Raw genomic sequence first — 72,089 nt, 5'->3', positions numbered from 1 at the left:
GCAGTCAGTTTTAGGGGTTGGAGTGAGCTACTTGACTCCATTCTACCCCTCTCACCTACAGGTTGTACCTCTTTTGAAACTGTACAGCCTCAGATAGTTACATTCCCTCCTCACTAGTTGAACCAAACACACCTGGTACCAAGTCATGTATTGAACTCGCTCAGGCTGTTACAATACTGCATAGGAATGTTGAAGTAACATAAGGGCCAGCCTGCTGTTCAGCATCATGCAGTTATTCCTTTGCTACATATAGCTTCAATAAATCCTGGGCTTCCCTTCCAGTCCATCCCTTTGTATTTTGTTTAAGTTGTAAAAAGCCACAAGTTATAAAAGACTGAAATCAAAAACTGTCGCCAATGTGGGCACAGTTCTCCATGTTGAAATTTAGTTTTTGAAATGTGGAGTTATGCTGGATTCAATAATGACTACTACAGGGGGTGTAGAAGCTAAGCCAATGCTTTAAGCCACTGAGGCATTTCGACAGGAAACCTATTTGATACGCTTTTACCATACCATGACGGATGAATGAGAGTTGTTGTGGAGAAAAGGAGTCGATTCACGCGTCGGTCAGCCGTCCATTGGGGAGTTTATTGAACAAACCGTCACAGCAAATGTGCATACAGAATGTTCACAAAATGTCCGACGAGCTCATCTTGTGACACCCTTTTATACCGTTTTATCATAACAAGTGTACGTGGCCCTCTCTGGAGGCGCCTAGCTTTCGCAGTTTATCATAAACACACTCATTCTAACTATCAACAATATTCATATGAACCAGTCAACAAGGCACACGATGTAATTCTGACATGTCAAGAGAATGTCATGACATTATTCTCCCACATAGTCCCCCCTGAAATCACTTATCAGTGATTTAATAAAGAAATAATCTAAAATGAAAGAAAATCATCCCACATAGTTAATTAAGAATTAATTAACATAATCAACACTAAATTATCCTAATAATTCTACAATATCAATCAACGGGACCACTTTGAATAAATGAAAAGGAATATATATATATATATATATATATATATATACCCGAGTCACATTAAATGAATAAATAATTAAATGATTAAACGATTAAATTAAATTAAATTAAACGATATTGAATTCAACAACAATACAAATTTTAACATTGCCATCACACTTGTCCACTGTTCGCAGTGCATAGGAGCGAAAAACCCATCGGCTGCTACTTTCGTAACTCATGCTCTTATTTTGGGAAAACTCTCCTACGGCCCCACCCCACTTGGCGACCGACCACTTTACCAAAGGTCGTACTCCGAACAGTTGACTAACACAACTGGCAATGGACATATCAGTGATCAATTTTGATTGATAATACACATAGAATGAATGCATCACCTTCAAATCAATTAATCACAGTTTTGTACCAAGTACAATACATAAAATTATGGATTATCACACAACAAATAGTAATAAAATGCAATGTAATGCAGCTCTTCCAGTCCCGTCCCATCTCCCGTACTCTGGTGTCGTCTGCTTCTGGCCGAACATCCGTCCGGCTGGGTCTGGAACTGCTAAGCTAACTCTGGGAGGAGAGGTCACCAGTACGTCACTCCCAATCAAAGAGATCTTCAGCATCTCTTCTCCCTATCAGACTATACTTGGTTCCACCCTCGAGGAGAGAATCTTGTGAACCGTCCGTTGGTAACCTTCATTCGTTGATCAGCTCTCCCATGCGTTGGTCCTCAGACCTGGTCTCGCATGGTCATCTGCCTCCTGATTCCTTCCACTGTTCGTTTGAACATCACTTGCAGCAAACACCTTCTCAGAATGGGTATAATGCAACACACCAATAGGGAGACCATTATCACTATCAACAATATTGCTATTCCCGCTTTAACTGTCATCGCTCCCCCTTCTCCCAAAATCCCAAACAGACCAGTCCACCACCGTTCACCTCCACCAGCATTACCCTTCAGCTCCTCTTCCAGTTCTGTGAACTTCTTCACGGCCGTTGTAAACGTTCCATCAGCTGCAGTGTTCCCGGGTATAAATGTACAACATTTCCCCAACCATCTGGCAAACACCACTTTTCCCTTCGAATATCCATTCTAAAACTTGTCTGTTCTACCAAGCCATCATACTCGTCTCACGTAGTTGTTCTCCAAACCCTGCAAACCCTTCACTCGTGTAGTTAAGAATCCTCTGTTGGTTGTATTATATGTAATTAATCCACTCCCCATTTTGTTAATTGTGATCCACGGCAAAATAGACTCAAATCCAGCTGCAATCTCACTGCGTGCTTTGAACTCGAAAGGAACTCGGCTGACTTATTGCATCCAAGTAAATGTGCTTATCCATGATGTAGTCATCACTAGATCTTTTAACTCTCCCTTCTTCCACATCCAAACCTTGCATCCCGTTTACCTTGTCATACACTACCACAACTGATGACTTCCTCCTCACCAGTGCCCAAAGACCTATCCACCTGTTGGGTAACACATTTAACAAAACATCATCTCCACACATCCAGTAACTCTCAGCTACTGGGTGTGTCTGATCCCCAAAAAGATATAGTGTTAAAATGATCATTTCTATATTTTCACATTATTGATCCAAATAAATAAATCCTAATAAATATTGGTTTCATTTAACAGTAGTACTACTTACGTGAGTTCCAAAAGCATTCAAACTCACCATCGTAATCTACTCTATAATCAGTCGGAGGCCCATCCTGTGATGTATTATGATTAAATTCAACACAAGAAGACTCCAATTTGTGGCCCTTCCTTATTTTGAAAATAACTATGTAATTTATTTGGCCCAAACATCAATCTGCACTTAATACCACACATAGGAAACAATAACCATTTATCCTCTTCTGATGTGAACCTACCTTCTCTGCATTCCCGTTGCTAGACCACCGCACCGTCTCTGAAGGTGTGTGGCTCTGGAACAACAACAGGCAATGCTCCTGGAGCGTCTGCGCATTCGAGACACTCAGTCGCTGTCAGTTCTCTCGTAGTGTACCATGCCCATCTATACCACATATTCTGTGCTGCCTTAACCCATCTTCCACAGTTACACTGTTTTCCTGACTCTACCTGTGCATGTACACACCGTCTGTTCTTGGATTAACATGATTATTCTGTCCCGTAGTGCTAATGGTATCAAATCCCCCTAGACTTCCCCGAAAAATCTTTCTATTCTTACAACCATTGTGAACAACTTCTTCTGACCCGATCTGACATGATCTTACCAGATTGCCCCTTTGTCGTGGCGTCCGGAGGTGGTGATTTGGTCGTCTCCTCCTCCAGACCCATGATCCACACTTCCTCACACTTCCTCACACTTCCGCACACTTCCACCAACCTTTATCCCCACGTACTTAAATTCAAGCTTAACATCTGCCTTTTCACGACTAGCTCTAGTGTGTATTGCTGGCAAAGTTCTTGCGTGGCATGGTCTGAGTGGGTGTGTATTGTTGCATCATACTCATCCGACCCAGGCTGGCTACTTCCCTGCGGGGTGGCTCCATCACGGGACCCTTCCAGCCTCTCCTGTTTGCAGGATCCCATCCAACATCTCCAGGCTTCGTTCTCCTGAGCCCATGCTGTCGGCCAACACCCACACCTGGATGCTCATAAGTGTCAGAAATCTTAACCTCTTCCTTTTGTTAATCCTTTCCCTCGGACTCCACTCCGTCTGTGTCTTTAGTCCGAACCTTAGTGCAGTGATTCAAATGGTACCATGTGTTGCTACCTTCCATTTGAACTGCTGTTGACGTTGCTCGCACCATTGTGTACGGTCCTTTCCGTCTTGGCTCAAGCCACTTCCTTCGGAACACTCCGATGTGCCCCTGGTCGCCTGGCACCACTGGCCTCTCAACCAGCTGTACGAGACCTGAGTCTCTGGTCTCCTCCTGTAGATAGATTGTTCTGTGGATTGCAGTTAATTGCTTCATGTAAGCTGTCCACTCTCTTCGCAACTGCTCAAGTGGGGGCCCTTTAAAGGGACCTCTCAACTGAGGTGCCGGCATGGGTCGACCTGTTAGCATTTTATGTGGTGTTAGTGCGTGACTCTATGAGTCTGCATACGATAGCTCATTAGTGCAAGCGGCAAAGCATCTAGTTTAGTTGACGCACAGATTCAATTCAATTTCACTTTCCAGGTTCCATTGATCCTCTTACCCATCCCTTGACTCTGTGGATGATAAACGGCCCCACAGCACTGCTTGATTCGCAGCTGCTGCAGAATGCCTCTTGCACTTTTCTAAACAAACACTTAACCATTATTTGAGCTAATCTCTGATGGAATGACAAACAGATGAATCAATTCTCTTACCAAAAAAAAATTTTACGACTATTTACCCAATATGTATGACCAATATCCTTGTGGTGGCGTGACCTCTGGCTCCAGTGACACCATAGGTGCCAAAACAGCAAGCTGGCACTTTGATGCTTCTTTCGCTGCTTCCTCAGCCGCGTTATTACCTTTACTGACCATTTCGTTACCTTTACGATTATTTGACACTTTATCACTGCCAGCTTTGCGAGGAGCATCATGGCTGCAATCAGCTCCTCCAATTGGACCTCCTGTCGCACTGGACTTCCGTCTGACCTCCTGAACCCTCTCTGCTTCAAAGCTGCTTCAAACAAATAGCAAATATCATGAGCATATGCAGAATCTGTGTACACATTTGTAACCTTACCTTTCACCAGTCAACATGCTTCCGTTAATGCCTTCAGTTCAGCCAACTGTGCCGAACATGGCTGTTCACACTTCTCAGCTTTCACCGTCACAAAGTTTTCCACCTTCCTGTTTCACAACTGCAAAACCTCATGATTACCCAAATGATCTCAAACATGATCCATACACAACATAAGTGACGTCAGCCTGCACAAGTGTAGTTGCTTCTAAGTCAGGTCTCAGTTTAATGTATCTCACAGCTCTGCCACACGCTCCTGTGGTTCTCCTTCAAACTCACGTGGAATGACATCCGCAGGTCCCGATGTAGTACACTTCTGTATTCTCACATCCGGACGTGTCAAAAGATGCACAACCTGCAAACATCCTGCCTGAGTCACAACATACCTGCTCTGATTTATTAGTTCTGAAATCTTATGGTTTTTATTGGAGACATATAAGAAAAATGGCTTCTCATAGTTTAGTGTTGCCGGTTTTGGATGACTTTTGCTAATTTTGTTTCAAACTTTCAAAGGCTACCTTAGCCTCGTTTGTCCTCTCCAGTTGTACTTTCAACCTTTGACCTGTGGATTTTTCATGTTCCTTCCAGAGGAAGCACATTTTATTGCAAACTCTTCCCAAGAAAAAATCATACTTGTTTTATTTTAATTTTATTCATTAATACATTTATTCATTTATTTGTTTCGGACATGGCGCTTTACTTACTCCCTCCAAGTGGGATAAATAGATACTCTAACTTAGGCTAACAATGCTAAAATTTAAATTCGAAACTTTGTTTTGTTTAAATTTTAGAAATATTGTAATAGTGGCACATTTAAATTTTAAATTTAGAAACTTTGTTTTGTTTTGTAATAATGACACACCTGAGGGTGGTTTTTAAACCCTTGAGTACGTCTGATGTAAGTATACTTCTTACCTCTATATGTCAATGTAAACAAATACTGGGATTCCTCTGCCAGAGGAACGCCATGGACCTGCCGGGTCACTTGCTCCGCCCCACAGGGACTGGCCACGGTTCTGCTGAACATTCGGGTTTCTCTGTGCTCTCGGACAGCTGTAAACAAAGTGTCCCCTCTCGCCACAGGCCCAACATGCTCCCGAGGACCTTCGTCGTCCAGGTGCACCTCTTCTTGACCTTTGACAGGGTCGACGATGGACTTGCCCCTGTGATGGCTGTTCAGCGGCCCCCGCTGTCATGGCCTCATTTTGTACTTCTTGCTTCGCTTGCAGGTCTTCTAACTGCAATCATGCAAGTTCCCTTTGCATATCCTTCTCCTGCTCCTTCCGTTTCAGTTCTTTTCTGTATTTGTTTACTGCATGCACCACGTGGTCTCGGAATTGTCCATGTGACATTGAATTCAACCCCACCACATCCTCCAGCCTCCCCTGAGCTGGGGCAGGCAGAGCCTCTTTGATGGAAACTCTGAACAATGTCACCCAAGCTGGGCTCTTCTCGATTTCTCCCTCAGTCTCTTGTCTCCATTTCTTCAATTGTTGTGCAATGTACACAACTGGACTCTCCGTTTCTGACAGTGGCTCCCCCTTTAATGCTTCGAGGTCCACTCTTAAAGGAAACTCAGCTCGTAACGCTTTCCAGAGTGCAGCTCGATATGCATTAAAGTCAGTTCCATCAGCTCGGTGGCTTAACATCCAGTCATTCTCACTGTGTCTCAAAATGCCCTCCATGGCAGAAGTTCCAAAACACAGTGCCCACACTGCCTTAATGTGTCCCACAGACAACAGTTTATTCACAGTCTCTTGTTCAAACGCTCTTATCCATTTGCTTGCACCTGTGTGAATGTCCGGCAATCGAGCAACCAGCCCCGCTAGGTCGAGCGTCTGCCACGGCACATACTGTCCCTGCGTCATTTCTATCAAACTCGGTGCTGACGCTGTTGGACTCTTATGTTCTTCAGAAGGTGCCTTTTGAACTGGAGGTGCCAGTTCTGGTGATTTTTGATATTGTGGGAGCTGTCCCCTTGCCTGATCTGACTTACAGACGGCGTCTGGCTCAGGAGCTCCATGACTGCTTGATGTAGCTATTTGTGGTTCTGGACGTTCATGAGATATTTTGTGATCTTTTATTTCAGAATCTCCTTGTATGTTTACTGCTCCTGGCAGTGTTGGATATAGCTCTGCATTTTCAAAGAAATGTAAAACTTCTAATTCAAGCTCTCTTTTTTCCTGTCTCTTTTTGCTTTTGTCCTTTGGTTTGTAAGCTTTAATCCTTTGTTCCATAATCTTACAGGCAGCTCCATTGAAAGTGCCACCTTTTGGCCAGGGTGAGAAATTATTTTTTGTTCGTTTTTCCCATTTTTGAGATATCTTTCTAATATCTTTGGAATGTTCAGGATACTTGGCGCTGAAGGTTATTGTTGGTGTTACATCCATTGTTTCACCTATTTAGTTCCCTTCTTTTGACTTCCTATTTACTTATTTATTTTTCCCTGATGTTATTTTATTCTTATTATTATTATCCCCCTTTTTTTTTTTTTTTTTTGAAAGTCAATTTAAATTAAACTAACTCTAATCAATGCTAATTTAATGCTCGGCTAAATTTAGCTTAGATGCTGCTACTTATTGGATTGGATATTGTCAATGCTAATGTTAAGGTTAGCCTATGTTAGCTTTGAAAGCTTATGCTCTAGGTTGTTTTTTTTTGTTGTTTTTTTTTTAAACCAATGTTAATTCAATGTTAGGCTAATTTAGCTTTTTGACTTCTAGTTTGGAGTTAGGTTACTATTATTGCTAATGTTAATGTTTGCTAACCAATGCCAATTGATGTTAGCTTCCTAGCTGTTGCTAATAAATGCTAACCTATTGCTAATTAAGATTTAAACCAATATTTGCCTTATTGCTATTGCTAATCAATGCTAATTGTATTTCTGATCAATGCTAATTATGGCTAACGAAATGCTAACAAATGCTAACCAATGCTAACTATTGCTAATCAATGCTACTTATTGCTAATCAATACTAGCTTCCTTGTTGACCAATGCTAATTATGCTATTCAATGCGAATTATCGCTAATCAATGCTAGTGATTGCTAACCAATGCTAATCAATGCTAGTTATTGCTAATCAATACTAACTTTCTTGTTAACCAATGCTAATCACTGCTAAACAATGCTAGTTATTGCTAATCAATACTAATTATTGCTAATCAATACTAGCTGTATTACTAATGCTACCCAATGTTAATTTATTGCTAATCGAAAGCTCAGTTAATGCTTACTCTATTTGAAGTGACTCAGGCTAAAGGCGTTGCCCCCCCTTTTGCTCACATTCGGATGCTTCCGTTCAAACCCATACACAATGGCCCTCATTTATCAAGCCGTCGTAGAAAGCATCGTTGATATGAGCGGAGAACTCGTCGTACGCAGAGGCTCAAGTGAGATTTACAGAACATGCGTACCACACCAATCCCATCGTAAGACCGAGCGGCTGTTGATAAATCTGGCGGCTGAAATCCATCGTAATGATCCTAACCACGCCTTCTACAAAAGGCTGCACCTCTAGAATTTGCGACATGGAAAGACGAAAGGCGGCAAAGAAACGCTGTCAACGATGTAAATCGCAGACCGGACGAGTTATGTATTTTCCCCTACTGTGATGGTCAATAAAATGTGATAAACTCCAGATTAAATTAAATCTAAAATTGAACGATGTTTTACTTTTTCTCCAATAAGATCAGGAAGAAGTGGTCCGATATGAAATTTGCAGCTCTCCGACGCAGCATGTCACAAACAGGGGGGGGGGGGGTCGGAGAGAGCTCCGATCCAGGTTTGGATTTGAGTGCCTTGGAGGAGAGGATCGGAGCTACGTCTTTGCGTATGCGCAGTGTTAAAGCGCCTCTCCTGTACGGCTCATAAGCCACTCTTCATTTTCCCGAAAGAAATCCTGGCGGTCCCGGAACACTCTCTCGCGCCTGATGCGCGCGTTCAGGTCCTCTAACAAAGCCAGATCTGCCATCGTTTCGCCATTACCGCGCCGCTAGAATCACCTCTTAAATAGGCGGTTGAATAATGAGCCATCACTCTTCCAATTACGGAGTTGTACTTGTTTAATTTTTTTATTTATTTAATTTGCGTTTATGTTTATATTTATGTTGAAGTCAAATAAAACATGGGCCTTCTTTGAGTGATAAGTCTGTAATTTTAACCTAGGGATTTGTTGCAACTCATGAGGCACGCACTAGTGACGGTGCTGTTTATGTATGCTATTGCAGTCACCGCAAGTCAAAATGGAAAAGTGCGTACACTGCTTCAGACCTGTCGTGGCGATTTCATCTTTCCTGCGCTCACGATGGATTTGATAAATGCCAACCTTTGCGCAGAAAAGAACGTACACACGACCTACGAATGTTTTTCGTCTTACGCAAGTTTGATAAATGAGGGCCAATGTCTCTCCACCAATCCAGATGATACAATGCACGTCACAGCTACGTCAATTCTGACCAATGACAATGAAAATTCAATGAAAATATTTTTCTTTTGACCAATGAAATCTGAACACACCTCTTAATCTACCTCCAATGAAACACGTCTGAGACAAGTAACTTCTAACCAATAAAATATGAACACACCTCTAAGCCCGCCTCCAATGAACCACGTGAATTCTAACCAATCAAATATGAACACACCACTAAGCCCGCTTCCCAGGCTGTTATTAACTCCTCCCAAACATAACAATTGAACCACACCCCAACTCAAAATGGCGTTTGTCACACTTTTGTAACAAGTTAAGAAAGAGGAAGAAATACAATCTGTCCAGCCGTGGACAGGGAGAAATACAAACCAAACAATACAGAAATAACAATTGCACTATTCTTCACCTCAAAATGGCGTTTGTTAAGAAAGAGAAAGAAATACAATTTAACACGCTGTGGACAGGGAGAAGTACGGACCAAAAGATACAGAAACAATGCATAAGCGAAAACTCTCTTTATCAGGAATGTCAACAATCGCCTGAATAAATCGACGAACAAATGCCTTAAGAGACAGAACCTCTCCTCTAAGATTTGCGAAACCTCATTCACTCGACTGATAGCAACTCCGCAATTAGCACACTACCTAACGAAAACTAATAATTATTACAGTTCAACCATAAAGTGCCCTGGAAGACACAAGGAAAGAGAATGTGATCACACACGAACATTTGCAGCAGTAGAAAGAAAAAGCCAAGGACAAGCAGCGCGCCTCCACACAAGCAGCGTGAACGCGCAGCACCTCGCTCTCCCCCTGAAACCCAAACACCTTCACTAGCCTGTTGAAAATAGAACTTTAGAAACTTACCACAAATCACAGCCGTATTCAATAATAATAAGATGCACTCAACCACAATACACAATATTAAAGAAATCAGCACACAGCGTTTTAAAAATCACAGCTCATCACTGTAACAACACCTTATTTCAACAAACTATCAATGCGGCAACTATAACAATGAAGCAAATTATAACCATGAAGCAAATCTGAGTGTCTCTGCACTCACTTAATTTTCTATTTAGCCTAAGATTATAAGTAAGACGTTGTGTTAACACTATGTGTTAACTCAAAATGACTAAAATACTCAAAAGTCAAGGGATGAGATGAGTTGGAACCTTGAACTATCACACAAAATAAATTTTTTCTTTTCTTCTTTTTTTTAGATTCACATAAAACAGCAGGATTTCACACACATTGACAGACAAAGAAAGACCGGTCACACACACTCCAAGTCAGTCGGTCAGAGTTTTGTGTCAGTCACCGTTCAAATCTTCACAGTTTTAAATTATCAATTTCTTTCATTTAGACTTTTAATTTTTCAGGAGATGTTGGTGTTGGCAATATATGAAATACAAAATGTGTTTTCTCCACAAGCCTTGTGATATGGTCTCTGACCAAAGCAACAGATGCTGACATGTACTTTATCTGTGACCTCTTATCATAATCTCCTGTGGCCAATTCATGAACGAATTTGAATTTTCTTCTAAAAAAATGTCTTCATACTGAGGTCTCGGATAACTCCAAAGAGTTCTAAGCAGATATAAAATGATATAAACATATATATTTAAAATGTGCCCGTATAAAACTGGAATTGACTTTTTCGGAGTTTTCTTGAAATGCCTTTTGATTCCACCTTCAAACTTGTATGTTCGCAAGTCAATCAATTACCAGCATTCGTCTACTCCTTGACTAATGAAAATAATTTTCACATATATTAATGACTAATGTAAGCCGTAGTCCCACGGTAGCCCGAACCCCCAATGCATTAAAGGTCGTCCGTTGGCTCTATGACATCACTATGAACGGGTGATTTCCACCCTGCCCGCTCTAAAAGCGTATCCACTATTCCAGTTTAAACTCATTGATTTATTTCCTGCCCGAGCATTAGCGACTAGCCTTCTTTAATCACCACAAAAAATACAACAACACAAGCCAGACCAGCTGCTCACAGCTGTCTGCTTTACCAAACACGTCTCACACCAGCTGCTGTTTACCCAATTTTTATCTTAATTCAAACTGGCTCCTCTTGGCCCAAGATTTCCAAACAATTTCAACAGCCCCCCTGCGCAGAGGAAAGCAATGAAATGCTTACCGAAGAAGAATCCGTCCTTGTGTTCTCTTGTGTTCTTTTGATTTGGGGAAGCCGGAAGAAGCCTGTCAGCTGTGCTCCACCAACAGAAATCCGCTGCGTGATGGCAGGAAAAAGATCCTACCGGCCGGATTTTACAGCTGATGTCGGCTGTCGGGGCACAGAGAACACGCTCCGCCGGAATCCAGATGCAAAATCTCACGAATTCGGGGTCACCATTATGTTGTGGAGAAAAGGAGTCGAGTCACGCGTCGGTCAGCCGTCCATTGGGGAGTTTATTGAACAAACCGTCACAGCAAATGTGCATACAGAATGTTCACAAAATGTCCGACGAGCTCGTCTTGTGACACCCTTTTATACCGTTTTATCATAACAAGTGTACGTGGCCCTCTCTGGAGGCGTCTAGCTTTCGCAGTTTATCATAAACAAGCTCATTCTAACTATCAACAATATTCATATGAACCAGTCAACAAGGCACACGATGTAATTCTGACATGTCAAGAGAATGTCATGACATTATTCTCCCACAGAGTCCAGTTATGTTTCAGTTAAGATGCAAACAAGTCCATTTATTTTGCATCTCATGCCTTAAATCACAAAAATGCATCCGCACCGAGCATAAGGTGATGCTGTACAGGGGTCAAAAACTGTTTTGCTATTCCGGTTGGAAACACCTGACGAGCCCCCAAAGATTCATAATATATAGGCTGACCCGCCAATCACAATCCAACCATGACACACAACAATTAACATAAATCTGCTCTTACAGGGGGAAACAGCAATAAGAAGTCAGATGTCCAAGGGAAAATAAATCATTAATACTGGTAGAGCATAATTAACTCATTTATTTCCTAAGTTAACCATTTACCTGCTGATGAGAATTTACTTGTTGAGGTTAGGTGAAGATAATAGGTGGAGATGAAGCTGAGGAGCTGGATAATTCTACTCTGAGCTTAGTCTGTCACACAATAGAACCAGGACCGGAAACAATGAGATTTTTTTAGTTGCTCTAATGTTTTTTTTGATAACATAACCTCTTTAAAGGAGACATATTTTACCTCTTTAAACAAGTTCCAATTGGTCTATGGGCTATACAAAACATGTTCATGAAGTTCTTTGCACAAAATCACTCTCACATAAAGAGATTTCACCAGCTCTATTCTTGCCAGTTTCAGTCTCTCCCAAATTGAGCCGTTTAAAGGGCTCTGTCACTTTTATGCAAATAAGCTGTTGCTGGCCATGCCCCGTCCCGCTCATGAGAAGCCTCTGGCTCCGTGTACTGTTTACCCTTTTGTTTTGAGGGTCCAAACGTACATATATGTACTCAAGTGGTAAAAGGTACATATATGTACCTTTTTTGAGGGTCCAAAAGGTACATATATGTACTCAAGTGGTAAAAGGTACATATATGTACCTTTTTTTCTACATGCTGGGGTACAATAGATAGTCTGTGTTAGGCTACTTCTGTCTAAGGGTACAAAACTATACCTTCAGAGGGTACTGCCCCAGTGACAAGCCATCGTACCCCTAAAGGTACAATTCTGTACTTTATTTTCTGAGTGTATTTTTAAACTGTTTTTTTTTTAATTCTTAGATTGTTTTTAAAGTGTTTATAATTGTATAAACATTTTTATTGCTTTATTATGTCTTGCTACTGGATGCTTTAATTTCCTTCGGGATCAATAAAGTATCTATCTATCTATCTATCTATGAATTAAGGTTTCATTTGTTTTCAGTGCAGAGCTTCTGCAGTCTCCAGCCTGACTCACCTGTGGTGCGTTTCTGGAGACCCAGGTGTCCAGCAGCAGCTCCAGTCTCTGCCGGTGATATCTCCCGGTGGTTTTCACAGCCACCAGCATTCCGGCCACCAGCAGACAGGTGACCGCGGCGACAGCAGCGCGAGGTCCCGCTGAGCTGAAGGCGAGCTGAAGGTCCCCTGGCAGGCTTCCACATGTTCACTGCGTGGATGGGTTCACCACTTCGCTCATGGACAGAAAAGAAGTGTTTTCTCAACAGCGGGACCTCGCGCTGCTGTCGCCGCGGTCACCTGTCTGCTGGTGGCCGGGATGCTCGTGCTCACTGGCGGACACCAGAAGGAGCTGCCGGCTGCAGGGGGCACGGATGTTTTCTCAACTTATTTCAGGCGGCTGGCCCGGGAGAGGAGAGCGGTGAGCGGCCCGGCGCGGAGGAGCGCTCCCCCTCGACCGGTGGAGCAGCTCACACAGGCTGACCTGTTCGTGGCTGTGAAAACCACCGGGAGGTATCACCGGCAGAGACTGGAGCTGCTGCTGGACACCTGGGTCTCCAGAAACGCACCACAGGTGCAGCCAACAACACAACACTTCATGTGTGATTTTCCTTTCGTAGCCATGTATGCTCGATGCTCGATACAAGATGGCGGATCTTCAACTAATGTAGAGGGTGGGGAGTGGGTGGGGACTCGACAGGTATAATTCCCCTATTGTGACGTCACAATAAGGGAGCCATCCAAATGGCTCACAGCAGCATTTTTTTCTTGACACCAAAGTCTTTCTACTGACCTACAGAAAATGGATGGATGGGTTTTTTTCGCGCTTGGAGTGTTTAAAGGAACAGTAGAGACCCAAATATGAACACAAAGACCCGCAAAAAGTGAGTTTTGCAAAATATGTCCCCTTTAACTTGTTTGTTTATGTTTAAAAAATTTCATTTTTCTCTTCACTTACATAAAACAAATCTCAAGGCAGCTGGTGGGGCGGCAGATAGAGCGCAGTTCGACTTGTCTGTGTGCTGTCGAGCAGCAGAAGTAACTATGCATACATGCACATTATCTCTCATTTCACGTTGTGCAAAAAGTCAAATGGCTATAAGGCGGGTGCACATTAGAGGTCACATAAACAGCTCAGTTACCGTAGGTCAGACACTCAGCCATATGACAAACTCAGTCAGATAAACATAATTTTTGAAAATGGAAAGTCCGAGCCATATGCCACACTTTATAGGCTCTGTTTCGTAAATGTTGTCGTAAAGGATCAAAGCATTTACCATTGCACTCCCTTCCAGTGAAATTTCAGTGGTGCGCAACTCTCAGCTCAGCTAAGGGATTAGGCCAGCCTTGAATTTAAGTGTGTGTGTGTGTGTGTGTGTGTGTGTGTGTGTGTGGGGGGGGGGTTTAGCCTACAGGGGTGGCATATTTCTATTTATGGCATGAATTGCATCAACCGAAGCTTGGTGTCTTGCAGGCATTTTAAGAAAAAGAAATACTGCTGTACAATTATGCATCAGCACAAAATGAGCTCCACGCAGGTATTTTTCTTCATTTCATTTGTTCAGAATAATGCAGAACATAAAGAATCATATCAAAGAATATTGGTCATGTGCCAGTGTTTTTACATACTAAGCGTTTTTTCTTGTTAGGTTCCTCGTTCTATCTTTAACTCTGGGAGGCGCAAGATATTTATTTTTTTTCTTTTCCATGCAAATCCAGGCCAAAATCTTTATAATGAATTAAAACCATGCTGTGTTTCTGTCTTGACTGTCATCTTGTGTGAAAAGCAGGTGTCACTGAGCTCTATGGGACTCGGGGCCTGATGTCATATCCACCAATCACACCATGGCTTAGCACAGATTGACCAATTACACACCAGCTGTGCACACATGGACAAGGAGTGGGGGGTGGGTATCCCTGTGAAAAGGAAATGGAGACATCAGAATACAGCAGTTTTGACAGGAATGGCATTTAGCCCATTTTCTATTATTATTTCTATCTATTTCTATCTATTATTATTGTAAGAGTCGAAAATGTGTATCGAAGTGAAAAACTTGTGTTTGGTGTCACATCTTCCCAAAGGATTGTTGTTTTTTACTCCCCATTACAGTGGTGGGAAAAAAAAAAATCACAGCTCATATTAGTAATGGGAATATTAATGAGTAGCTGAATGAAAGCTGATCATGTGATGTTAATTTTTCATTTCCATCCATCCATTTTCTATACCGCTGAATCTGTCGGTTGGGTCGCGGGGGGGCTGGAGCCTATCCCAGCGGTCAATGGGCGAGAGGCAGGGTACACCCTGGACAGGCCGCCAATTTTTTATTTCATTATGTGCAAATTATCAGGGTGAGTGGAGAAGAGGAGAGGACCAAAATGCAGGCAAAGATAAAGCAGGAGGTTTTAGAAGTACTTAAGTTGATTTATTTAGAACTTTAACTAAAAGCCAAGAAGCAACACCATAAACCTAAACTGAAAAAACAAAAGAATAAGAAACAGCAAAACCTGACTGACTAAGAACGTGAACTAGAAAAGACCATAGGTAATAGGGGTGTAAGAAAATATCGATACACTTAAATATTGCGAAAATTTTTTTGACGATACCATATCCAACCATATTCAACGGCACTGTATCGATTTTTTTTATTAACAATTAACATGCAAATATTCACAGTGTTTGTTCATTTTCGTGTTGCAATTAAACCTCCGGCTGCTAGTTGGCAGCAGTCATTATGTCCTCCGTGCCAAAGGAACAATGAAATCCCGCGAGATCAGTTCTCACAAAAACATATAACAGTTCACCGGCGATGGCTGAGGACAAGAGGCTACAGCCAGCTCCAGCAGCTTTTAAAGCTGATGTTTGGGCATATTTTGGTTTCAAAACAAAGGAAGGCAGTTACGACTACGACAAGAGCCATGCGGTGTGCAAACTCTGCAACGTCAGAGTCAAGTACTCTGGCAATACTACAAATTTGCGAGCACATGTGGCGAGACATCATGACAATGTAGCATTACAGGCTAACATGAAACGAGTGGATTCTGTTCAACGAACTATTCAAGATGTTAACTTTTCGAAACTACCAGCGACCTCAACTCGCGCAACCAAGATAACACAGTCAGTACTGTCTTTTATATGTAAAGACATGCGCCCCCTGAGTGTTGTGGAGAATGAGGGATTCCGTAATATGATGACAACACTGGAGCCCCGTTACACCATCCCTTCCCGACAACACATCACGGACATCGCTCTCCCGAAGTTGTACAGAGAAGTCAAAGCGACGGTGCTGGACTCGCTCAGCTCAGCAGAGAGAGTCGCTTTGACATGCGACGCTTGGACTTTGAGGGCCACTGAATCGTATGTACAGCACATCACATAGATGACCAGTGGAACCTCAAGTCCCATGTACTGCAAACCCGAGCCATGAGTGACAGTCACACGGGGGAACACATAGCAGCGTTACTGAATGAGGCTGTGACTGAATGGGGGTTGGATGGAAAAAATCCCATTGTTGTTCCAGATAATGCATCGAATATGACTGTCGCAGCGAGACTCGCAAGCTTGACGCACATACAATGTTTTGCACACAGCCTCAATCTGGCATCACAGAGAGCACTTAAAATACAGTCAGTGGCGCAACTTCTTGGCAGGGTCAGAAGTGTAACAACCTTTTTTAGGCGCAGCACACTAGCCAATGAACAGTTAAAGCAAAAACAGCGCCTACTCCAGCTGCCAAGCACGATTCTTAGAACAGCAACCAGCCATCTGCGCAGCTCTGCTTTCAGCGAACGCCAGGAGGAGTGAAAAAGATATCTTCACATTAAGCGAGTCTGATATCACGTGTGCAGAAGAAGTGCTCAGGGCACTCGAGCCCATGAAGGATACCACCCTGGTCATGTCAGAGGACAGCATGCCAACACTGTCCCTCATCGCTGCTCTTCATGCCAAGCTTGTAATGGGTGCAGAAGAAAACCCTGATGACACACAGACTTTAAAGGACATCAAGGCTGCTATAGCACAAGATCTGGGAAAGAGATACAATGGGGCCTCATGCAAGAACCGTTCGTACGCACAGATTTGTTCTTAAATCGTCCGTACGAGTGATTTAAGAGAATTTTCGCTTTCACCAATCTTTTCGTATTTTACGTTTTCTTTCAGGTATGAACAGAATTTACGAGTGATCCAGACCTGTCGTAGGAGTTTAGTAAAATAGTCCGCTATTATTTCAATCAAGTTTGCTTGACTAAAGGATTGTATATTTAATTACTTTGAAGCAAACATATATAAATATATACATTATACCCCATAATGATGCTGACAATATTCTGTTCGACTTAAATTGTGCACTAATTGAAGGTTCATTTGAATCTGTATATAACAAGGTCAATGGGAAGTGTAGTTATGAGAGAGAAAAATACAAGCACAGCGATCCCGGTCGTTGCGCAAGCGGTGGTGTGAATATTATGCCGGTCGGACCATCAGTGCGGGACTAGTAGCGAACCGAAATTTAGGGCGGAAACGGGAAAATAAGCGTCCAACACAATAGTAATATGTGTGTCTAATGCCTTCGTCATTGGCACCCATAATCACAATGTCATGTTTTGCATGTTTTACTCGAGAAGAACATATTTCCATGTTAGTTTGAAACTGAACTGGGGTGCCAACTGTGGCTTCCTCTGTGAGGCAGGAACGATAATGATAAGGTCAAAACTTACATTTCATTCTCTGATAGATAATATAACATGGATGAACACACTGCTGTTGTAATGTCTATTTCCAGTTATTATACAGCACTGTACCAGCACATTACCAAGATAAATGTCTGGAGTAGATAAACACGTTTCATTAGTGTCATAATAGGAATCAACCACTGTTCATTCCCCTCTGATTTACAGCCCACACAGAGCAGAGGAAGAAATGACCTTGATCCTATTCTGTTCATGAATTTAAACCCAGAAGCTGGTATCCTCACTGACTGACAGAGCCAAGCAAAACAAATCCAACAGAACAAGGGAGCTAAGCAGTTGGAAGCTTAAAAATAATGAAGCTAGCTCAGCATATGTCTGTCATTCTGATTTCTTCTCTGAGCTCAAGCAGGAAAACCAAATTTGATGTTTATTCTTCTCCCAGGTATTGCTTGTACACTTTCTTCTTCCATATTTCCTCTCATAGCATTGTCTTGGGTCTATTTGATGCATATGCCACGTTTTTAAAAGTGCGTCATCTTTTCATAGAATTTAGAACATAGAATTTTTAATAGAATAATTTTTGCATCAGGAATTTTGATGAAAATGGACCCTTTAGGTTCAGAGCTATGTGAAGCCTCCTTTGGGCTGAAATGGATTACTTTTACATGGGTGTATCTCTTTCTTAAAGGTCCTATGGCATGAAATTTTCATGGGTTTTTTTTATGGTTGTTTAACATTAATATGAGTTCCTCTAGCCTGCCTGCGGTCCCCCAGTGGCTAAAAATGACGATAGACCAAAACCATGCACTGGAAATTATTCTCCGCCTTTGGAAATGTGACCATGCAGATGGCCTGATCGGGAAAGGCGTCATAAGAGACGTGGACGCCGCTTATGACGTGGAGGTTGTTTCCACCCAGAGCCCATATATGGCTATGCCAAAACTGCCCAGCTCTTTGGCCAGCTCATTGCGCTGTATGGATGTAAAAAAATCTGTTTAGAGCTCCTGCATCAGAACCTCTAAAGAGCCAGTGGACAGATTTAGTTTTTTCTGGGAAAGTGACAACAGAACCGAAGAGATTTGTGTGTACGCCAAACATTTCACCGACGAATGTTTCCAGAACTTGGGCCAATACCTAGCCCAATAAGGGAGAGCCCAGACACCCTGCGGAGGAATCTCATTTCGACCGCTTGTATTCGCGATCTCATTCTTTCGGTCACTACCCACAGCTTGTGACCATAGGTGAGGGTAGGAACATAGATTGACCGGTAAATCGAGAGCTTCGCCTTCTGGCTCAGCTCCTTTTTCACCACGACGGGCCGGTGCAGAGCCCGCATCACTGCAGACGCCGCACCGATCCGTCTGTCAATCTCCTGCTCCATTCGTCCCTCACTTGGGGAAGGATCTCATTCCCGAGAGTAAGTAATTTAACGCTCTATAATTGTGTTGCTTTCCTGTATGTACAGTATAGTTACATAGCTTGTTACCACAGGAAAGGGTTTGTATCGTTAGCAGCTAACGGTTAGCTATGCAGCTAATAGCATCTGCAAGCTCTTATCTCTGTCAATTGGGCTGTTGGAGGTGTTTGCATGCCCATGAGATGGTTAGCTCGCTCATTTTAGACCAAAACCCCCTATTTCAAGCTTCCTGAAGAACAATGAATCCGCAAATTCTGTGCATTTCATCAGGATAAATGGTTCCAGAGTCAAAACGGTCAGTCTGTCTGTGTCGTTAGCTCTGCAGCTAATAGCTCGGTCACTGTCGCTAATGTAACAGTAAATAGCATGAGGTATGCGTGTGGACACCTCCTTTACTGTAACGCGAGTGTTGTGTACTTATTTGTTGTTTTGATAGCCATCCTGCTGTTGGTGTTATGGGGCGCACGATATCTGTCTTTCCCCTGATTGAAATGACTCGCGCTACGTGCATCTTTGCAAACCAGAGCAATCAGATGAGAATGTCAAAATCCTCACTCCTGCTTTCACATTCACGCACGCACGCCTTTTTTGCTGTGTCTTGTGTAGCACTTGCTTGATGTTTGACTGTGTTAGGAGAGTTGTTCAGTAACTAGTTTGTCGTATTGTCAAAGTTAGCTCATATCAACAGGTTTCGCTAATTTTATGGCATAGGGCTGCCATGCCATCTACGTGCCATAGCGATTCACAAAACATTTGCGCAAGGTACCACGGGCGTAAGTAAGGCCACACCCCCACTAAACAGCTCATTCTGAGGATCCTAAGGAAAGCTCATTTTTGGGACTGGCTGTAATTCTGCACCAAAGCAGAATTTTGGGGAAAAAAACTCAGATACAGTATTAGGGGACCACTAAAGCCTATAAAATGATATAAAAGCCTCCATTTATTTTCATGCCATAGGACCTTTAAAACTTTGGCTGAAATAAATTTTATCATATGGAGGAAAGCCCTTCTGAAGCTGACAGTGATTAATTGTCTCTTAGAATTGTGGAGGATTACAGACTCTACTTTGACATGTTTCTCTGTGTTGCATAGAAATATTGTGTTAACTCTTGTTAAAAATACAAATTGCCGACTCGGTTCTTTGAGAAGTCAGTGACAGCACACAAGCCCTGCTATCAGAGAAAGCAGCAAGAAAACCAGACACATTTAACAGTGCTTAATATACCGCAATATCTCCCTCTATAGTTCAACATGTGTTTGGACGGAACGTGTCCCATCATGAGAAGGGAATGCTTAAAAATGCTAATAAATGAGGATGATTTCTTCCATTCCTTCCTTCCTTTTGTCAACAAGGTTTGTGGCGTGGATGTGAGGATGAAGGACCCAGATTTCCAAATGAAAACTGCACAAAAAGCGAGGCTGAGCTGGAATACAAAAACCTAAACTAACAAGGAACAAACAAAAACCTGACTATGGACAAACCTGCTACAGCATGAATGACTGTGACTAGACATTAATGACAGTGAGGCTCTAACAAAGAATATCGACAAACCTGGAGACTAAATACAGACGAGGGTGATCAGTAGGGGTGGGAATATTGGGGCACCTCACGATTCGATTACGATTCAGAGGCTACGATTCGATTATAAAACGATTATTGATGCATGTTTAATTGATGTATATTGATGCACTTCTTCCACATTTCTTTTTGTCTCACTGAATTCATCAATTGCAGTGCATTTGTAATAAGAAACAAAGAGTTGAATTCATTTCCATTATATTTTATTAACCTTTATGGAAATATCCAATGGAAATTCATGAACATTTGAACCTTAGTGTACAGCTCAAGGTGCTTTTTGCTGCTTTTAGTGTTGCAAATGTTAGTTACAAATAGAGGTGGGGGAAATTTCCGATTTTTAGAATAATCTAGATTCGGCCGTGGAAGAATCGAGAACGGATGACGTACCTCGGCTCCGTTGCTTCCATCATTCGCCGAAATCCCCAATTTTCTACAACCGAGTAAGGTTGCAAACCCATGGCTATGAATTCCGCGATGCCTTTCGTAATTCGCTTGGCCTTTTCCGATGTGGGTGGCTATGGAAGCAAATCGTAATCAAAATTCAAATTCAAATGCATTATTAGAAATGCTTTTTCATTTTAAGAATGTGGCTGCATTATTTGACTCATAAATATAATTACTAATCAAACATCCTATTTGCATTTCAATTTTCTTCTTCAAGACTGCTCATTCTTTCACTTAATTCAAATGAAAAGGACAAAGACATTTGAAATTTAATTTTCAAAATATGCCTCAGCAAATAGATACCAAAATTCAATTTGAAATGTAAAAGTTGAAAATTCAAATGCATTATCAGAAATGCTTTTGCATTTTAAGAATGTGGCTGCATTATTTGACTCATAAATAAAATTACTAATCAATCATCCTATTGCATTTCAATTTTCTTCTTCAAGACTGCACATTCTATGCCATAATCAAAAAGAAAACAAAGCGGACATTGCTTTTTCGTTTTAGTGGTCTGCATGCAAAATACTGCCCACAATTCGATAATGAAAAAGCAATCTGAGCGGCGCAGGAGAGTGACGTCACGCCTGCTGACCGTGCTACCCATCATGTAGGCTACGGTAGGGGGCGGTGTGCATATTTGCTGTACAGTTTAGCTGCCCAGGTGGAGTCAAACAATATATCCGATTCTGATGCCGGTGACCGGGTTGAACGGGTCACAGAGAGCTTGGCTGCATACTCTGCCGTCACAGATTCAGAGGTTAGTGCAGCAAGGGCTAGCGCGTCGCGGCTACGACCGGCCATGACTTTCTGGCCGCGGCCATCGCTGAGGGAGCAGCCATTAATGAGGCTGAGACAGACTTTGCGAACAGGAGTCGGGGGATTACCTTTCACAGGTAGGATTCAACATTATTATTGGTTGCATTTTGTCAATAGAATATTATTGTACTGTATTTGTGTCTGCCGGCGAAATCGTAGCCAGCAAACGTTAAACTAGGATATGTTTATAGCCGGTGTTATGCCGAGAAGTGCCCCCCCTGCTGGTCGTACTTTAAGGAGAGTCTGTGATGGAATGATATGATAAAACTACATCATAATTTGTTTACCTAATTGAATTAACGGATGCAAATCTCAATCAGTCCAAATTTGTATATAAAATTAAAATAACCAAATTTCATAGTTTCAGGTTCATTTTTATATCATTTCATCTGGGCTATAATGAGTTGAGATTGTTAATAGAAAATGTATCCAACCGTCTTTCGTGTTGACTACAAAAGTATTAGTCACGGCCCTTACTTTTGAATATATGTCCAATAACATAAAAATAGTTAGGAATAGGAATACTCTAAACTCTACAATTGTCAGATTATCATAATTGTACACGTATTATTAATTTACATGAAGAGATGTGAAAAAAGATCCACGAATGAAACACCATTGTCAGCTCAATATTATTTTTTTTGGATAAATGTAATAATCCACACCTGAAACGGTTTACGCGCGCTCCGTGAATGGGAGTGCACTTCTCGGCAGAACACCTCTGTTCACACGGCTATTAGGCCAACGGAAACTTCATAAATCATATATTCCATAACACAGGCTTAGATTACAACTAACACAAGAATGCTACTTTTGAAATAATGCAAATATTACTGTTATAACATTGACCATCAGACTTTACACAGGTTTATTAATGACGTTTATTATGCCTGTATTATTCACATGTAATTCTTTCATCCTAACAAAAGTATTTACCTCATGTCTCATACCCACCCCTCAGATTGTCCGACCGAGAGTTGGTGTTATTCCCTCCATCTTGGGCTTACAGGTTCACCTAATAAGAGTAGGTGTATCATCATAAGGCTATTAGCATTCATAAATTGAAATATTATCAATAACAGGGCGGGGTGAAATACTTATCCCTGTGTGTGTGTGTATTTTTATATATTTTAATATTATGCTTCTTCATTTTAGCCAGAAAAGGGCAGGACTACATGTTCTTCCAGAAAAGCTGAAGAGAGCCTGTCTGTGACCACTCAGGATGACAGCAAGGGCTCGCACATTTTCTGGTGGGGGACTCACACTAGGGCCAGAACACCAACTACAGGTACCGTACATTAACAGCAGAATGACAATGTGTGATAGACTGGTCAGTAGGCTATATTTATAAGACACCGATGCCTGTTGTCAGCTGCCGCTGTTTTGGCAGCTCGAGCCTTGTCGTAATTTTGTACTTTGGAACGGATGGAATGAGAATCCAGCTTTGTACATATGTATGTGTATATATATATTTCTAGTGTAAGGTAGAGGATGTTTGTTTTGTATGTGTATTTATTTGACGATTGCCTATGGTGCCCTACGAATGAATGAGTACGTATGTATACACACTGCTTGAAGATCATTCAAGCTGTTGACCTAACGAATTTTCCAATCACGTACTACAAGCTTTGTATCATTGAAGAGGAATAAAGACACTATACAGCTGTTATGATTTTTATGTAACATCTTTATCAAATCTGTAATAAAGTATTTCACAAGGCCAAAACAATGTAAGAAAGTATCTTTGATTTTTGCTTTTTTGGCTTCACAGCATAACTTTGTTATGACCATAGCATCAAGGTTCAAGGTACAATGTTTTTTAAATTGCCAATTGTGCATGAACCGCAGTCAAGACACATGCACTACTTGTTCAGGGATCTCTCTGAGTTAGTCTAGAAATATAGAAATACTATAATAAAATATAAAGAATATAAAAAACACTGTACAAGAAGGTAGTTGTATATACACAAGTTTAAATATTTTGAATGGTATCAACCTAAAGCAAAACAAAATGAGCTAAAAGCCCTTGTTATAAATAGGCTTTATTCTTAGACTTTATGTATTCATATTCTGTAGTTCTCTAGATAATCTATGTTCCTAGTTTGTACGTTACACTCTGCTCATACAACGCAAATGTATGTCCAACACTTTAAGATGACGTAGCGGGATAAAATAACTGGGTCAGATAAAGCGTCTCTTAGGACAGATAGGTCTGGTGCAGTAGATGCACGCCTGAAACAACACGCACACACACACATCGCTTATCACATCCAAAGAACATGATGAAGACGGTGGATGGCCTGCTCACAGCATGAGTAAATATTCAATGATGCGCCGTCAAATGTAGGTACAACCTCTGAGATAAGGGTGAACATAAATATGAAATGTTTCCAGATCTCGGGACTTGGACGGATTTCATGCGAGAACTCTGTCTCTCCAAGTCCAGCGCTGATACTTGACCTGTGACCTCCAATAAATACTTTGTTTAACTTAAGACTGCTCCAACTGGTTCTTGGGCTTCCAATATAAAGAATCGGGTCTAACACCCTGAAAGAGGAGTGTTTTGCAGAGCTTGTTTTTGTCTCATGCTCCCTTTTATGCAGGTCAAGAGAGGTCAGTTTGCCAATGTGGTGGGGCCTTATTTTCAGAAACACAGACACAAACAATGACAACAACAGGGCCGTCACTAGGTTTGAGAGACAGGGGTGGCTCAGCCTCCACAGGAAAGACATTGCGCGCGCGGAAATTTTTTCAGTGCACCTGCTAAGGCTTTGTTTATCAATTCGTTATTTTAAGAGCATCATACCTTGGGGAAACACTTCCCACCATTTCTATTCTATTTAAAAATAGCTTTCTTTATTTAATTGCTCGCTAATACTACTTCACCAGCTAAACTACACCACCTAAAATGTGCTAAATTACAAAGAATAAACAATGGTAGGTGCCATGCATTGCTGCGTAAACGGAAGAGGGCAGGTGGTTCTCATTTTACAGAAGACTGTTCTCTAACCACCAGACTCACCAACATCTTCATAAACCAGGCCATCAGCATGGTGAACTCCCCCCGCCCCTCTTTCACCTTTCCCATCTCCCCCCAACATCATCGCAAAGAAGGATATCCTTGATACTTTTTCACATTAGTCTGAAAAAGTTTTAATGCAAATAACAAAGGAAGCATTATTAAGTACAATGTATTAATCAAAACACAAATCAACAGTATATGAAACTTACAACTTATAACTATAGTCAACCCAAGGAAGCACTACCGCAGCATGCGGTGCTGCACTAGCAGACTGGGAGCTTCTTTCCACAAGCCATCAGACTCACAAACACTGAAAAAACATATTACATATCCTTACATATTACATATCCTTACATATTGTATCTACAATACTGAACATAACCTATGACCACTGATTGTACTTTCTGATGCTGTGTGTGTGTGTGTATTTATTGTCTAGTATGTAAATTACTCCCCCCATCAACCTGGTGGGTCAGGAGACTGGTCATACGCAATTTCAAACTTGAACTACAACAACTTCAACAACTTAAGCTTAACTTCCTGTTTACTTTGTTGGAGGAATAATCAACGAGTGTCTTCTCTGTCTCTTAGTGGCAAAACGGTCAATTATTTTGCCGTCATTGACCTGACTGACTATGCCATTTTCAATGGCCATGACTGCAAGGTTATGAAGCCTTTTTTGCCCCATTGTTTTACGCAGCCAAGTGTGCAGTCGGCGCAGAGCACTAAAGGACCTCTCACATGAGCAGCTACTTACAGGCACAGTCAGAGCAACTTGGAGGACTTCTTTCAGTGAGGGGAACATGTCTGCGCTGAAGAGATTGTGGACAGCTAGCACATCTTGGGGTGTTGTAGCAGTCACAGTGCCGTGTGGATTAAGAGTTTTTCAAACTTTGACAAAACCAACATTCCTGTGGGGGATGTTTACGTATGTGGATATAAACCAGATCTTCATTTTCTTTCCACAAAGGAAAAAGAGACAGAAACTGCCTAATTTACAACACCCTTAAGAGCTTTTGGGGAGTCGAACTCACTCTTGGAAAAGTGGGAGACTTACTATCTTATCTAGACCATAACTCGAAAGTTGACACTTTAACACCCCTTTTCACCAGCAAACCGACCAGATGGCTACACATGAACTGAGAAGACTCACTTTTAGTCAAATCTTAAAACTATATTAAATGTGTTTGATAACCGTGTACAATTTCTTTCAGGTTTCCAGCTTGATCACAAGACGCATATAGAGACAATTTGTACGATTCTGGCTTAAATATTGACAAAGAACTGATTTTGGTGGAAAACGCCCAACCTGCCTGATGGAACCACATTGCCCCCTAGTGGTCTGCAGTGTTGATTAGTTGAACATTTAAATCCCAGAGGACTCAGTAAAATGGACAATGTATATGCAACAATTTAACTTTTAACGATGTCCCTTCGATATCTATTTGGTATTTGTTTAGTGTCCCCATTGTTAACACAGAAATTAGCATTGTGTGACTCACTATTCATATGTCACGATTTCATAGATATTCATCTGAATTTTGAAAGTCATAATTGTCTTTATCATGTGTGTTATTTTGATGTCTTTATATTACAAGTCTATGTTATATCTTTAATCTGCATATCTTAACAAGATGTGGTGTTTTCAGAATCAACGAGACAAATGTTCTATGAGATGGGAGTAATGGAGAAACACAGAGTTCTTTGTCTCATCCAGAAATCCCCCTTTAGCACAGATCACCTTACACAGACATGCACACAAGCATATCATTGGCTGAAAAAGTAGTGTAAGCCCCACCTCCGAGAGTCAAAACCCGGTGCCCCGCGAAATACACTCTCTTGCCTTTTTGCCTCTCTCGTTTCTTGCCTCTTGTTGTTTTCCAGAAGCACGCTCTTGTTTTCAGAGGGAGAACAGGTCAGAGAAGAACAATGGAGAATTGATCAGATGAGTTGCTCAGAGAGATTTGAAGAGCACGGAAAGATGAGAGTATGAGCCGTGGAGAAGACGACGGAGGGGAGGAAGGAGAAGGACGGAGCAGGACCCAAAGAAAGACGAAGAAGACCCGAACAAAGAAACAGATTGAAATACTCTGAAGATGCACGTTTTACGTGTTTTTGTTCGTCCCTCGCCATCCACGTCCTTCTACATCGCACGTCCTAACCTCCGCTGTTTCACGCCATCATCACCTTTTCCTACCAAGAAAGCCAACTCCAAGCAACCTTTTATTAATCTTCTGTGAACTTAAGTTCACTTCATCAGAGAAGCAACGGACCCACTGACACTCAAAAGATTCGATCAGCTAACCACAGTCCTCGGCACCATCGTTTCGGTTTCCCGGTGAAAGAAGCAACTGAGAAGTCCGCTAAAGTCAGCAACCACAGCCAGGAAGGCCCAGAGAGCGGAAGAGAAATCCCCTCGGACCCCGCGTGGCCGCTGCCGTGGTCCGAACCGGCTAAGCACAGTAAGACCGACCCGTTTTCACCTTAAGGTGGGTTTGATGGATGTCTCGAGGCTTTCACAGAATGATAAATTAATCCGAAATGTCAGTATTTAGATTCAAATAGTCAGCCAACCCAAACTATTTGAATAAATCCAGTAACTCTCCATTCCCATACTTTATTTTATATTCACTAAGTGTTTTATATAATCACCCATATTCCATGCATCTCCTGTTTGTTTAAAGGTTCATGTCTAAGATCATATCATTGTAATAAACAGTTCATATATCTATATATATGTTATAATCACAGATTGTGTCGTATGCTTTCTTTACGTAATGTCTGTCCAACCAAACGAGAACTTCACGAAAGTAGCGAGATATGAGACTGATTATTAATTGAATATTAATTTAACACCAGGATCGTAAGATTTCGAACAGTTTTCCTACCTGACTGTGACTTAAATTAAGTCAAAACCTAGGTTGGTGGTGCCCTGAATTCGAGGTAAGGTTTATTTGAGACTGTAAGAACATCTCATAAATCCTTATATTTAATAGGTATATAAATACCCGGTAACGCTACATATTTTTGGTGCGCCGTGCGAGGCGTTTTACGGTAGACTGACTTACGTGAAGGAAAGCATAAACATGATATTGGCTGGTTCATTATCTGTGTGTGAGCAATGCAAGCAGTGGCTGTGTCTGTCTTTATAAACTTAGAATGACTAAAAGCACTTTATCAGAGTAATCGTGGACGCATGATAACTCTCCAAATCCGTGGGTGCGCAATATTAATTGCACACCGCAGAAGAGCAGCCAGCTGTCCCGCTGTCTCCTCCCAGAATAAAGATTGCATGCACAGCGCAAGAACGCTGAATTTAAAGGCCTGGCCGTAGTTGCGAGTTTCCAACACGGTTGATTTGATTTTTATGAGTATCACAAATTCAGCCGCGAGTCCCGGTGAATTTAGTCAACTCAGAGTCTCCTCAAACACAGGAGTTTTGATCCGCTGTAATCTTGCAGCCGGACATAAAAAAAGCATCAAGGTGCTATATTGAAACCCCATGAAGTGGGGGAGCAAGTTTAAACGTTGTTTAACGGAGCGTTGTGACGCCTAAAATAAAGTAATACAGATTACTTATTGAAAGTTAAAGCTGCTGAGCTTAACTGAATGAGTCAGAGCCGTCGCTCCTGATAAAATAAATGAATAAAATAAATAAATAAAATACACACGGTCACAAAACGTGATCGCATGAATGACTTAAACAGTCAATTGTTTTTGTATTATTAAATAAACGACCGGAACGCCGTGTCTGTTGAACCCAGTTGAAAGGAAAAACTGAGGGTGTGTTTATTTTTAAAATGCTACAAGCCCTAACTAAAATAATATACGGCAGTAGTGGACAGACCAATTTTGCTGCAGAAAAATTGAGTTGGTGACTCTATTTGTTGTTATTATCAAAGTTGGTGACTTTTAGAAGCATTCTGAACTGAGGCCGCCGTGTCTCAAGCATTGTGAGTTTGGCAAAGCTGTGTTTAAAAGTTTGTGAGCAAACTGCAACATCGCTTGTGCACTGTCTGTGAGAGAAGTTAACCCTCTCATTCCCCAGGGGAAATGAGGCGAATTCACTGAATCCTTGAAGGACTATTGGTGGGCGGTGCTAGAAATCGTCACCAGTGACGTCACTCCTTCCTCCCTTCTCTCAAACCCGCCCACTTGAAGCTTTTTGACATGTGAGCTGCTCAGGATCACATTAAATAGGATCACAAAGAAAGCTGATCATTTTGCTTGGTACTAACGAATACCAGCTTTATTTGAATATTCTTTAATGCATTTGAATTAATTGTTTGACATAAACAATACCAACTTTGTTATTTGGAAACATTAATTGAAGCTAATTTATCTCAAATGTGTGTCTTTCACCAAATCAGATTACCTTAACAGGAACTGATTATAAGACACTAAGGCTTAAAGAAAACAACAGCCAAGAGCTTGTATGTTCCCTTTTGTGTTAGCATTAATGTTTTCCCTCTTTTTACCATAACGGTTAATGATAAGCTTCTAAATTAAATGCATTTCTTCCAGTTTTGAGTAAAAAACACAGTCGTGTTTATTTTAACATCATTCCTTATTTGTTTCTCAAGTAAACAAATTCAAAAGGAAGAAATTAATTTCAGGAGAACAATCCTTATTCCCAACTACCTTCACATTAACCCAACTATTTTCCCTTGTTCCAAACTCAAACTTATTTTCAGAAAGAACCCTTTCTGAGTCAAGTGAAAAACAAGATGATGGACTTAACAAAACAGTTGATACTGGGTTATGCCTTAAAGAAAAGATGCATTAAAACACCTGAAACAGAGCAAATCAGTTTAAAGCCATCGGCTGAGACAAAAGCTAAAAAGCCCAAAGAAGAATCTCTGACCAAAATGTTAAGTAGTCTAGCTGTGGTGTTCGTTAAACATGCACACCAAGTGATGGAACAAGCCGCTGACAAACTTAAAACTCGGTCACAGAAAAAGCCACAGTTACAGGAGGAAACCAAATTCCTCCAACACCAACTTAAAGCCACTGAGAGGGCATCCAGCCAAGCTAATGCCCAAGTAACAGAGTTAACAACACAGGTTGAAAACCCAAACCAACAAATTATTCAACTCAATGAAAACAACAAAAAGCTTGAACAGCTACTTCAAAACTGCCAACAAGAGTTGATTTCAACCCAAGTCCAACTGAAGAAGGTGGACCAAGCACAAAAACAGTCCCAGCAATCTCTACACGTGGTTCTGCAGAAAATGCAGGATTTAACAGCCAAAGTGCCAACTGATGACAAGCATCTTAATGTTGAGAAGGAACAAATGCAGCTGTTGACAGAACAGCTAAGCAAAGCTAAGGATGAGCAAACCGCCGCTCATCCACAGCAGGAACACCTATCAGATAAACCAGAAGGTGTTGAGATAGACCTACGTCAGTCTTTGGAGACTGGACATGAACAGGAAACACATGGTTTCCCCCAGGAAGACAGAGGGAACCCTTTTCCTGAAGTGAAAACAGCCTACAAGAGCTCAATTGTTTCACCCCCGTCTTCAACGACAACAAATTCTTTCAGATCTGAAAAGATCGTTTATGATCCAGGTAAACCGGATCAATCATTTCCCACTCTAAAACCCCAAGTTCCACAAGCTCCCTCTGACGAAGAGCTTGACAAAATTGCTCGCCATGTGCCCAGATTCGAACCGACTCTTGGGACGCCACATGACACCCGAGCATATTTGGACGACATTGATTTCTTCCTGCGAAGGTTTCCAAACGCATCAGTTAACAACAAATTCTACTTGATTAAGGTTACATCTAGCCGCGAAGTCAGTAGATTCATTGAACGTCAACCCGATTACATCCGGAACGACTATACACTCCTCTGCCAAACACTCGAACGCGAGTTTTCAGACGAGCTGACCCCATCTGGCTTAACCGCTGCCATGATGGTTAAACAGGGACGGAATGAGCTGCCTCAGCAGTATTATTACCGCCTCCTCAAAGCTTATTTTGGTTTCAGCAACAAGGTAGGAATGGAAGAAGACATGAGTTTCAAAACTCTTTTCCTTCAAAACCTCCATCCAACTACCAGCTATCACTTAGGAGTTATAGCTAACCCTCACACTGCTACCATTCAGCAGCTACGTGAATGGGCCAGTCTAGGTTTCCAAAAACATAGACAAGCTAAACAGCCAGAACCCATCACCACACAGACCCAGAACCCTGGTTCTTGGTCCCCAGAGTTAGAAGTGGGACAAAGTGGCAGACCTCCAGCAGAGGTCCCCCACTGGCCACATTCTCAACGGCCTAAGAAAGGCTCCAAACACAACTATTCCAAATCCTCATGGCCCAGCCATGAACCAACTCACTGCCACAGTGAAAACCACAGTGTTCATTCAAACCCGCAACAAGACATGTCTTTTCAAAATCGACATGACCAGCAATCCGCTCGAAACCGCAACTGCAATTATAGACTTCGGTCTCGCTATAAACCATCACACACTGCATGGTCACAACCATCACCAGATCAGAAAACAACTGAGATGAGCAGAGTCATCGACAAGGACCACATCAAATCTCAGCAATGGTCTAGTGAAATAAGTGCCATCAGTCAAGACGATATTGATAGCCTGAAAAGTGTGCTACTAAAAGAAAAGAAAAAGTTCAGAACCCAACCGTGCTAACAGAGACTTAGAAATGCTAGCCTGTTCCTGGAGGTAGGACCATACACTCCAACAAACATTCTAGTAACCCCGAATACCAAACCTTTAACCATAGCTAACTCTTAAAGGAAGCAAAGAAGCTTACCCTCAAAATATCACTTACCTAATCACGATAAAACTACTCCGTAGTATCATGATGCCTCAAGATTGAATCCAGGACACCTCAGTGTTCAAAACTTCAATTTTCAAGTCTATCATCATCTGGTGACACACTCAACTTACCTTATTTCACCCATGTGACATCTACAAATGGGGGAAACTGGTCTATAACTGAATTAAAAGCAAAATTAGCAGTGAAATACTGACAACAGCTTTCACCATGGATCCTTTAGTTAGAATATCACTCGTTACTGCTGTACAGTGAAGCCCTGTCCAGGACCGCCGCCGCGACAAATATGTTACACATTACTGATCGTATAAAGTCCTGCGAATATGCTCACACTCAGGTAGTAAACGTTCTCATTTCCTAACTATTAAGAAATACCATTCCTAGATCATGACTCTAACAATGAGTAAAATTCTCCCCTAACATTGATCTTTTTCCAAAAGAAATCGGCATGCTTTTTACTAGGATTTTCCATTTGAAATTATATAGGCTTAGAAACCTTTACTTATGAACATTATCTTTAGCTATTAGACATTTACTACGTAGGTTAAGTAAGCTTAACAAAATTACGTTTATAGCCATTGTACGTTTATAGCCATTGTTGTGTCAGAATTGTATTAGGCTGTCTCGAGACACCCACCATAACCCTCTTGAGAGTCCTAGCAACCACCAGACTCGGACACACTGGACTTCTTCACCTGCGATTCGGATCAGCCACGAGTTCAGATCCGATTCGAATGGGGGAATGTAGCAGTCACAGTGCCGTGTGGATTAAGAGTTTTTCAAACTTTGACAAAACCAACATTCCTGTGGGGGATGTTTACGTATGTGGATATAAACCAGATCTTCATTTTCTTTCCACAAAGGAAAAAGAGACAGAAACTGCCTAATTTACAACACCCTTAAGAGCTTTTGGGGAGTCGAACTCACTCTTGGAAAAGTGGGAGACTTACTATCTTATCTAGACCATAACTCGAAAGTTGACACTTTAACACCCCTTTTCACCAGCAAACCGACCAGATGGCTACACATGAACTGAGAAGACTCACTTTTAGTCAAATCTTAAAACTATATTAAATGTGTTTGATAACCGTGTACAATTTCTTTCAGGTTTCCAGCTTGATCACAAGACGCATATAGAGACAATTTGTACGATTCTGGCTTAAATATTGACAAAGAACTGATTTTGGTGGAAAACGCCCAACCTGCCTGATGAAACCACATTGCCCCCTAGTGGTCTGCAGTGTTGATTAGTTGAACATTTAAATCCCAGAGGACTCAGTAAAATGGACAATGTATATGCAACAATTTAACTTTTAACGATGTCCCTTCGATATCTATTTGGTATTTGTTTAGTGTCCCCATTGTTAACACAGAAATTAGCATTGTGTGACTCACTATTCATATGTCACGATTTCATAGATATTCATCTGAATTTTGAAAGTCATAATTGTCTTTATCATGTGTGTTATTTTGATGTCTTTATATTACAAGTCTATGTTATATCTTTAATCTGCATATCTTAACAAGATGTGGTGTTTTCAGAATCAACGAGACAAATGTTCTATGAGATGGGAGTAATGGAGAAACACAGAGTTCTTTGTCTCATCCAGAAATCCCCCTTTAGCACAGATCACCTTACACAGACATGCACACAAGCATATCATTGGCTGAAAAAGTAGTGTAAGCCCCACCTCCGAGAGTCAAAACCCGGTGCCCCGCGAAATACACTCTCTTGCCTTTTTGCCTCTCTCGTTTCTTGCCTCTTGTTGTTTTCCAGAAGCACGCTCTTGTTTTCAGAGGGAGAACAGGTCAGAGAAGAACAATGGAGAATTGATCAGATGAGTTGCTCAGAGAGATTTGAAGAGCACGGAAAGATGAGAGTATGAGCCGTGGAGAAGACGACGGAGGGGAGGAAGGAGAAGGACGGAGCAGGACCCAAAGAAAGACGAAGAAGACCCGAACAAAGAAACAGATTGAAATACTCTGAAGATGCACGTTTTACGTGTTTTTGTTCGTCCCTCGCCATCCACGTCCTTCTACATCGCACGTCCTAACCTCCGCTGTTTCACGCCATCATCACCTTTTCCTACCAAGAAAGCCAACTCCAAGCAACCTTTTATTAATCTTCTGTGAACTTAAGTTCACTTCATCAGAGAAGCAACGGACCCACTGACACTCAAAAGATTCGATCAGCTAACCACAGTCCTCGGCACCATCGTTTCGGTTTCCCGGTGAAAGAAGCAACTGAGAAGTCCGCTAAAGTCAGCCACCACAGCCAGGAAGGCCCAGAGAGCGGAAGAGAAATCCCCTCGGACCCCGCGTGGCCGCTGCCGTGGTCCGAACCGGCTAAGCACAGTAAGACCGACCCGTTTTCACCTTAAGGTGGGTTTGATGGATGTCTCGAGGCTTTCACAGAATGATAAATTAATCCGAAATGTCAGTATTTAGATTCAAATAGTCAGCCAACCCAAACTATTTGAATAAATCCAGTAACTCTCCATTCCCATACTTTATTTTATATTCACTAAGTGTTTTATATAATCACCCATATTCCATGCATCTCCTGTTTGTTTAAAGGTTCATGTCTAAGATCATATCATTGTAATAAACAGTTCATATATCTATATATATGTTATAATCACAGATTGTGTCGTATGCTTTCTTTACGTAATGTCTGTCCAACCAAACGAGAACTTCACGAAAGTAGCGAGATATGAGACTGATTATTAATTGAATATTAATTTAACACCAGGATCGTAAGATTTCGAACAGTTTTCCTACCTGACTGTGACTTAAATTAAGTCAAAACCTAGGTTGGTGGTGCCCTGAATTCGAGGTAAGGTTTATTTGAGACTGTAAGAACATCTCATAAATCCTTATATTTAATAGGTATATAAATACCCGGTAACGCTACAGTGTATACCCAGCATCTGCTTTGCGTGCAAGAAAGTTTCTGGCAACATGGACCTCCTCGGTTTTCAAGACAATGTTATAGTGCCCAGCAAGCTCTTTCAAATTCACTTCATTCAAGAAGTTGTCAGATTTAGGGCTGCATGCCTGTATTCCTTTAAGGAGCCCTGCATCTACACTGGCAAACCTTTGTTCAAGTTCACCAACCATCCTATCCAAACAGGGGAAAAGCAAATCTCTTTTAAAGACCTCAGAGTTCACTAATTCAGTGCGCAATCCAACAGTTGTGTCACACACAAAATCTTCCATCCTTCTCTGTTTCTGCCTTTTCTTGGCATGTGGTTCTGGAATGTCATGTGTGAGGCACAGAGCCTTGGTTCTCTCGAACATTTCTGTTGCAAATGCATCAGTGCGTTTACCTTTAAGAGTGTCGCACACAGCATCTTTTCCAATCAGTGCTTCAGCCAGGTCTAATGTCTCCTTCTGAAGGAGTTTGTGGAGGCCTTCAGTGATGGACAGAAGTGTCTGAAACATCAGCAAAGCATAGATAGTCGAGAACCTTGCTAGCTTTGCTTTGATACCGGTGGCCATGGGAGACCCGGTGGCTGACAGGCACTCAAATATGGCAGATAAGGTCTCAAGCACAGCATTGATCGACTGAAGCCGACATGCCCAACGAGTGTTGGAAAGTTGGACTAGTTCCACTGCCAAACCAAGCTTCAGCTGAGCATGTTTGAATGTGTGGTGATGTACAAGGGAGGTGGTGAAAAAAGAGTAAAGAGACTCCAACAAATCAAACAGCTCCACAGCCTCTGAAACAGCCCTGCAGGTGTGGCACAACACTAGATTGAGCTGATGTGCATAGCAGTGTATATAGATAGCCTCAGGATGAAGCCCTCTAAATCATGCCTGCACGACTCCCGTGGGTCCACTCATGACGGCGGCACCGTCATATGTCTGCGCCACACACTTCACATCAGCAATGCCATTGGTTTGGAGCTGCTCTTGTAGCTTGTCTGCAATAGACTGTGCATCAAATGACATCAGCTCTGCAAGTGCCAGAAAATGCTCCTTTACCTCCCCCTCTGACACATATCTAACACAAACAGCCAGCTGCTCTGACTGACCATCTCTTGCCTCATCCGCCATGATGGCATACATTTTAGAGCGTGTGATCTCAGACACAATGACATTTGTCACTTCCTGAGCACAACACTCAATCATCTCATTCTGAGAGACTGGTGAGATGTATGTGGAATTTGATGGAGGAATATGGTTTTGCAAGAATGGATCAAACTTCCTAAGAAGACCCATGCAAGCCAGAAAGTTGCCTCTGTTTGTGCTCTCAACACTTTCATCATCCCCACGAAAGGGTAGTCCCTGGGCCCCTAACATTGAGGTGACAGCAATAATTCTCTTCAGATACTCCCTTCTAGCTGCTATCTCATTTGCCTCTGCAGACATCATCATTTGCACCACATCTCCCTGCTGGGTAGTTGCCTGGTACCCCCTCCATGCAACAACACTGTCCTTATGGGACTGTGCCAAGTCATGTTTCCTGAAGACGGCCAAAGCTTTTTTCCAATGTCTGCAACCACTGCTAACCAAAGCGTCATGTTTAATGTTTTTTCCAAACACTCTACATGGGAAGCAGAATACAGCATTCCGGCTAACTGAATACTCTAACCAATGGTACTTAGCAAACCAGCTGTGGTTAAATGCCCTTTTCTGTGCACCAAAGCTGTCCTGTGGATAGCTATTCAGCTTCACCTGTCTGGGACCTGTGTCTTTATCACCTAAATCAGAAAGGGGAGCAGCAGCTTCTTGATCATTTTCTTCCTCGTTGCCTGCTTGTTCACCTTCTGCCTCTCTCTCAGATTCCTCTCTGTCTCCCTGCAGATCTATTTGCTCGACCTCCTCTGAATCTGGACTCCCTTCCTCACTCTCGTCCACAGTCTTTCTTTCTGCCCCACCCTTCATGGAGTTCAAAAACAAAAACATGGTTAAACCCTGAAGTTAATTTTATATCTGATCATATCAATATAATGTATGCCGTCGTATTTTTCCGAAACTACAGCATAGGGAAGGGAAGTAAGTATATGGCTGTTAAATTAAATGATGTTCTAATAATTAAGTTCATATTTTGTTGGCATAGGTCAATTTCCACATCTGTGTAAAGTTGGCCAGAATAAGGTCAAGACACTCTAAGAGGAAAAACGCCTAAGTTGAGTTTGGGATACATTGCACCAAGGGCAAAACCATAGTGTAAATATTTAAAGTGAATTTTGTACAATTTTCATATAGGTCTATTGATAAAGATGTGCTTGTCTAGAACATAGTTTTAAGCAATGCAGTATAATGACCAAAACGTGAGCAAGTATGCAGACATTCAACTTTATTTGCACATATGCACTAGGCCATGGCTGCCACTCTCATGACTAACATTATCCATTAACCTCACCTGTGAATTTCCAGCCTCTGTCTCTGCTTGTCTTCCTCCCTCTCCAACTGTGGGTTCTCCTCCACTACCACCCCCATCCTCTCCCTCAGCCTCTGCTCCTCTATCTCTTCCTGCCTCTTTTCCTCTACCTCCTCTGTCCTCACCTCCAGCCTCTCTGCTGTCCGTCACCTTAGTAAAATATGTTGATGCATGGCATACAAACAGATTAGGGATAGAATTTCATGCTAAGTTAAGTTAGGTTACCCTAGGCAACTTATTCTTTGGTGTGACAAATAACAGTAGTAGCATTAATTGATTGTATTTAAATGCAAGAATATTTCTAAAGGGAAAACAACAACAACAAAACTCTGGCAAGCAGAAAGGCCAAATGGCTAGTGAAAACCACTAGCCACAGTGACCGGTGGGCAAAAAAGTTAACGTCAAGTCTGGCTTCAGATACTGAGATGCTGAACACGATTTAATAAACTACTATGGCTCTTAAAAAAAAAAAAAAAAAAAAAAAAAAGTAAATGGTAACTTAGTGGCCACAACGTTCTGAAACTTTAACTTGAGGAATGAGTTGCACAATGCTGTGGCCAATTTACATCGTTGTTTGTTGCTCTTTACTGACCTCCATCGAGACCTCATCCTCTCCTCTTTCTCTCCTATCCTCCTCCTCTGCTGTGCCCTCTTGATCCTTACTTGGTTCTACTTTCTTAAAAAATATTCGTATATCCATCCTTGCCAACGAAGAGACAGACAGTTTATACTTCCATGCCAAAACTAATGCTAGTACAACATCGTGTTGTCCCGCTAAGTTTGTTCACCATGGTAACGTACGTGCCTAATTTATTGTTGAAATGGACAAGCTACAATATTGTCTTTCCTCACTTCACGTAGCTCAATATACCCCAGGTAAAGTTAAGCAAATGAAATCCGCTGACATCAAATTGCAAACTCACCGTGTGTATCTTCAAAGGACGCGCTGCTGCGGTGCTTGCTAGAAGAACTATCCAACAACATGGTCCAACTGATGCACGCGTACCACGTGACGTGAGACGCTGGACGCAGAGCCAATGAGGAATATGAATAGGCCTAACGATATTAATAATTGCATTAAACGATAAATTAGTAAACAGGAACTTGTGTTCAGATTAACTTGCCTTCTTGGTGGCTCGTATTCAGTGCTTTACTGCATTAGTTTAAAAAAAATAAAATAAAAAAATAATATATATAAATAAATTTAAAAATTGCAAAATAATTATAGGATGGCTAAAACCTATTTTAGGGTGGCTCTGTCAACGTCCCTGGACAACAAGTTGGAATAATGGTTGTTGATGCCAAACTTTGTCTCCTCAATGTGTTCCCCAAGCTGAAAAACATACTCCGTTCTCCTCCCGGATGATGTACGTGACTGTCGTCGTCTTTACAGCTTTGCTGAAGCTTGGCGAATCACCCACTCTGCAGCTCTCAGCACCTTCACTGTGCCACATGATGGAATCACTAGTACACCATTGTTTTTCAGGGCTAGAAAGTGGTAGCTATCATGAAATGATGAAGGTACAGCATCTCTGACCAAGCTTGCATGGCACACACCACAGGACAGCTTTTGCAGAATCTGGAGGACTACAAACCCTGCGATGTAGTACAAAGCATTGTCCACAACATCCACCAGTATAAATATTGAGAAGTAGCTATTTAACATATTTAGAACGGTAATTTTGATATGATGTTTAAAAAAGAAATACTCAAATCATTAGGCTGAGTTAGTGAGTTTGAGGTTGAAGCTTCTGGGTCATCCTGAGTGGTCACAGACAGGCTCTCTTCAGCTTTTCTGGAAGAACATGTAGTCCTGCCCTTTTCTGGCTAAAAGGAAGAAGCATTATATTAAAATATATAAAAATACACACACACACAGGGATAAGTATTTCACCCTGCCCTGTTATTGATAATATTTCAATTTATGAATGCTAATAGCCTTATGATGATACACCTACTCTTATTAGGTGAACCTGTAAGCCCAAGATGGAGGGAATAACACCAACTCTCGGTCGGACAATCTGAGGGGTGGGTATGAGACATGAGGTAAATACTTTTGTTAGGATGAAAGAATTACATGTGAATAATACAGGCATAATAAACGTCATTAATAAACCTGAGTAAAATGTGATGGTCAATGTTATAACAGTAATATTTGCATTATTTCAAAAGTAGCATTCTTGTGTTAGTTGTAATCTAAGCCTGTGTTATGGAATATATGATTTATGAAGTTTCCGTTGGCCTAATAGCCGTGTGAACAGAGGTGTTCTGCCGAGAAGTGCATTCCCATTCACGGAGCGCGCGTAAACCGTTTCAGGTGTGGATTATTACATTTATCCAAAAAAAATAATATTGAGCTGACAATGGTGTTTCATTCGTGCATCTTTTTTTCACATCTCTTCATGTAAATTAATAATACGTGTACAAATATGATAATCTGACAATTGTAGAGTTTAGAGTATTCCTATTCCTAACTATTTTTATGTTATTGGACATATATTCAAAAGTAAGGGCCGTGACTAATACTTTTGTAGTCAACACGAAAGACGGTTGGATACATTTTCTATTAACAATCTCAACTCATTATAGCCCAGATGAAATGATATAAAAATGAACCTGAAACTATGAAATTTGGTTATTTTAATTGTATATACAAATTTGGACTGATTGAGATTTGCATCCGTTAATTCAATTAGGTAAACAAATTATGATGTAGTTTTATCATATCATTCCATCACAGACTCTCCTTAAAGTACGACCAGCAGGGGGGGCACTTCTCGGCATAACACCGGCTATAAACATATCCTAGTTTAACGTTTGCTGGCTACGATTTCGCCGGCAGACACAAATACAGTACAATAATATTCTATTGACAAAATGCAACCAATAATAATGTTGAATCCTACCTGTGAAAGGTAATCCCCCGACTCCTGTTCGCAAAGTCTGTCTCAGCCTCATTAATGGCTGCTCCCTCAGCGATGGCCGCGGCCAGAAAGTCATGGCCGGTCGTAGCCGCAACGCGCAAGCCCTTGCTGCACTAACCTCTGAATCTGTGACGGCAGAGTATGCAGCCAAGCTCTCTGTGACCCGTTCAACCCGGTCACCGGCATCAGAATCGGATATATTGTTTGACTCCACCTGGGCAGCTAAACTGTACAGCAAATATGCACACCGCCCCCTACCGTAGCCTACATGATGGGTAGCACGGTCAGCAGGCGTGACGTCACTCTCCTGCGCCGCTCAGATTGCTTTTTCATTATCGAATTGTGGGCAGTATTTTGCATGCAGACCACTAAAACGAAAAAGCAATGTCCGCTTAGTTTTCTTTTTGATTATGGCATAGAATGTGCAGTCTTGAAGAAGAAAATTGAAATGCAATAGGATGATTGATTAGTAATTTTATTTATGAGTCAAATAATGCAGCCACATTCTTAAAATGCAAAAGCATTTCTGATAATGCATTTGAATTTTCAACTTTTACATTTCAAATTGAATTTTGGTATCTATTTGCTGAGGCATATTTTGAAAATTAAATTTCAAATGTCTTTGTCCTTTTCATTTGAATTAAGTGAAAGAATGAGCAGTCTTGAAGAAGAAAATTGAAATGCAAATAGGATGTTTGATTAGTAATTTTATTTATGAGTCAAATAATGCAGCCACATTCTTAAAATGAAAAAGCATTTCTGATAATGCATTTGAATTTGAATTTTGATTACGATTTGCTTCCATAGGTGGCAGCTTACTCAGAGCGTCCTCAATTGTTCTCTGGCTGCTAGTAGCAACAGCAGCCGGCTTTCCCACCTCCTCCGTCAGGTGGAACCGTGCTGTGTGACTCTCATGTTCGTTGTGTTGCCAAAGTATTTTAGCGCGACAAATCTTGCACACAGCGTAGCTTTTGTCCAATTCTTTTCCTCCATCAACGTTGTAGAATCCAAAATTATTCCACACATCTGCTTTTAAATGTTTAGGAGTAGGTCGGATCTCACGACGAGGTGGGTTGGTTAGCTCAGCCATGCTTGTTGTTTTTGTTTTCTGGGGGCGTATGCGGTGGATGTGTGCTCTCGGTCCGTTCCCTGTAGTATATCGAAGACCGCACTTGCTGTATTAGTTCCGCTTTACTTGGCATATTTGAATAATCTTAATTTGGATGTTTGTGAATCGTTCTCGATTCTTCCACGGCCGAATCTAGATTAATCTAAAACTCGGAAATTTCCCCCACCTCTAGTGATCAATGAGTGAATGCAGCTGAGGGAAGAAACACAGGTGACGTGAGTGAAGCTGATAGCAGGGCAAGAGAGACTGGGGAAAAAAGTGGCATAACATGGCATAAACTAAAGACTAAACAGGATCATAAAACATAACAAAAATGCAAATCGTGACACCTTTCTGGTGTGATTTCTGAAATGAAAAAATGAATGCTGTTGCCTCCTCTGCTCTCAATAAAAAAGCACTTAATGAAATGCTGGCATTTTTTCCCACTGTGCATTATTAAAATCACAATGACCTGGTCAGGAAATTTCTTATTGATTTGGCTAAATAACTTTGCGGATTTAGACTTGAAGATACCTCTTTATATGTACACTTGATCCACTTAACCTGACTGATAATTACCTCAAATAGCAGCAGTACATTTAAGAACCAGACAGAGAAACAATAAAGGGCTGAAAGAGATAGAAACATAAAAAGAAAAGACTGTCAGCCGTGCTGTTCCGTCACAAAGACCAATTTAAAAAACATTGATAATTTTAAATTAATTGCTTGGCAGTTATTTGTATTTTCATTTTTAAACTCACATTTATCCCTCCAGTGATTGAGGACTAAATCAGCATAATTACAGTGAGTATAAAGCCGCTAATGAGGCTGACTAATTTAAAATCCAATTGCGATGTAAGAGTTAAATTAGTTGGCATAAACATGATGGCCCACGCAGTCCTGTCTGTCTACAGATGAAAATTATACATTTGTCTGTCTTGTCTTTGCAGCAGTCTACTATGGGTACTTTTTCTGCAGTTACAGCTCTCTCTGAAAATTTTTTTGCTGCTTCACCAAAGGTACCAAGTTTGTATTTTAGATGGTGTATTTTACATATTGTCATAAATTGGAACGTTTGATGATACAAGACCTGTCCATAAAGAACTTGTATGTATATGTATCATATATATATATAGCGGCATGCTTGCCATCGTTTTACATAACCCTTCCTTTTTTTCCCCAAATCTGGGAACACAACTGGTTACATTCCAGAGTATCACTGAAGAAAATGTTTGGGCCACTTTTCTACTTTGCTGTTAGTTACAGTTGTTTAGGGATGGGCATAAAAAAATTTATCACGATTAAGCTTAATGGTTAACTTAACTTAACTTAATTATGAATTGGATTATTTTGAAATGAATTATGATTACAATGAATTGAACTCCAATTGGCTTGAATTGCACTATATTGTTTAAGTGCCTTGAGATAACATTTGTTGTAATTTGGCGCTATATAAATAAACTGAATTAAATTGAATTTATTATATCCATAAACACATGTTCACAGGCTGGAACAATGCTGCCTGAAAAAAACAACAACCAATGTAAAATATTACCATCTTACAATGTCTGTGGCTTTATTGTGCTTTCCAAGGGACTCGTGACTCTGAAGCTCATGTGACATATTGTAGCACGACAGTACTTGGACAATATTCATTGTCTTAACATATAGTTTCACTCCATCACAAAGCAAATCTTTCTCCTTTGTCTTTTCTGCAGTAAGCCAAAGCTAAAGAAAAGAAATGACAACAGCGTTAACACAACCAAGAGCAGTCCACAGCTCAGATTGTTCCACTTATTCATGAGACTGCTCCCAAGTGGCACCAAAACACTTTAACTATATGTACGTGCATTTGCAAGGCACCAGGAGAAAGCGTACAGTGAACTACGACAAACCGCTTATAAACTGGTTGATATGGTTAATTAACTTTTTTCTTTGCAAACCCTGACTTCCTTAGCTGTCAGCAATCTGTTTGTACAAACTTCCAGAATAGTGTTACAACTTTTATACTTTTCAGTTTTTCTTTGCCTCTCATATTTTTTTTGAGTGTGTTGCTGGTATCAAATTGAAAATTTGTTTACATTTTCTAAATAAAATTATATTGTTCAGTGAAGTTATTGACATTGTCTGTTAAATATAGGTTCAAACACAGTAAGAGAATTTTAATTTCCTGTTGTGTCTTTAGAAAACGTCCCATCTTTGATGGGACTTTGTTTTTTTATTTTTTTAATGGGAAATTTCCAGACCAAATTGTAGATATTTTCTGTGAAAACCTCTGACAAACCAACAGCACACTGGGTTGACAGCAACGAAAAACTAAAATATTGGGGTATTTTAACTAGGGTTGCAAAATTCCCGGAATTTTCAAAGACAGAAACTTTCCATGGGAGTTTAAGTGAATTAACGGGAATTACTAGGAATTTATGGGAATAAACTGGGAATTTTCAAAATTGAAGGTTGGCTCTTCTAGGGAACTTAAATATAGTTGAGGAAAGTATATTTGAGCATAATCATGACTTGAATCTGAGGCCCTTGCACCTGTAGCCTCCATCATCCTCCAAATCCCACTATCATCAGCCGCCTCCGAGCGCAACTGGTCACTGTTTGGGAACACCCACACAAAGCTGGTTAGCATTCGCGCAAACCTAAGGCTCTTTGAGCCTGACACAGAGCCATCCTCAACAAGGCTGGAAAGTGACACTGAAGAGGAAGACTCACAGTTGGATGTTGAGGAAGGGGTCATGTTGATGAGGCCCAGGAAGATTCTAGTGACTGAGCAAAAATGCAGAGGATTGCTTGAAGGAAGATTTGCATGTTTAATGGGACGTTTTGGAGGAAGAGTGGCATTATTCATTTAACATTTTGAATGGGACGTCGTGGAGATTTTTGGATAGGGGGGGTTAGGGGATGGGTAATATTGAACCCACTACTCCTGTTTTTGTTCATCCATGAAACAAGTAATTAGAACGTGTACTCCTCTACTTACAAATAAATCTGTTGAAATATCTGTTGAAAACATTTTGTATGGATGTTTTCTTATGACTTCTGTTTATATTTATGCTTGGATATAATATATTCCCAGTTAGTTCTCCTAAATTCCCATTAGTTCCCATAATTCCCATTATGGAATATATCCAAAAGTCCCAAGCTTAACTTCCCATGGAAATTTACCGGAAATGTTCCGCCCCTTTGCAACCCTAATTTTAACTAAATATACTAAAATATTCTCAGAAGTTGGAACATTGAATATTTTACTTTAAATGAGCCAAAACACGTGGTCTCTAATGTGTGCCTTAATTGCTTCATGTCTGCTGGATTACTAAAGTGGTTGCAAACTTTTAACTTTAGCAACAACAATAATATCTTTTAATGTATTTACAGATTTTTCTATGAACCGAATATGGTCTAAAAACATTAGCTGTTTCAACAATAAAGAAGTAAACACTACATTTTACTGTAATTATTTCAAGTGCACATATATTAGAAGGACAATCAAATTTTACAAGAAAGGTGTTAAATTGTTATGTTTTCGTGACTTTGCAGCTCATATGCTTTCTGAATATTATGTCCTTAAATAATAAAGCTATGGTCTTAATATTGGGTCCTTTTGGTCACATAAAACAAACCTATAATAAATCCAGACTAAAATGAAGCACTTAGTCATTGTTGTATTGTCAACAAGAGCTTGCTCTAAAGTGTACGGTTTTTAATCTATAATGATAGACTGATAAATGGTTCTCCTAAAAGTCAGTGTACGTAGGACAAACTGCTCAGTTCTGAAGGACATTTTGAACCTTCAGCTACTTAACTAAAGGAGAGTGAAGGGGCAATCTGTGTGCTGAAGTGGATAGGCAATGTTGGCAATGGAACCAATTGTCCTCCCCTTCACTGGCAGTGTAATAATTCAGTGGATTGCACTGTATGGGATCAAGTGTTTGCCCCTGAGCCTAAGAGTAGCAGTGGAAATGATGAGATGATGCTAGCATTTTGGCTCATTTATTCTGTTTGAGACACTTTGTCCTCTAATACTGTGTCACAGTCTTGGCCAGTCATGTCTGCAAATCTGTTCCCCCCAAATTCCTGCTGAGCTAATCAGGACAAGCTGTAAGACTACTGTCAGTATCTGGAGTGATCTTGATGGTTGAAATGGGAGATTTCTCCTCAGGATTAGTGATAATAATAATAAGATTTGTTACAAACTCATCAACCTTAGATAAAAATAAAAGAGCAAATAAATAAATGTGACGGTAGATAAATGGCTTGCAGAAATCCCTAGACACAGGGCCATCCAAAGAACTCTTCCAAGTACATACAACTGTGATATTACTTGTTCAAAAGTCAAAGTTTCCATGGTCTACTGTGCTCTCTGTTGCCAGGCTTTCCATCATATTAATTAGGCCTATCTATAGTTTGATTTCCATCTTTTGAGGTAAATGTCCCTTTTTAAACAGGTCATTTCTTTCTGGCTTCTTCTGCAGTTGAATTAGTGCAAACCAATGTCTCAAGGTATGAACCTTTAATCACATAGATAGATAGATAGATAAACAGACAAATTTACTTTTTAAATTTTCAGAGCATTTAGATTGAAACCAAGATAATGAACACAGATGATTCTTTAGATCCTCGTGATTGCAAACAGTTAGTTTTACAATATTTTCATTTCCTTTTAAGTTTATTGTTGTTTTTTATGGTTAAACTGGTGAACTAATAAATCAACTAATAAGTATGATTATCTTTTAACAGACTTCAGACTTCTGTACTATTAAAACATTACTAATACTTTCGTGGAGCACTGCTTTCTTTTTTTTTTTCCCTTGTCCTGTCCAGCATTATGGCAGCAGAATTGTAATCTGAATACCGTTTATGCTAAACACATTTGTTATGCCAAGGGAAACTTTATGAATGTAAAGCTCCCCTTGACGCACATCAACTCCTCATTTTTATTTATTTATTTTTCTTACAATATTTAACATGATATGATAATAGTGCCGAACCGGACCGGGGGACAGAGAGAGAGGGAAAGCGAAGAAGAGAAAAAAAGAACAGAAACATGAAGAGACAAACATAAAAAACAATGAAAAATCCGACAACCAGCTGCTACAGCTGTAAAAACAAAACTGAAGACGATTCACGGCTTTTGTGGGGAATCCAACCTTAGAAGCACCAGGAGCACCTGTAAGCAGACAAGCAGAGAACAAACACACAAACAAAAAAAACACAAGCAGCAGCAATCTCATATAATACACAGGTATTAAACCACAGGACAGCACAACAAATGCTTAGTGAGCATAGTGAGCATGCTACTGGGCTAATGAATGTGTGTGTGTGAGTGTGAGTGTGTGTGTATGAACATGCAATACACATAGATGGTCCCACATAATAACCATGCTTAAATATCAGTGTATAGTGTCACAATCCCCCCCCCCCCACCAGCAATCAGAAGCAGGCCAAGAGGGCCCCCAGACCCAGGCCACCAACAGCCCCCAAGGAGCACAGAACCCGGGAAGCCCACCATAGGGACAACCACGCATCCCCCCAGAAGACAGCAGAGGAAGCTCCCGGACAGAGCCCCCACAAGCATCGGGCAGAGCCCCCCCGGCGACCAGAGGCGGCAGCCTACCAGTCCCGCCAGGCCCCCGCCACCCAGACATGGGCCGCGCGCCGGAACCGGCCCCCGCGAGCCCGAGCGCCACCAAAACCCCCTGGCAGGGGCCCCGCTCAACACCCGAGAGGGCCAAGCGCCCCAGACAGCCAACCACAGTGGGCCAGCACCTGCCCCAGTGCCCCTGGGCAGAGAAAAAAAAAAAATAATAATAATAATAATAATAAAATAAATAAATACATACATACATAAAGGAAGAAAAAAAAACACATCCACAAACACTCGCACAGCACATGCATCCATCCCCCACCTCCGCTGGAGTATGGCGTAGCGGGCACATCCGGGCGCCAGCAGCCCCCAGCCACCACAGACCCCGAACCAGCAGGACAACTCCTCCTCCTGGCCCCCCCGCCCAGGCAGCAACCAGGCGACAGGGGTGCGGGAAGACCCCTCCCCTCTCCCCTCTGGCTCTTTGATATTTTCTAATAGTGAGCATTTAAAATTGAGGGGCAAGCAACCTTGTGGAACTGGGAGCGTGTGTGGAACTGGGAGCACTGCTTTCTTACCAGTGAGTGGCAGTGACAGTCTAGTTGATAGTCCCTCAGTGAGGCCAAGTTCACATTTACTTCCACACTGCTAAAATAACGTGGCCTTATGCGGCTCAGACACATTACAAATGACGCCTGAGTGACTGATCTCAATTTGTCCAGAATGTGTTTGCATCATAGGCTATAAAGTCTATATGCAGATTAAAAGAATAGAACGTTTAATAATTTTTTGTATATTTGTTTATTCTTTGCATTTTAGTCTCTTCTTTTCACAAGTTATTTAAGTCTTATTTACATATCTCTCATCAACAGGTACAACAACGACAAGCCTTGGTTCACAGCGAAGCTCAGACAGCTAAGGTTGGTGAAGGAGGAAGCGTTCAGGAGTGGGGACAGAGGCAGATTTAAAGAGGCCAAGTACAGGTTTAGCAAGGGGGTGAGAGAAGCTAAACGTCTGTACTCTAAGAAAATTCAAAAACAGTTCTCAGCCAACGACTCTGCTTCTGTCTGGAGAGGACTCAGGCATCTTACTAACTACAAGCCGAAAACCCCCCACTCCCTGGACAATCTTGACCTTGCCAACAGCCTGAACGAGTTTTACTGTCGTTTCGAGAGACAATGGGACAGCCCTGACACCATCCCCCGTGACACCATACCCCAACCCCAGCCCACCAGGCCCCCCTCCATCCTGGAGAGAGACGTCAACAGGTTCTTCAAGACTCTGTCTCTCCCTCCACCCTGAAGTACTGCGCTGATCAGCTGTCCCTGGTGTTCAAAGGCATCTTCAACACCTCACTGGAGACATGCCACGTACCAGCCTGCCTCAAGACCTCCACCATCATCCCAGGCCCCAAAAAGCCAAGGATCACAGGACTCAATAGCCCCTTTCACACTGAGACCCGCTACCTTAGCGGGTCCAAATTGCACCTTCGACCCGCGTCGAGCAATGTGAACGCTTGCCGTGTTAGGTGACCCGTGTCGCCTGAAGCCGAGTTCCGGGGGCGTTGCCTGGCGGCAGAGCGTCACACGAAACCCATAAAATGCTGGGCGTGTACAATGACGTAGGCACAAGCCATGCGTCGGAGGTAGGGTTAAATACACCTTGAGGACTCGTTTTTGCAATTGTATATGCAGTTCATGGAGATGTTATTTTACGGGATGTGGATGGTTACAACGTGGGATGCCGCCGAAGAACATATGCGGAGAATACAAGAGCACTATAGTCCCCGAAATGTGGCGGTAAATAACGTCCTCTGCTCGGAGGCTGAGGAGCTCGCCGACCTCCTTGTCTCCCCAGTTGGCCATCATCAAAAATGTCTCGAACTTGATGTAGGCTAAAACAGAGTGAAACTTGAAGTGAAACTTGTCCTCACCTGTCACTGTTGTCAGCTGTCCATTCTGTCTTTTAAACTCCTCACGTCACGCAACGCCCACATCCGACCCGCGTTAATTGCTTTCACACCAAACTCGGCTCGGCAAAAAGACTAGGGTCCGACTCGGATCGAAAGGCGAGTCGAGTTGACACGGCAGCCCGGGTCGTCAGTGTGAACGCAACAGCGGACACGCTAAATTCGCGGATTAAACGCGGGTTATTCCTCAGTGTGAAAGGGGCTAATGACTACAGACCCGTCGCCCTGACCTCTGTGGTGATGAAGTCATTTGAGCGCCTTGTGCTTTCACACCTGAAAGCCATCACAGACCCTCTCCTGGACCCCCTGCAGTTCGCCTACAGAGCCAACAGGTCTGTAGACAACGCAGTCAACATGGCCCTCCACTTCATCCTCCAGCATCTGGACTCCTCAGGAACCTACGCCAGGATCCTGTTTGTGGATTTCAGCTCTGCCTTCAACACAATCATCCCGGCTCTGCTACAGGACAAGCTCTCCCAGCTGAACGTGCCTGACTCCACCTGCAGGTGGATCACAGACTTCCTGTCTGACAGGAGGCAGCACATGAGGCTGGGAAAACAGGTCTCAGACTCCCGGACCATCAGCACCGGTTCCCCTCAAGGCTGTGTTCTTTCCCCTCTGCTCTTCTCCCTGTACACCAACAGCTGCTCCTCCAGTCACCAGTCTGTCAAACTCCTGAAGTTCGTGGACGACACCACCCTCATTGGACTCATCTCTGGTGGGCATGAGTCCGCCTACAGGCGGGAGATTGACCATCTGGTGACCTGGTGTGGACTGAACAATCTGGAGCTCAACGCTGTTAAGACAGTGGAGATGGTTGTGGATTACAGGAAGAGCTCAGCCCCACTCACCCCCATCACCCTGACAGACTCCCCAGTCGACACTGTGGAGTCCTTCCGCTTCCTGGGCAGCATCATTTCCCAGGACCTCAAGTGGGAGCTGAACATCAGCTCCCTGACCAAGAAAGCCCAACAGAGGATGTACTTCCTGCGGCAGCTGAAGAATTTCAACCTGCCAAAGACGATGGTGGTGCACTTCTACACCTCCATCATCGAGTCCATCCTCACCTCATCCATCACCATCTGGTACGCTGCTGCCACCCCCAAGGACAAGGGCAGGCTGCAGCGTGTCATCCACTCTGCGGAGAAGGTAATCGGCTGCAATCTGCCATCTCTCCAGGACCTGTACGTCTCCAGGACGCTGAGGCGTGCAGGCAAGATTGTGGCCGACCCCTCCCACCCCGGACACAAACTTTTCGAAGCACTCCCCTCTGGCAGGAGGCTGCGGTCCATCAGGACCAAAACTTCCCGCCACAAGAACAGCTTCATCCCCTCTGCAGTTGGCCTCACCAACAAGGCCCGCTGTACCCCCCCACTGACATGGACCCCTTATCCCCACTGACACTTTATATATTAACGTATATATATATATTATATATTAACGTTATATTAACTTTCTGTCTCGCTGTCATTACAGAGAGCGTTACATTAACGCACTCTTCTTACAAATACTTTGTACACATTTTTACATTTTTTTTTAACATTTATTACTTTATTCTATTATTATTAGGGACCGAGCAGTGAAACTGCAAGGACCCTATTGTATCTGTAAGGTTTATTAGGGACCGAGCAGTGAAACTGCAAGGACCCTATTGTATCTGTAAGGTTTATTAGGGACCGAGCAGTGAAACTGCAAGGACCCTATTGTATCTGTAAGGTTTATTATTATTATTATTCTTATTCTTTGCAAAAGGTATGCGAAAACTCAGGAAATTTTGCGAGCGCCACGTGCCAGTCGACGACATGAAAGAATCTAAACATTATATCTTTGGGAGTTGCTCATTGGCTCTGTAGCGCCCCCTACGATGCATAAAAATGATCCCCTTAATAGGATTAGTTTCGCTTGGGACGACGAAAGTCGGTACACTCATTCATCATGCCCAGACGCACAAAAAAGTCTCATGCCGTCATGGTCCCATGTACACAGGAAGGCGGCCATTTTGGATGGAATGTGCGTTTTCGTGCCATTTTTGACCGATTCCAAGCCTTGCTTATGATCGAACTTGTCCTACAGATTTAATGCTACAGACTTCAAACTTGGCCAGGTTACTCTTCAGACATGGGGGGGAAAATTCATGGAGAAACTTTTTCAAAACTTAAAGGGCGTGGCCGTGGCGACTTCTCAAAGTTCGATGATTCGCCATCACTCGCCACAAAAAATGAATTTGCTTATAACTTCCACATACATTATCCAATCTGTCCCAAACTTCATACGGTGAATGCTGGACCCAGCCTGAACGCGCACATATAACATAGTGACATCAACCTACAGCGCCACCTGCTGGTGGTCGGAAACGTCTTTTTTTTCCCACACCTCGCATTTGATCGAACTTGTCCTACAGATTTAATGCTACACACTTCAAACTTGGCCAGGTTACTCTTAAGACATGGGGGGAAAAATTCATGGAGAAACTTTTTCAAACCTCAAAGGGCGTGGCCGTGGCCACGCCTCAAATTTATGACTCGCCATGAAAAATTAAGTCGCTTATAACTTCCACATACATTATCCAATCTGTCCCAAACTTCATACGGTGATTGCTGGACCCAGCCTGAATGCGCACATATAAAACAGTAATAAACACCTACAGCGCCACCTGCTGGGGGTTGGAAACGTCTTTTTTTTCCACACCTCAAACTCCTCCTACAGATTTAATGCTACAGGCTTCAAACTTGGCCAGGTTACTGTTAAGACATGGGGGGAAAAATTCATGGAGAAACTTTTCCAAACTCAGAATGGTGTGGGCGTGGCCAGGCGGTGAAAATCGTGTGATGGCGTTTGTGATTTGAAAGCCTTATCATGATCGCAAGGTCATGAAACTTGGCACACACGTCCACCCTGATGACCTCGTACGTATGTAAAGGGTATCGTGTGTGGGCGGAGCAAAATGGCTCAGTGGCGCCCCCTAGAAATTTTCAAAAACCCCTCCGTATTTGGGTTTTTATGCGCTTGTAAGTATGCAGAGGGTATCGTGCGTGTGGGCACAGCTGCAGCTCAAGCGTCCAGCGCATGCCCCAACATGCGTACATCCCAACGTACGCACACCTCGGTCCCGCTCACAGCTGCTTGCAGCTTTCTAGTTATTATTATTCTTTCTTTCTTATTCTTTGCAAAATGTATGCGAAAACTCAGGAAATTTTGCGAGCGCCACATGCCGGTCGACGACATGAAAGAATCTAAACTTTATATTTTTGGGAGTCGCTCATTGGCTCTGTAGCGCCCCCTACGATGCTTAAAAATTGTCCCCGCAATAGGATTAGTTTCGCGTGGGACGACGAAATTCGGTACACTCATTTAGCATGCCAAGACGCACAAAAAAGTCTCATGCCGCCATGGTCCCACGTCCACAGGAAGTCGGCCATTTTGGATGGAAAGTGCGTTTTCGTGCCATTTTTGACCGATTCCACACCTTGTATAAGATCGAACTTGTCCTACAGTTTTAATGCTACAGCCTTCAAACTTGGCCAGGTTACTCTTAAGACATGGAGGTAAAAATTCATTGGCCAACTTTTTCAAAACTTAAAGGGCGTGGCCGTGGCGACGCCTCAAAGTTTGATGACTCGCCATCACTCGCCACGAAAAATGAAGTCGCTTATAACTCCCACATACATTATCCAATCTGTCCCAAACTTCATACGGTTAATGCTGGACCCAGACTGAAAGCTCACATATAAAATAGTGACATCCACCTATAGCGCCACCTGCTGGTGGTTGGAAATGTCTTTTTTTTTCCACACCTCGCATTTGATAGAACTCCTCCTACATATTTAATGCAAAAACCTTCAAAGTTGGCCAGGTTGCTCTTAAGACATGGGGCGAAAAAATCATTGGCCAACTTTTTCAAAACTTAAAGGGCGTGGCCGTGGCGACGCCTCAAATTTATGACTCTTCATAAAAAATTAAGTCGCTTATAACTCCCACATACATTATCCAATCTGTCCCAAACTTCATACGGTGAATGCTGGACCCAGCCTGAATGTGCACATATAAAAAAGTGATATCCACCTACAGCGCCACCTAATGGTGGTTGGGAGCTTCATTTTTTTCCACACCTCTTATTTGATCAAACTCCTACTACATATTTCATGCTAAAATCTTCAAACTTGGCCAGGTTACTCTTAAGACATGAGGGCAAAACTTCATGGAGAAACTTTTCCAAACTCTGAACGGTGTGGGAGTGGCCAGAGGTGAAAATCGTGTGATGGCGTTTGCAATATGAAAGCCTTATCATCATCGCAAAGTCATGAAACTTGGTACTCACGTCCACCCTGACGACCTCGTACGTATGTAAAGGGTATTGTGTGTGGGCGGAGCAAAATGGCTCAGTGGCGCCCCCTAGAAATTTTCAAAAACTACTATGCATTGGGGTTATTATGTGCTCGTACGTACGCAGAGGGTATCGTGCGTCTGGGCAGAGCTGCAGCTCCAGCGTCCAGCGTATGCCCCAACGTACGCACATCCCAACGTACGCCACCTCGGTCCCGCTCACAGCTGCTTGCAGCTTTCTAGTTATTATTATTCTTTCTTTCTTTCTTTCTTTCTTTCTTTCTTTCTTTCATATTCTTTGCAAAAGGTATGCGAAAACTCAGGAAATTTTGCGAGCGCCACGTGCTAGTCGACGACATGAAAGAATCTAAACATTATATTTTTGGGAGTCGCTCATTGACTCTGTAGCGCCCCCTATGATGCTTAAAAATGGTCCCCTCAATAGGATTAGTTTCGCGTGGGACGACGAAATTTGGTACACTCATTCATCATGCCCAGACGCAAAAAAAAGTCTCATGCCGCCATGGTCCCACGTACACAGGAAGGTGGCCATTTTGGATGGAAAGTGCGTTTTCGTGCCATTTTTGACCGATTCCACGCCTTGCTTAAGATCGAACTTGTCCTACAGATTTAATGCTACAGACTTCAAACTTGGCCAGGTTACTCTTAAGACATGGAGGGAAAAATTCATTGGCCAACTTTTTCAAAACTTAAAGGGCGTGGCCGTGGCGACGCCTAAAAGTTTGATGACTCGCCATCACTCGCCACAAAAAAATAAGTCGCTTATAACTTCCACATACATAATCCAATCTTTCCCAAAGTTCAACCGGTGATTGCTGGACCCAGCCTGAACGCGCACATGTAAAATAGTGACATCCACCTATAGCGCCACCTGCTGGTGGTTGGAAATGTCTTTTTTATTTTCCACAACTCGCATTTGATCAAACTCCTCCTACAGATTTCATGCTACAAGCTTCAAACTTGGCCAGGTTGCTCTTAAGACATGGGCCGAAAAAATCATTGGCCAACTTTTTCAAAACTTAAAGGGCGTGGCCGTGGCGACACCTCAAATTTATGACGCGCCATAAAAAATGAAGTCGCTTATAACTCCCACATACATTATCCAATCTGTCCCAAACTTCATACGGTGAATGCTGGACCCAGCCTGAACGCGCACATATAAAATAGTGATATCCACATACAGCGCCACCTGCTGGTGGTTGGAAACGTCTTTTTTTTTCCACACCTCGCATTTAATCGAACTTCTCCTACATATTTAATGCAAAAACCTTCAAACTCGGCCAGGTTGCTCTTAAGACATGGGCCGAAAAAATCATTGGCCAACTTTTTCAAAACTTAAAGGGCGTGGCTGTGGCGACACCTCAAATTTATGACGCGCCATAAAAAATTAAGTCGCTTATAACTCCCACATACATTATCCAATCTGTCCCAAACTTCATACGGTGAATGCTGGACCCAGACTGAACGTGCACATACAAAAAAGTGATATCCACCTACAGCGCCACCTAATGGTGGTCGGAAACATCTCTTTTTTTCCACATCTCGCATTTGATCGAACTCGTCCTACAGATTTAATGCTACAAGCTTCAAACTTGGCCAGATTACTCTTAAGACATGGGGGGAAAGAGTCATGGAGAAACTTTTTCAAACCTCAAAGGGCGTGGCCGTGGCGACGCCTCAAAGTTATGACTCGCCATGAAGAATTAAGTCGCTTATAACTTCCACATACATTATCCAATCTGTCCCAAACTTCATACGTTGAATGCTGGACCCGGCCTGAGCGCGTACATATTATCATGTGACATCCTCCTATAGCGCCACCTGCTGGTGATCGGAAACGTCTTTTTTTTCAACAACTCGCATTTGATCGAACTCCTCCTACAGATTTTATGGTAACAGCTCCAAACTTGGCCAGATTACTCTTTAGCTAGGGGGGAAGAAAAATCTTGAGAAACTTTTCCAAACTCTGAACGGTGTGGGCTTGTTCAGGCGGTGAAAATAGTGTGATGGCGTTTGTGATTTGAAAGCCTTATCATCATCGCAAAGTCATGAAACTTGGTACACACGTCCGCCTTGTCGACCTCGTACGTATGTAAAGAGTATTGTGTGTGGACGGTGCTAAATGGCTCAGTGGCGCCCCCTAGAAATTTTCATAAAACCACTCCGCATTGGGGTTTTTATGTGCTCGTACGTACGCAGAGGGTATCGTGCGTGTGAGCAGAGCTACAGCCCCAGCGTCCAGCGCATGCCCCAACGTACGCACATCCCAACGTACGCACACTCGGTCCCGCTCACAGCTGCTTGCAGCTTTCTAGTTATTATTATTATTCTTCTTATTCTTTGCAAAAGGTATGCGAAAACTCAGGAAATTTTGCAAGCGCCACGTGCCAGTCGACGACATGAAAGAATCTAAACATTATATCTTTGGGAGTTGCTCATTGGCTCTGTAGCGCCCCCTACGATGCTTAAAAATGGTGCCCGCAATGGGGTTAGTTTCGCGTAGGACAATGAAATTCGGTACACTCATTCACCATGCCCAGACGCACAAAAAAGTCTCATGCCGCCATGGTCCCACGTACACAGGAAGGCGGCCATTTTGGATGGAAAGTGCGTTTTCGTGCCATTTTTGACCGATTCCACGCCTTGCATAAGATCGAACTTGTCCTACAGATTTCATGCTACAGACTTCAAACTTGGCCAGGTTACTCTTAAGACATGGGGGGAAAGAGTCATGGAGAAACTCTTTCAAAACTTAAAGGGCGTGGCCGTGACGACGCTTCAAAGTTTGATGACTCGCCATCACTCGCCTCAAAAAATTAAGTCGCTTATAACTCCCACATACATTATCCAATCTGTCCCAAACTTCATACGGTGAATGCTGGACCCAGCCTGAACGCGTACATATTATCATAGTGACATCCACCTATAGCGCCACCTGCTGGTGGTTGGAAACGTCTTTTTTTTCCACACCTCAAACTCCTCCTACAGATTTAATGCTACAAGCTTCAAACTTGGCCAGGTTACTCTTAAGACATGGGGGCGAAAATTCATGGAGAAACTTTTTCAAACCTCAAAGGGCGTGGCCGTGGCGACGCCTCAAATTTATGACTCGCCATTAAAAATTAAGTCGCTTATAACTTCCACATACATTATCCAATCTGTCCCAAACTTCATACGGTTATTGCTGGACCCAGCCTGAACGCGTACATATTATCATAGTGATAAACACCTATAGCGCCACCTGCTGGTGGTTGGAAACGTCTTTTTTTTCCACACCTCAAACTCCTCCTACAGATTTAATGCTACAAGCTTCAAACTTGGCCAGGTTACTCTTAAGACATGGGGGCAAAAATTCATGGAGAAACTTTTCCAAACTCTGAACGGTGTGGGCGTGGCCAGGTGGTGAAAATCGTGTGATGGCGTTTATGATTTGAAAGCCTTATCATCATCGCAAAGTCATGAAACTTGGCACACACGTCCACCCTGAAGACCTTGTATATATGTAAAGGGTATCGTGTGTGGGTGGAGCAAAATGGCTCAGTGGCGCCCCCTAGAAATTTTCAAAAACGCCTTCGCATTGGGGTTATTATGTGCTCGTACGTACGCAGAGGCTATCGTGCGTGTGGGCAGAGCTGCGCGACTACGGCGTCCAGCGCATGCCCAACGTGCGCACCTCCAACGTACGCACACCTCGGTCCCGCTCACAGCTGCTTGCAGCTTTCTAGTTATTTTTCTCCTCCGTTATTCTTATTCTTTGCAAAAGGTATGCGAAAACTCATGAAATTTTGCGAGCGCCACGTGCTAGTCGACGACATGAAAGAATCTAAACATTATATCTTTGGGAGTCGCTCATTGACTCTGTAGCGCCCCCTATGATGCTTAAAAATGGTCCCCTTAATAGGATTAGTTTTGCGTAGGACAACGAAATTCGGTACACTCATTCATCATGCCCAGACGCACAAAAAAGTCTCAGGCCGCCAATGTGCCACGTCCACAGGAAGGCGGCCATTTTGGATGGAAAGTGCATTTTCGTGCCATTTTTGACCGATTCCACGCCTTGCATAAGATCGAACTTGTCCTACAGATTTAATGCTACAGACTTGAAACTTGGCCAGGTTACTCTTAAGACATGGAGGGAAAAATTAATTGGCCAACTTTTTCAAAACTTAAAGGGCGTGGCCGTGGCGACGCCTCAAAGTTTGATGACTCGCCATCACTAGCCACGAAAAATTAAGTCGCTTATAACTCCCACATACATTATCCAATCTGTCCCAAACTTCATACGGTGAATGCTGGACCCAGCCTGAACGTGCACATATTATCATAACGACATCCACCTATAGCGTCACCTGCTGGGGGTTGGAAACATCTCTTTTTTTTCCACATCTCGCATTTGATCGAACTCGTCCTACAGATTTAATGCTACAAGCTTCAAACTTGGCCAGATTACTCTTAAGACATGGGGGGAAAGAGTCATGGAGAAACTTTTTCAAACCTCAAAGGGCGTGGCCGTGGCGACGCCTCAAAGTTATGACTCGGCATGAAGAATTAAGTCGCTTATAACTTCCACACTCATTATCCAATCTGTCCCAAACTTCATACGGTGAATGCTGGACCCGGCCTGAACGCGTACATATTATCATAGTGACATCCTCCTATAGCGCCACCTGCTGGTGGTTGGAAATCTCTTTTTTTTCCGCACGTCACATTTTTTCAAACTCCTCCTACAGATTTAATGCCACAAGCTTCAAACTTGGCCAGGTTACTCTTAAGTCATGTGGGGAAAAATTCATGGAGACACTTTTCCAAACTCTGAACGGTGTGGGCGTGGCCAGGCGGTGAAAATCATGTGATGGCGTTTGTGATTTGAAAGCCTTATCATGATCGCAAGGTCATGAAACTTGGCACACACGTCCACCCTGTTGACTTTGTACGTATGTAAAGGGTATCGTGTGTGGGCAGAGCAAAATGGCTCAGTGGCGCCCCCTAGAAATTTTCAAAAACCCCTCCGCATTTGGGTTTTTATGTGCTTGTAAGTATGCAGAGGGTATCGTGCGTGTGGGCAGAGCTGCGCTACTACGGCGTGCAGTGCATGCCCCAACGTGCGCATATCCAACGTACGCACATCTCGGTCCCGCTCACAGCTGCTTGCAGCTTTCTAGTTATATTTTTTGTTCTTATGGCACCAAACAGACCAGGCCAAATTCCTCGTGATGTAAAAATTACTTGGCAATAAAACCTTTTCTGATTCTGATCACTGCTTTGGTTTTTGTTCAATGCTCTGGTTAGTTGTTCTTAGTGCCCTGGTTTATTTTCTGTTCTGTTCAGTTCTGTTTGCATTCTGGTGTTTTGTGCACCCCGTTTTAGTTTTCTGCCCCCTTTATTACAGTCTGTTGTTAGTTAGTTTGTATTCTATTTGTGTCCTGTGTAGTTTCTAGTTGCTTTCAGTCTTTGATTTAGTTTTAGTGTAGTCTTCCTTTAATCTTAGATGTCCTCAGTTGTCTTGGTCTTGTCTCTTGGACTGAATTCATACCCATTTCTCATTAATCACTTACCTATTATCACTTTACTCATCAGCTCTCCCAGTATTTATAGCTGCCCGGTCCTTTCTGTCCATTGTCTCTTCTTCCATGGTCTACGTGTCCCGTTGCTTTGTTGTGTTTTCTTTTTGTTCAGTTTAGTATTTCGAGTCGTTCTGCACTCTTAGTTTGTTTAAGATTAATATTACTTTATTGTTATGTAGTCACACAAAATTACTTCTCTTTATTTGACCCATCCGGGTTGGCACCTGTTTAACACACATGCAGACAGATGCCATACACTAGAGTGGTGGGCAGCCAATCACAGTGCCCGGGTAGCATGGGGGTACAGTGTCTTGCTCAAGGGCACTTCGGCCATGGAAAGGAGATGGACTGCCATCCCTCCAGCTGTCAGTCCACCAATCTTAATAAAGACATCTACTCTTAAAACTCAACATAAAGTTCAGACAGTCCACATTCAGGTCCACTTCCATCTGTTCAGCCATGGATCACAACAAGTTGATAATGTTGTTTGTTTATCATTTACACCTGCACGTAATCAGGTGCATATTAATGCAAAGTGTGAACAGGTCATGGATAATTTTATTATACTAGCTTGTATGAAAGATTGTATGACTAATTTGAAATATTCGCGGGAAATGACAGGATGTAATCTGAAAACAGAGGCATTGCCTTTAGATGCTTATATTCTTATTTTTCTTTTAAATTACATTCTAGGCCTTTACTGGTCAAGGTTTCCTCCACTGTTGTTAATCCAATAGGATGAAAAATTATACAATACTGGACTACAGTCTACAAATAAACGAAAAAAGACTTTCTAATCAGTCATCCTGTTTTGACTTAAAATAAGAAAAATCCTCCAACTACACCACATTCCAGGGCTCTTTTGCTGAGTCTGTATCTCAAACTTTCCTTTATAGTTCATATTCAGCAATCAGAGTGAAAACTAGTTTATTTTCAGTGGTTTTCATGTCTGTGCTGCATGGTTTCATTATTTACATGCATTCATGGGATGTCCATCCATCCATCCATCCATCCATTTTCTATACCCGCTTAATCCGTCAGTCGGGTCGCGGGGGGGCTGGAGCCTATCCCAGCAGTCATTGGGCGAGAGACGTGACACCGTGGACAGGCCGCCAGTCCATCACGGGGCCACACAGAGACAAACGAGACAGACAACTACACACACACACACACACTCACACTCACTCCTAGGGACAATTTAGACACCAATTAACCTAACATGCATGTTTTTGGACAGTGGGAGGAAGCCGGAGTACCCGGAGAGAATCCATGCATACACGGGGAGAACATGCAAACTCCACACAGAAAGGCCCCAGCCATGAATGAACACGTTCATTCATGGGAGGTCTACATGTATTTGACTCTATCACAGAGCTCTGCAGTTTATCTCTTCTATTCTTCTCTCATTTGCCACTGCTTGTTGTATTATCCTGTTAGATGGTTGGCTTTATTTGAATAAGCTTCAAAGCTGTTTCAATTCAAAGCTGAGGATGAAATGCATCAAACCTTTAGTTGCTTTAAGTGGACACTTTAAGATGTAAATGTTTTATTTGCATCCCTCTGTAGGCCTATTTTGTGTAAAAAAAAAATTGTGTATTTGTCATGGTTTTATTTTCTTCTAAGAAGTCATTTCATTATTCATCCTTCAAATACTGTGATATTATCTTATATGCACAAATTGTTATACACACACATACGCAGATATATGTATATATCTATATGTATAGATACTAGGGCTGGGCAACGATTACAATTTTTAATCTAATTAATCACATGATTTCCCTGATTAATCACGAGTAATCGCATTTGTACGTAAAATCCAAAAATTTATTCAAAAGTAGTGTATTGCCAATTTAAAGTACTCTTTAGACTCCACTATAGCAGAGACAAACTCTTCAAACTTTATCCAGACAGTACTACTGAAGCTTGTGAGAGATGCTCTCAGACGCCCTGCAACCTAGCACACATGTTCTGGACATGTTCTAAACTGTCTAACTACTGGCAATCATTTTTTAAATCTATTTCTGACATCCTAGGAATATCTGTTAGTCCTTCGCCACAGATAGCTATTTTCGGAGTGCCTCACGATGGACTCGTAACCACATCTTTGCAGAAAAATGTCATAGCTTTCGCGTCCTTGATCTCACGCAGGAAAATTCTCCTCCTATGGAAATCTTCCCAACCACCCTCCTTTAAATCTTGGCTACACGATTTATTATTTCTACTGAAATTGGAGAAAATCAAATTCAGCCTTAGAGGCCGACCCGAGAAGTTTCTCTCACACTGGAAACCGCTACTTGACTATATTGATAAACTCCCTGCAACTGAAATATCCCCCTGATTCTTTACCCATACCTTGCCCGGTCCACCCCCCACCCCTTAGATTTGATTCTCTGGGAACAGCGGGCTGATCTACTGAATATGCAGACGCAGGCAGCAAACAAACAAAAGTGTTATGTTGCAATCCTCGTTTTTTTTCCCTTTTCTTTTTTCCCTTTTTTTTTTTTTTTTTTTTTTCATGTTTATGTCTTGTCTTTGATTTTGGTTTTGTTCTTTTTGTTTTTTCTCACACTGTTATCCAGCTCAACTGGGTACACCAACCTGTTTATATAAAGTAATAAGGGTCTCTTGGATGGGTGGGATGGGTGTTGGGTTATGCAGAAAAATGAAAATGTGACTCTTTTGATGTATTGTTTACTGCAACTGTGAATCAATAAAAATATTATTAAAAAAAAAAAAAAAGTAGTGTATTGCCTTTAGCATTTAGTTGTTTTTTTTTTAAATGTACTGCCATATAAATTAAAGTGCCATAACATTTGTTGTGCAAACACACTTTTAACTAGCCTGGGTGCCAGCCGAACTTAGCCCCGCCCATAAAAGTTTTGGTCGGGAAGTTCGGTCTGGCTCTGCTCAGTTGGGAAATCATTATGCCCGACCAAGAATCGGTCGACCCAATCAGATTGCCAGGGCAGGCTTTATACGATGATGGACAGATGATCAACAGGGACATTATCGACTACGTCACTAAAGAGCGCTTGGTTTGACTTCATTTGAAACAAACATGGCTGCCGCTGGAGAGCTAGGGTGTGTAGATTCTGCCATTGAGTCTGTTCTACAGGATCTCCACATTGCATTCATTTTGAAAGACGAACAGAGGAACGCGATAAAGGCTTTTATCGAAAGATGTTTTTGCCGTCCTTCCTACAACAAGTGTGTGTTGCTTAATCTATGTCACATACTACGTTGCTCTGATTGGTTGTAGGTCTATCCAATTGAGCAAAGAGGCATTTTTTCTCCTGGTTCGGTTGAAAAACGCCCCATACTCAAAACTCTATTGAGCAGTATCAGACTCACATTCTGACTAGAATCGTGAGTATGACGTAGTCAGGCTAACTTTTAACATCAGCATCTGGAAGAACTTTAAAAATGAAAATGGCCAAGTAAAAGTTCCGTACCCTTCATAAAAGAATACTCTGTTTTCTTTTATTGATTAAGAGTTTTGAGCAAAGTTGTGCCTTGCTTATTTGGGTGAAGGTCGTAAATTCCACAGTTAGGAATGTGGTCTGGTCCGGCTCGAAACTGAATCCCCCTTCCTCTCCTTTGAGAGCTTTTTTGTACACACCCATTTCCGAATAAAATGGAGGAGGTGTGAGGAGAAGCTTCAGAGTGTAGTTTGGAGACTGTAAGAAGCTGTCTCCTCATCGCTCTCCTCATGAGTAAAAATCCTTGACGTCTCTCTCTCTCTCTTCTTTTCGTGAATTTCTAGATGTTTGAACCTGACAGAAATCTTCACTGATAAGATCAAGACCTTCTTCCCTGGTTAGTGGGTTCACAGAGTTAATTTACAGTATTTACTGTTAAGTCCATTATTGATTGCTGCTTCATTCTAGAAGGCTATCCATTGTAGAGTGTGGGTAGATAGTGCGTAATGAGACCCGTAATTAGAAAAGCTTTTATTTTCATATTGACCAGTCTTAGTTTATTTCCTGTCAGTTACTGGCTCATACTGCTGCAGGAAATTGTTTAAATAATCCATTACAAATGTTCACTTTAAGATTGCTGTAATTAGCATTATTTAATGTGGTGCTACTGTAACACGTAACCCATTAAAGAAGGGTCTAGAACAGGCATCACCAAATGGCGGACCTCGGTCCGGATCCGGACCGAGTAATGGTTCTGTCCGGACCTGTGACCAATGGTAAAATCACGAGATTAAGTCATTTTCATGACGCATTATTTTGGACGGTCGTGGCTAATTGCTCGCTGCTACTCCAGTTAATACGACAATAGCTTCGTTCAGTTAAAATCGTCAGTTTAACCAGTGCATCACAGTAGAACAAGAAGCGGAGAGGAAGAGTTACGTTAAGAGACACTACCGAAGTAACATGGCTTGCTCCAAAAGGCGGAAAGTAGACGAAGAAAATCGTTGTTTTAAAGATGACTGGACGGAGAAATTTATGTTCATTCTTCCGGCGAACAGTTCAAAACCAGTGTGCCTCATATGCTCCAAAAACGTGGCATTAATTAAAAGTGGCAACGTGAAGCGCCACTATCAAACAAAGCACAGCTCTTTTGAGCAAAGTTATCCCCTGAAGTCCGAGCTGAGGGCACGCTAAATAACCGAACTGCAAGCGCAGTATGACAGGTCTACCAGACTCATCACACATACATTTACAGCCCAGCAACGTGCAAACGAAAGTTCCTTCAAAGTAGCGTGGATTTTGGGGCAACATAAAAAAACATTTAGTGATGGGATCGTTGTGAAAGAGTGCTTAAACGCCGTTGCTGAGACATTATTTGAGGGAAAACAAAAAGACGAGATGTGTGAAAAAAAAATCAAACAAATCCCGATGTCAGCTACAACTAGGGCTGTCGCGATAACCGCAAAATGCAATCACCGCGGTGCTGAGAGGACCTCCGCGGTGCGTGTCCAGGCCACAGCCACCACCGCACGCCCCCTCGCACGTGCGGAACAACTCGAGAAACTAAAAGAGTTTTTAAGACTGCACAGTAGATACAAAGCGACTGACTGAACTGATACATTTTTTAAGCCAGCACAGTAATAACGATACATTGTATATTCCCCGCAAGGCAGGAGAAACACATTAACACAGCTAGGTGCCGCGTTTCTGTCGTCATCTTTGCATATAGGCACCGCACACGCACACACGTCTGCATGCTACTCGTTGTGGTCTCATTCTCCCTCAGCAGCTGATATTACAAGAATATGCCTACTCAGTGTCGTAGCAATAGAAGTTAAAATAAAATGTGGCCTACCTTTATCTCGGCTTTACTCCTCTGCCTAGTCCGGACACTTTATGGCTTTGAATCTTCCCTTATTATCCATGTTTAATGTTGTAAATGCGACCGTCTAATATCAACAATAAACTAGCTTCCACAGAACCACAGCTTGGTGTGCACATTTGCTGTTGGTCTGTAGGCCTATTTAAAAAAAAAAAAACATTTAAAAAACGTGCCGTGCCAGAAATAAGCTCTAACAACTTCGCGGAAACAGTTAAAGTTCAGCTTGGGTTGGTTGGACGGCGGGCAGTCTGTTAAAAAAAAAAAAAAAGTATCCCGGACACGTGAGCTCAACTGCTTCACTGATTTGCTTCGTTTTTCTCCGTCATTACTAAACGAAACGTGCGCAAGTCTGCAACAATGTTGATATTTGCCATGTGGCACTGGCAACAAGGTTGCAGAACTGGGGTATGCGCTGCTTGATCTCCGCTATGTTGGTCTGTGAGCGAGTAAATGACAGGCAAAGCAAAGTGAAATGTCAGAATCGCTGGGAAAAAAAGACGGATTATGCGCTCGATTTTCATCTAACATTGCGTGTCGTGGAAAGTAGCCTAATGAACAAAAATGCGATATCACCGCATACCGCGCTGTTGAGCGGCTATGAGTCACCGCGGTGGGAATTCCCTCACCGCGACAGCCCTAGCTACAACAGCAACCAGACAGTCAGAAATATTAGCAGATGATGTACTGGCACAGCTTAAGGCAGCTATTCAGAGTGCACCATGCCTGTCTTTGGCCATTGATGAGTCTACAGATGTTACTGACAATGCCCAGCTTTTGGTGTATGTGAGATTTTTTCACAAAGATAAGAAGGAGCTCTGTGAGGACCTGCTGGGTCTAATGCCACTTGAAACACACACAACAGGAGAGGACATATATGCAGCAATAAAAGAGATGCTGAGAAAGAGGGGCATAGATATGAAGCGGGTTGTCTCTGTCACCACAGATGGTGCCCCTTCCATGGTGGGAAAAGAGAAGGGGGCCGTGCCCCAGCTGAAAGAGGACAACCCAGATCTTATTGCTTATCACTGTCTCATCCATCAGACTGTTCTGTGTGCCACTATCAGAACAATTTGCTGAAATAATGAACACAGTGATGAAACTCATCAACTTCCTTAGGGAATCCTCATCCCTTCAGCATCGCCTCCTGAGAGAATTCCTGGAAGATGTTGAGGCAAAGGCTAATGACCTGCTACTGCACAACAATGTGAGGTGGCTGAGTAAAGGGAATGCACTGGGACGTTTCTGGTCTGTTCAAAAAGAAATAGCAGCTTTCTTAGAGCAGGTCAAGATTCAGAGAGCAACACAGTTTTCGATTTTTCTGCAAGATGAGCACAAGATGGAGATGGCTGCCTTTTTGGTTGACATTACATCACATCTTAATGAGCTCAATTTAAAGCTACAGGGCCAAAACAATTCAGTTGCTGATTTGATGACAGCTGTTCCCTCTTTCCAGAGGAAGCTGGACATTTTCAAAGAAGATCTTGAAGGAGAGTGTGAACACTTCCCAAAACTGCAGGAACAGATTCAGGGTGAGAGAGACATTTCTCCCTATGTTGACTTCATTAACAAGCTGATTAGAAATTTCAGTAACAGGTTCAGCAGCTTCTACCTTGGGCAGCAGCTCCTCCTGCTTATTTAGAATCCTTTCCTCATCAGAGAAGTCAGAGGATTTTCGAAGGAGGCGACTTAGAAATACAAGTGGGCACATGCAGGATCTCTACAGCTTGAGCTCATTGATCTGCAAGGAAATGCTGCATTAAGAGAGCATTTTGAGGCAACTAACCCTGCTACTATTGCCACTTTTCCACCGAACATTTTTGTCCCGGTACAGCTCTACACGGTACGACTCTACCCTGATTGGGAGCTTTTCCACCGCGGGTTGAAGGTGGGACCCGTTACGATTTTTAGCACCGGCTAGTACCTGCTTCAGAGGTGGGTCTAGTCGGTACTAGCATATACTAAAACGTCACGTGATCAGTGCTGTCCACTGATTGGTCAGGTGAAATTACGTCATACACGCAACGAAGCTCGGGGAGCTTTAAATAATCACCCGCCATGTATGAAAACACACCTGCGAGAGCAACAGAGAATAAACAGAATTGCGAAGATGGAAGAACAGAGAAGGAAAGCCAACCCATGGACGATGAGCGAGGTGCAGACCTTTCTGTGTGTGGTGGCTGAGGACTGCATACAGAAGGAACTGGACGGAGCAACACAAAATGAGAAGGTGTTCCAGGATATAGCCAAGCTGATGGCTAGCCATGGCTATCACCGGAATTCTCAGCAGTGCCGAGACAAGCTGAAGAGTGATTACCGGCAGGTAAAGGACCTCAACAACCGGAGTGGGTCAAACCGAAAGACATGGAAGTGGTTCGACCAAATGGACGGCATTTACGGTCACCGCCCGGCGAACGGCGACGTCTTTGTTGGAGGCGATGGAAAATGGTAAGTGTTGTTCTTATCCCCTTGATGCAAGGCTTATATCTTAACAAATGCATGTTTTATATTGTAACAAATACATGTTTAGTATTTAACTTGTATAAAAAGTTACACAGGTGTCTCATGTAAGTTGTTCAGAGTGAGCTAGCAAACAACGCTGTTTTGGAAGGCTAGCACAGTGTCTCACCTATGCGGTTACGTGTATGCGTTTCGTATGTTCACACTTTTTATTTTTTTTCCCTCAAGACTCGGTTTGTGCGACCAATGAGTGTTCGGTTGTTGAGGTCAGCGAAGATCCTCCAATCCCGCAGGCTCAGAACCGACACTGGCATCGCAATCTGCAGCTGAGGCAACAGCTGCTATCTGCATTCCACCGGCACCAACACTGGCGTCGACGACTGTATCTGAGACAACTCCTGCTGTTTACTTTTGTACAGTCTTTTTTAATAAAGAGCTTGGTTTAACTAAACAATATGGATTGTCAACTGCATTACACATTACACTCCATCGTTGTGTTTACTTTTGACTCACCGCGGCGTGACACTTTGTAGTCACCTGAAACCGACGTCACGTTAGTGGTGAACGGGCCGACTCCGCCCACTTCCAGGTCACGGTTTGTGTGGAAAAGGAAATGGTACTGGTGCCGTGTCGTGTCGTGTAGTGTAGTGTCGTGCTATATCGAACCGAGTAGAGTAGGGCTAGCTCGGCGGTGGAAAAGGGGCATTTCTGGTTACAGACTGTTTCTGAGAGTGTGTTCCCTGGTCTAACCAAAGTGGCACTGCACACCTTGACTATGTTTGAATCGACTTACAGCTTTGAGTCAGCTTTTTCCACTATGAACATTGTCAAAAACAAGTACCGTTCTAGGCTCAACAATGAACACCTACATATCTGCATGAGAATGGCACTAACTCCATTCCAACCAAGATTTAAATTACTGGCAAGTCAGCCACATGCCTATTTTTCACACTAAGAAAAGTAAAAGAAGAAGAATTAAAAGAAAAAAGTTCAAAGAAAAATGTTCTGTTTGCATTTCCCCCCCTAAAAAGCCACTTGTTTTCTGAAGATGTGGACTTTTTTTCTTGAAAAGTATGCCCTCATTACCTCCTTATTTTAAGAACAAAGAAGAGAAAATGTTAAGTCAATGCTCTGTTTGCCCTTTTTAGTTGTTTTCTGAGTTGACTTTTTTACTTGAATTGTAGGCCTTTGATTCCCAGGGGTGCCAACAGAGGTATGGTCAAAAAGGAGTGAGATTATCAAAGCCCACGCCCCCGCAGGAATTATCATATAATTACATTTTGCCACCACCTCTGCCATCCAGGGCTCACCCTATTCACACAAAAATGTTCTTTTTATGAAAATACACTGTCCCAGTTCCTTGGAAATTCTTAAAAGTAAAGAATACTGAGACAACGCTGGAAACATTTGGCATGTCCCCTTTTTTTCAATTTTTTTGAAAAAGTCTGACATTTTGAATATGACTCAATACACACAAGTTCCAAAATATCACACCATTAACAACCTCAGTTCACTCTCATAGACTTTTATATCACCACAACTTTCTTTAGCACACCGAGAAACAACAGAAAAATAGCCTCAGAGCAGCTAAAAAGACAAGTTTCTCACAGTTGCTCTCTGTATTTCAAATTACGCCGATATCGGAGCTTGCAGCGGCTCTACAGGTGACAGGTGAGTGTTAGCCTGTTAGACACAGAGCTAGCATTAGCATGGACGACGGTAAGCGTTAACAAGCCTTTATTTTGATAACTGACTCGTCTTACCGACGTACTTGTCTCCGGACTTCCAATCGGTATGTGCTCTGACTTTCTTTCAGTGTAACTCGGGATTTTTCTCCTTTTTCTGTCCTTTTCACAAGTAGCTGCGCTTTACTTCTCTGGTTAAGGTCAGAAAATAAGTAAAAATCGTGCGCCTGCAGTTCACCTGGCTGTTGAGGCACTCCCCACGTGGGGTCATACAACTGTGCGGTGCATTCAAATGCAATAGGAACATTAAACTTTACCGATGCAAACATAAAATAAATACTCTCCCGCTTCTTTTATTGGTCTCTATGTCAGTCCAGAGAGATTGGGGGCTGAACTTTGATGAAATTATAATCAGACATTACAACAACACCCCCCCCCCCTAAAAAAAAAACTCATCGGATCTGCACGATTCACACAAGTCCCCCAGACAGCTGTGAAAAAGGCGGCATCCGCCAAAAGGCGCACCGTTTGCACCCCTGGATTCCTCAGGTTGGGACCTCTTTAATTTAAGAGAAAAATGAGTTATTCCACTCGGTTTGCACTTTTTTATTTCTTTTTTCTTTAATCTGAAATAAAGGCCTTGAATTTATTTGATTGGGACCACTTTTATTTATGGTAAAAGAGATAGTTGTGCACTCAGTTAATTTCCTGCATTGGAAATTAACCATAGATATTGTTGAAACCATATGAAAATGTGGACATAGGGGAAGGCTATAACGGTGCGTTCACACCAGACGCGGTCGGGCGACGCGATTACATACAAAGTCAATGCAATGACGCGATTAGACGCGGATTCGAGCCGGCGGCGCGATGAGGCGCGGTGGGGCCGCCGCGCGAGTGAAAATATGCGATTCGCGCGAGTTCAAAAAATCCAACTTTGGCGAAATATTCGCGCCAGACAGCCAATCAGTGTTGAGATTCTGGACGACAGTGACGTGGAGACAGATGGACAGGCGCTCCGCAGCTGAAATGGAGTCGTGTCTGTGACATGCAGATGGGACTGCAGATGGAAATTAGCTTCTAAGCTACAATCTGGTGCAGGTCATCTCTTTACTTTGTAATTAATGTACTTTGCACATGGTCCCTGACTAAATAAAACAAAAAAATTAAATCACCGCCTTCTCCGAGCAGGCCACCAAACTGGGTCCCAGTGAGCCCGAAACACCGCTGGAAGCGGCCGCCACGGGAGGATCGGTGCCGTGATCTCTCGGCGGGACAACGGCTGCAGGCGCTCTGCAGCTGGGCCGCGGCTCCGTTTCAGCTGCGGGGCGCCTGTGGCATGGTGTCCTGCCAAGAGATCGCGGCGCCGGTCCTCCCGAGCGGGTCGTCGGGCTGGGTCCTGGTGGGCCTGGGGTGCCGCTGGAGGCGGCCGTCATCCAGACGGAACTCATGGAGAAGGCGGTGAAATTATCCGAGCTGAATGCACCACCGGATGATGTCACTGACGGCGTGTGCGTTTCAGACGAATCTCGGACTGCCACAGCAGGTACAAGGACGCGATGGTACTTACATCAGCCATGGATAGCCCCTTGAGCTATTCACTCGTTTTTTACTCGCGCGAAAGAGGCGATTGAATTTAATTTACACCTGCGGCAACGATCGCGCGAGTAAGGCGGTGCGAATATTCGCACCGCGTTTGGTGTGAACGCACCGTAAGACACAAGCTGGACTTCGGTTCGGACCTTCTACTTGGACAAAATTTAATAACTGGACCTCAGTGACTTTTAATTGAATACCCCTGGTCTAGAAGATCTAGGTTCAATGGCCAGAGATATCAGAAGCTCTAAGATCGACCACGGAGCCCAGGATTGGCCAATCGATGCACATGAATGGGTCATGGTCTCTGCAGGTTTCAACAAGTCAAATTTAAGACTTATTTAGGACCATAATTAATACAATTTAAGACCCATTTCACATCCATATCTCAGAATCCGGGAACATGGTCATCAATGTTCTCATTGCCAGTATATTACTGGTGCTTAGCTACCGTGTGAAGAGTCCAAAACACCTCCGCTTTTAGTGTGGGCGTAGACCCAAACGCTGTCCGGAGGTCAACTGGAGTTGTAGTAGACTCGATCGCGCTAGACCTCGATGCTCCAGATCCTGATGTGGAATAACACTGGCTGATGGAAAGCGTTTTTTGCTGGCATGTTAAGACCGCTTTATACTTTTCCTATTTGGCATGGGACTCCAACGCCTTGATGCTCAATGTGCCAAGTTTCAAACTTTTCTTGCACAAGGTGCAGTGTGCTTCATAAATATTTCCATCAACCGGCTTCAACCATGAGGTAAATTGTTCATTCTGAAGCCACAAATGGTCAATTTTGCATTTACCCATCTTAAACAAAGCGTTAACCGATTAGCTGCTCCTCAGTCACGGCGCTGCTAGCAACCACGAACAGCATACTATATAGAAGGTTGTGCCCAAAAATTCTGACCGGGCTGCACAGGTACTTTACTTCTGTTATAGCGCCCTCAAAAATCGAGTATGGAAAATAAAAAAAATTAAAAAAAGTTTTGCAGCTGCTTTCATTCTAAAGTTCAGTTCAGTCAACACCGTATAGGTGGAAAACCAGTCCCACCTCACTTGTGTGTCGGTGGTGTGTATATGTAGGGCTGGGCGATATGGGAAAAAGTCATCACGATATATATTTTTTTCATATCAGTCAATATCGATATATATCACGATATAAAACAAATCACTATTTTGTGAATTTTAAATGTTCCCTGTTACTCTGAATTGAGATTTGATGATATCAGAAGGTTCAGTTTTAATTAAATATTTATTTTCTGTCAAAGTTGAACATGACATGTGACACTATATAACTGTTTCAGATAAATACAGAACAGGTATTTTATATTATAATCCTATATCTGACCGGTCAACTGTTTTCTCTCCAGCAGCGGTTCTCTCTCTTGCTGTTCGGGAGCTCTCTCCCGACGTCTCAGCTGATGTAGACATCCCTCAAACGTAGTAAACTTACTCAGTTACTTGTATAAGAAACATACAGGAAACATGTTGCTCTGAACTCGGTGCGCTGCACTCACTCGCTTGCTTCAGTAAGGAGGTGCCGCTCTCTTATGGCGTGATTTTCGTGCCACCAGGTTGAGCGCGCAGTGACACTGATTTGAGGGCACAGATCTGTCTGAAGGAACAATCATTTTCGGACACGCGCTCAACTCTGACAAACTGCTCGCTCGCTCGGTTCACTCTGCTCGCTCTCGGCTCTGTGTCTGTAACCTGGTTCTCACGCAGATGGATGTTTCTCATCCATCTGGAATTTTGTCGGTTGCCTAGCTGTTCTCTGCTGTGAGTAGGCGGGGGTTGTATTCAAAAACCTCTCGAACCTGATTTGAGAATTCAATGTGTGTGTCACGTACTACTTCGACCAATCATATCGAAAGCGGACGTGACGCGTTGGAGCGCGACCAGTCTCTCGGTCTGTGGTGGAAAATAAACAAAACACACAACAGCAGCGAGCAAAGCAGGAGCTAGCAGCAGCTAATCGTCCGGCAATGGCGGTAAATGATAGATGTTTGACTGTGTTCGTTGTCGCGCCGGATGCTACGTCATACCTGTTAACACCCCGCCCCACGATTGTGATTGGATCTAGGCATAGAGGCGGGCCCGGTTATGGGGTAACCGAAGACTTCGGGCTCAACAAGGCGAGCCCAGACCCTAGTGCGAGCTCACGAAGTGTAACGAAGATGCACGAAGCACGAAGGGTCTGTGTGAGAGCCAGGCTACTGTGTCTGCGCTTGCAACCCAAAGTTGTATGTAAATGAGCCACGCCACCAGCCAATCACAGACTGATCTTTTTCATCCAATCCATCAAATTTCGACTGGCTCCAATATCCAGGTAGGTCCAAATCTCAATGGGTCCAACGAAAAAAAACCTGACCTACGATAAGTATGATCAGTGC

The 72,089-nt window shown here is 42.5% G+C and overlaps 1 protein-coding gene and 2 long non-coding RNA genes across 3 annotated transcripts; 1 reads left to right on the top strand and 2 right to left on the bottom strand.

Annotated features, from left to right (window-relative positions):
• The first annotated feature begins 21,651 nt into the window (after positions 1-21,651).
• Positions 21,652-23,197, top strand: LOC142401960 (uncharacterized). The gene is made up of 3 exons (XR_012773242.1): positions 21,652-22,022; positions 22,907-22,969; positions 23,101-23,197. It is a non-coding gene; the product is annotated as an uncharacterized LOC142401960 (long non-coding RNA).
• A 2,004-nt stretch (positions 23,198-25,201) lies between these two features.
• LOC142401375 (uncharacterized) lies at positions 25,202-36,918 on the bottom strand. Its single transcript, XM_075486774.1, has 3 exons — positions 35,591-36,918; positions 35,101-35,206; positions 25,202-25,837 (listed from the first exon to the last, which is right to left on the bottom strand). Exons 1-3 carry the CDS (start codon positions 36,680-36,682, stop codon positions 25,512-25,514), a joined length of 1,524 nt encoding a protein of 507 aa, XP_075342889.1. The 5' UTR covers positions 36,683-36,918; the 3' UTR covers positions 25,202-25,511.
• Positions 36,919-37,780: 862 nt separating this feature from the next.
• LOC142401959 (uncharacterized) lies at positions 37,781-40,170 on the bottom strand. The gene is made up of 3 exons (XR_012773241.1): positions 40,067-40,170; positions 39,119-39,181; positions 37,781-38,987 (listed from the first exon to the last, which is right to left on the bottom strand). It is a non-coding gene; the product is annotated as an uncharacterized LOC142401959 (long non-coding RNA).
• Between the last annotated feature and the right edge of the window lie 31,919 nt (positions 40,171-72,089).

This window comes from Odontesthes bonariensis, chromosome 16 (assembly GCF_027942865.1).
Source record: "Odontesthes bonariensis isolate fOdoBon6 chromosome 16, fOdoBon6.hap1, whole genome shotgun sequence".
NCBI lineage: Eukaryota > Metazoa > Chordata > Actinopteri > Atheriniformes > Atherinopsidae > Odontesthes > Odontesthes bonariensis.
This window is presented reverse-complemented; position numbering and strand designations above follow the sequence as displayed.

Bases quoted from the DNA above. Each gene is read 5' to 3' on its own strand.
- LOC142401375 (XM_075486774.1), bottom strand. From the start codon at position 36,682: ATGTTTTTGTTTTTGAACTCCATGAAGGGTGGGGCAGAAAGAAAGACT. The intron at 35,207-35,590 runs GCATGATTTAGA...CTGATGTTTCAG, and splicing joins GACCCACGGGAGTCGTGCAG to ACACTTCTGTCCATCACTGA. The intron at 25,838-35,100 runs GTAAACGCACTG...CTCTTAATCCAC, and splicing joins TGTGTGCGACACTCTTAAAG to ACGGCACTGTGACTGCTACA.